At 35.5% G+C, this 72,089-nt stretch overlaps 1 protein-coding gene across 1 annotated transcript; it reads left to right on the top strand.

The window, feature by feature from the left end:
* The first annotated feature begins 23,142 nt into the window (after positions 1 to 23,142).
* Positions 23,143 to 71,587, top strand: LOC143074161 (uncharacterized). Its single transcript, XM_076249711.1, has 6 exons — positions 23,143 to 23,219; positions 59,143 to 61,250; positions 62,515 to 62,642; positions 67,961 to 68,057; positions 70,327 to 70,491; positions 71,373 to 71,587. The coding sequence occupies exons 2-6, from the start codon at positions 59,147 to 59,149 to the stop codon at positions 71,585 to 71,587; spliced, it is 2,709 nt and encodes a 902-aa protein (XP_076105826.1). The 5' UTR covers positions 23,143 to 23,219; positions 59,143 to 59,146.
* Positions 71,588 to 72,089: the final 502 nt, after the last annotated feature.

Genomic DNA, 72,089 nt, shown 5'->3' with positions numbered 1-72,089 from the left:
ATAAATATTATAATGTACCTAACGGTCTGCTTTAATTATAAGAACGGGCATAATGTTATGCTATAAAATAAACTTAGTGTGAGTTTTATGAGGTGCCTAGAAGTCTGTTATTAAGGATGAACCTAATGTTATGCTGGAAGAATGGAACAAGTGTATTACTATAATGATATTCCTAGTGTTCTGCTATAAGAATGAGCCTAATGATATACAATTATAATGATATTCCTAGTGTTCTGCTATAAGAATTAGCCTAATGATATACAATTATAATGAACCTGATGTATTGCTATAATAAGGTACCTAGTTATCTGTTTTAAGGAATTGACATGATGATATGCTATAAGAATAAACCTAGTGTATTGCTATAATAATGAATCTAGTTTAGTTTCTGCTATTCGGACTTGAGTGAAAATACACTTTCTCATACATATGATTGAGAATGGATACATCATATGTGTCTGTATGGCTTAGGGTGAAGCTTTCTCATACATCTGCATGAGATCCCAATTTTGTCTCATTTGCATCTGTTTGAGTAAGGGCACAGCTTTGCACATATATCAGGATATGGTTCCAATCTAATCAACAGTTTATTGAGAAATGCACAGCTACTCATTTAGTCCTATTTTAGCAATAGGCCTACTGCATTGCTATCATAATGTACTTAGCGTTCTGCTTTTAAAATGGGCATAATGTTATGCTATAAGAATGAACTTAGTGTATTTCTATAATGAGGTACTTAGTAATCTGTCATTAAGGATGAACCTAATGTTATGCTATAAGAATCAATATTAATACATATAAAAGTAATATTTGAAGATCTAATTACAGTGTCAAATTTGTAAACTTTTATTAAACGTTTATAAAATTTGATAAATTTACCAGGATTGCTTCTGAATTTCTGGTCATCGTAAACAACATCTCAGTAAAAATAAGGATGTGTTATCTCGTTTGAAATAAGTACCAAGTGTATTGCTATAATATTGTATCTACTGTTCTGCTATTAGGATTTGAAAAAGAATATAATTTCTTATATATGTGATTAAGAATGGATATGTTTCTGTATGGCTTAGGGTGAAGCTTTCTCATACATCTGCCTTAAATCCTAAATTTGTCTCATTTGCATCTGTTTGAATAAGGACGCAGTTTGTATATCGAAATATGGTTCCAGTCTAATCAACAGTTTATTGAAGAAATGAACAGCTTCTCATTAAATCCTGTTTTTAGAATTGGACTAGTGTATAACTGTTATAATGTACCTAGCGGTCTGCTTTAAGAATAGCATGATGCTATGTTATAAGAATGAGCCTCATGATATACCATCAGAATAAACATAGTGTATTGCTATAATAATGTTCTTAGTGATCTGTTTTACGGAATTGATCTTATGATATGCTATAAGAATAAACCTAGTGTATTGCAATTATAATGAATCTAGTTTTTCTGCTTTTACAACTTGCGTAAGAATACACTTTCTCATACATAAATGATGATTAAGAATGTATACATCATATGTGTCTGTATGGCTTAGGGTGAAGCTTTCTCCTACATCTACCGGAGATCCCAAGCTTGTTCCATTTGCATCTGTTTGAGTATGGGCACAGCTTTGCATATCACGATATAGTTCCAGTCTAATCAACAGTTACAATTTATTGAGAAATCCACAGCTTCCCATTTAGTCTTAAATTTAGGATTAGGCCTAGTGTATAACTATCACAATGTACCTAGTGGTCTGCTTTAAGAATGGGCATAATGCTATGCTATAAAAATAAACTTAGTGTTTTTTTTCTATCATGATGAGGTGCCTAGTAGTCTGCTATTAAGGAATTGACATGATGATATGCTATAAGAATAAACCTAGTGTATTGCTATAATAATGAATAGTTTTCTGCTATTAGGAGTTGAGTAAGATTACACTTTATCATACATATGATTGAGAATGGATACATCATGTGTGTCTGTATGGCTTAGGTTGAAGCTTTCTCATACATCTGCCTGAGATCCAAGCTTGTCTCATCTGGATCTGTTTCAGTAAGGGCACAGCTTTGCATATCAGATTATGGTTCCAATATAATCAACAGTTTATTGAGGAAATGCACAGCTTCACATTTAGTCCTATTTTAGCAAAGGGCCTAATGTATTGCTATCATATTGTATCTAGATTTTTTCTTTAACAATGGGTATAATGCCATGTTATAATAGTGAACCTAGTGTATTTCTATAATAAAATACCTAGTATTCTGCCATTAAGGATGAATCTAATGTTATGCTATAAGAATGGAACAACTGTATAACTATACAGATATTCCTAGCGGTCTGCTAAAAGAATGAGCTTAATGATATACCATAAGAATGAACCTAGAGTATTGCTATAATAATGAACCTAGTTCTCTGTTTTAAGGAATTGACCTCATGATATGCTAGAAGAATAAACCTAGTGTATAATTAGGTAACCAGTAGTCTGCCATAAAGAATAATCCTAGTGCTATGCTATAAGAATGGAACAAGTGTATTAATATGATAATAGTCCTAGTGTTCTGCTTTAAGAATGAGCATAATGATATCCAATAAGAATTAACCTAGTGTATTGCTATAATAATGTACCTAGTGATCTGGTATAAAGATTTGCTTTATGTCACTGATGAGTCTTATGTAGACGAAACGCGCGTCTGGCGTACTAAATTATAATTCTGGTACCTTTGATAACTATTTATTATTTCCTATAAGAATAAAACTAGTGAATTGCTATAATAATGAATCTAGTTTTCTGCTATTAGGACTTGAGTAAGAATACATGTTCTCATACATATGATTCAGAATAAATACATCATATGTGTCTGTATGGCTTAGGGTGAAGCTTTCTCATACATCTGCCTGACATCCCAAGCTTGTCTCTTTTGCATTTGTTTGAGTAAGGGCACAGTATTGCATATCAGAATATGGCTCAGGTATAATCAACAGTTTATTGAGGAAATGTACAGCTTTTTATTTAGTCCTATTTTAGGAATAGGCCTAGTATATAACTATCATTATGTATTTAGCGTTCTGCTTTAAGAATGGGTATACTGCTTTGCTATAAAAATGAATGAGTGTATTTCTATTAAAAGGTACCTAGTAATTTTTCATAGAGAATGTACCTAATAATATGCTATAAGAATGGAACAAGTGTATTACTATGATAATGTTCCTAGTGTTATGCTATAAGAATGAGCCTAATGATATGTCATGAGTGACCCTAGTGTATTGCTATAATAATGTACTTTCTGATCTTTTTTAAGGAATTGACCTTATGATATGCTATAAAAATAAACTAAGTGTTATGCTATAATAATGAATCTTGTTTTCTGCTATTAGGACTAGAGTAAAATACACTTTCTCATACATATGATTGAGAATGGATACATCATATGTGTCTGTATGGCTTAGGGTGAAGCTTTCTCGTACATCTGCGTGAGATCCCAAGCTTGTGATTTACATTTGTTTGAGTAAGGGCACAGCTTTGCAAACATATCAGATTATGGTTCCAATCTAATCAACAGTTTATTGGGGAAATGCACAGCTACTCATTTAGTCCTATTTTAGCAATAGGCTTAGTGTATAGCTATCATAATGTACCTATCGTTCTGCTTAAATGGGCATAGTGTTATGCTATAATGAATTGAATGTTTATCTATAATGAGGTACTTAGTAGTCTGTCATAAAGGATGAACCTAATGTTATGCCAGAAGAATAGAACAAGTGTAGTGCTAATACTTCTAGTGTTCTGCTATAAGAATGAGTCTAATGATTTACCATAAGAATGAACCTAGTGTATTGCTATAACAATGTACCTAGCTATCTGCTTAAAAGAAATGACCTTATGATATGCTATGAGAATAAACCTAGTGTATTGCTATAATAATGTGTTTTAGGAGTGGAATAAGAATACACATTCTCATACATATGATTGGGAATGGATACATCATATGTGTCTCTATGGCTTAGGGTGAAGCATTCTCATACATCTGTCTGAGATCCCAAGCTTGTCTCATTTACATTTGTTTGAGTAAGGGCATAGTTTTGCATATCAGAATATGGTTCCAGTCTAATCAGCAGTTTATTGAGGAAATGCACAGCTTCTCATATAGTCCTATTTTGCAAAAGTGCCTAGTGTTTAACTATCATAATGTACATAGCGTTCTTCTTTAAGAAAGGGCACAATGATTTGCTATAAGAATGAACTTAGTGTATTTCTATAATAAGGAGTCTGCAATAAAGAATGAACCGAATGCTATGCTATAAGAATAGAACAACTGTATTACTATACTACTATTTCTAGTGTGAATTAGAATGAGCTTATGATATACCATAAGAATGAACCTAGTGTATTGTTATAATAATGTTCCTAATGATCTGGTATAGAGATTGACCTTATTATATGCTATAAGAGGAAACCTAGTGAATTGCTACAATAATGAATATAGTTTTCTGCTATTATGAGTTGAGCAAGAATACACTTTCTCATACATATCATTGAGAATGGATATATCATATGTGTCTGTATGGCTTAGGGTGAAGCTTTCTTATACATATGCTTGAGCTCCCAAGCTTGTCTCATTTGCATTTGATTGAGTAAGGGCACAGCTTTCAATATCAGAATATGGCTCCAGTATAATCAACAGTTTATTGAGGAAATGCACAGCTTCTCATTTAATCCTAATTTAGGAATAGGCCTAGTGTACAACTATCATAATGTATTAAGCGTTCTGCTTTAAGAATAGGTATACTGCTTTGCTAGAGGAATGAACTGACAGTATTTCTAAAATAATGTACCTAGTGATCTGGTATAAAGGATGACCCTATTATATGCTATAAACCTAGTGTGTTGCTGTAATAATGAATCTAGTTTTCTGCTATTAGGAATTGAAAACTAAAAGACTTTCTCATACATATGATTGAGAATGGATACATCATCTGTGTCTGTATGGCTTAGGGTGTATATTTCTCATACATCTGCCTGAGATCCCAAGCTTGTCTTATTTGCGTTTGTTTGAGTAGGGGCACAGCTTTGGATATCAAATTATGGTTCCAGTCTAATCAAGTGTTTATTAAGGAAATGCACAGCTTCCCATCTAGTCCTATTATTGCAATAGGCCTAGTCAGTGTATAACGATCATAATGTACCTAGCGTTTTTCTTATAATGCTATGCCAATGAACATAGTGTATTGCTTTAATAATGTACCTAGTTATCTGTTTTAAGGAATTGACTTGATGATATGCTATCAGAATAAACCTAGTGTATTACTATAATAATGAATCTGGTTTTCTGCTATTAGGAGTTGAACAAATATACACTTTCTCATACATATGGTTGAGAATGGATACATCATATGTGTCTGTATGGCTTAGGGTGAAGCTTTCTAATACATCTGCTTGAGATCCCAAGCTTATCTCATTTGCATCTGTTTGAGTAAGGGCACATCTTTGCATATCAGAATATGGTTCCAGTCTAATCAACAGATTAGTGAGGATAAGGAAAGCTTCTCATGTAGTCCGATTTTAGCAATTGTCCTAGTATATAACTATCATAATGTACCTAGCGTTCTGCTTTAAGAATGGGCGTAATGCTATGCTATTAGAATGAACTAAGTGTATTTCTATAATGGGTTACTTAGAAGTATGCCTTAAAGAATGTACCTAATGCTATGCTATAAGAATGGAACAAGTGTATTACAATAATGATATCCCTAGTGTTCTGCTATAAGAATGAGCCTAATGATATACCATAAGAATGAACCTAGTGTATTGCTATAATAATGTATTTAGTTATCTGTTTTAAGGAATTGACCTTATGATATGCTATTAGAATAAACCTAGTGTATTGCTATAATAATGAATCTTGTTTTTTTCTCCTATTAGGGCTTGAGTAAAAATACACTTTCTCATACATATGATTGAGAACTGATACATCATATGTGTCTGTATGGCTTAGGGTGAAGCTTTCTCATACATCTGCGTGATATCCCAAGCTTGTCTCATTTGCATCTGTTTGAGAGAGGGCACAGCTTTGCAAACATATCAGAATATGGTTCCAATCTAATCAACAGTTTATTGAGAAATGCACAGTTACTCATTTAGTCCTATTTTAGCACAAGGCCTAGTGTATAGCTATCATAATATACCTAGCGTTCTGCTTTTAAAATGGGCATAATGTTATGCTATAAGAATGAATTGAGTGTTTTTTCTATAATGAGGTACTTAGTAGTCTGTCATAGAGGATGAACCTAATGTTATGCTATAAGAATAGCACAAGTGTATTACTATGCTAATATTCCTAGTGTTCTGCTATAAGAATAAGCCTAATTATATACCATAAGAAGTAACCTAGTATATTGCTATACTAATGTACCTAGATATCTGCTTAAAAGAAATGACCTTATGATATGATATGAGAATAAACCTAGTGTATTGCTATAAAAATTAAACTAGTTTTCTGTTTTAGGAGTGGAGTAAGAATACACATTCTCATACATATGATTAAGAATGAATACATCATATGTGTCTGTATGGCTTAGGGTGAAGCTTTCTCATACATCTGCGTGAGATCCCAAGCTTGTCTCATTTGCATCTGTTTGAGTAAGGGCACAGCTTTGCATATCAGAATATGGTTCCAGTCTAATTAACAGTTTATTGAGGAAAGGCAAAGCTTCTCATTTAGTCCTATTTTGGAAAAGGGCCTAGTGTATAAATATCATAATGTACATAGCGTTCTTTTTTAAGAATGGGCATAATGCTAGGCTATACGAAAGAAACTTAGCGTATTTCTATAATAAGTTAAGCAGTAGTCTGCCATAAAGAACAATCCTAGTGCTATGCTATAAGAATGGAACAAGTGTATTACTATGATAATAGTCCTTGTGTTCTGCTTTAAGAATGAGCATAATGATATCCAATAAGAATGAACCTAGTGAATTGCTATAATAATGTACCTAGTGATCTGGTATAAAGATTGGCTGTATTATTTCCTATAAGAATAAACCTAGTGTATTGCTATAATAATGAATCTTGTTTTCTGCTATTAGGACTTGAGTAAAAATACACTTTCTCATACATATGATTGAGAATGGATACATCATATGTGTCTGTATGGCTTAGGGTGAAGCTTTCTCATACATCTGCGTGAGATCCCAAGCTTGTCTCATTTGCATCTGTTTGAGAGAGGGCACAGCTTTGCAAACATATCAGAATATGGTTCCAATCTAATCAACAGTTTATTGAGAAATGCACAGTTACTCATTTAGTCCTATTTTAGCACAAGGCCTAGTGTATAGCTATCATAATATACCTAGCGTTCTGATTTTAAAATGGGCATAATGTTATGCTATAAGAATGAATTGAGTGTTTTTTCTATAATGAGGTACTTAGTAGTCTGTCATAGAGGATGAACCTAATGTTATGCTATAAGAATAGCACAAGTGTATTACTATGCTAATATTCCTAGTGTTCTGCTATAAGAATAAGCCTAATTATATACCATAAGAAGTAACCTAGTGTATTGCTATACTAATGTACCTAGATATCTGCTTAAAAGAAATGACCTTATGATATGATATGAGAATAAACCTAGTGTATTGCTATAAAAATGAAACTAGTTTTCTGTTTTAGGAGTGGAGTAAGAATACACATTCTCATACATATGATTAAGAATGAATACATCATATGTGTCTGTTTGGCTTAGGGTGAAGCTTTCTCATACATCTGCGTGAGATCCCAAGCTTGTCTCATTTGCATCTGTTTGAGTAAGGGCACAGCTTTGCATATCAGAATATGGTTCCAGTCTAATTAACAGTTTATTGAGGAAAGGCAAAGCTTCTCATTTAGTCCTATTTTGGAAAAGGGCCTAGTGTATAACTATCATAATGTACATAGCGTTCTTTTTTAAGAATGGGCATAATGCTAGGCTATACGAAAGAAACTTAGCGTATTTCTATAATAAGTTAACCAGTAGTCTGCCATAAAGAATAATCCTAGTGCTATGCTATAAGAATGGAACAAGTGTATTACTATGACAACAGTCCTTGTGTTCTGCTTTAAGAATGAGCATAATGATATCCAATAAGAATGAACCTAGTGTATTGCTATAATAATGTACCTAGTGATCTGGTATAAAGATTGGCTGTATTATTTCCTATAAGAATAAACCTAGTGTATTGCTATAATAATGAATCTTGTTTTCTGCTATTAGGACTTGAGTAAAAAATACACTTTCTCATACATATGATTGAGAATGGATACATCATATGTGTCTGTATGGCTTAGGGTGAAGCTTTCTTAAACATCTGCGTGAGATCCCAAACTTGTCTCATTTGCATCTGTTTGGGAGAGGGCACAGCTTTGCAAACATATCAGAATATGGTTCCAATCTTATCAACAGTTTATTGAGAAATGTACAGTTACTCATTTAGTCCTATTTTAGCACAAGGCCTAGTGTATAGCTATCAAAATGTACTTAGCGTTCTGCTTTTAAAATGGGCATAAGGTTATGCTTTAAGAATGAATTGAGTGTTTTTTCTATAATGAGGTACTTAGTAGTCTGTCATAGAGGATGAACCTAATGTTATGCTATAAGAATAGAACAAGTGTATTACTATGCTAATATTCCTAGTGTTCTTCTATAAGAATAAGCCTTTTTTTTTATAACATAAGAAGTAACCTAGTGTATTGCTATACTAATGTACCTAGATATCTGCTTAACAGAAATGACCTTATGATATGATATGAGAATAAACGTAGTGTATTGCTATAACAATGAAACTAGTTTTCTGTTTTAGGAGTGGAGTAAGAATACACATTCTCATACATAAAAAAATTATGATTAAGAATGAATATATCAGATGTGTCTGTATGGCTTAGGGTGAAGCTTTCTCATACATCTGCGTGAGATCCCAAGCTTGTCTCATTAGCATCTGTTTGAGTAAGGGCACAGCTTTGCATATCAGAATATGGTTCCAGTCTAATTAACAGTTTATTGAAGAAAGACACAGCTTCTCATTTAGTCCTATTTTGGAAAAGGGTCTAGTGTTTAACTAACATAATGTACATAGCGTTCTTTTTTAAGAATGGGCATATTGCTAGGCTATACGAAAGAAACTTAGCGTATTTCTATAATAAGTTAACCAGTTGTCTGCCATAAAGAATAATCCTAGTGCTTTACTATAAGAATGGAACAAGTGTATTACTATGATAATAGTCCTAGTGTTCTGCTTTAAGAATGAGCATAATGATATCCAATAAGAATGAACCTAGTGTATTGCTATAATAATGTACCTAGTGATCTGGTATAAAGATGGCTGTATTATTACCTATAAGAATAAACCTAGTGTATTGCTATAATAATGAATCTAAATTTCTGCTATTAGGATTTGAGTAAGAATACATCTTCTCATACATATGATTGAAAATGGATACATCAAATGTGTCTGTACGGCTTAGGGTGAAGCTTTCTCATAAATCTGCGTGAGATCCCAAGCTTGTCTCATCTCCATTTGTTTGAGTAAAGGCACAGTTTTGCAAATCAGAATATGGTTCCAGTCTACTCAACAGATTATTGAGGAAAGGAACAGCTTCTCATTTAGTCATATTTTAGCAATAGTCCTACTGTATAACTATCATAATGTACATAGCCTTCTGATTAAGAATGGACATAATGCTATGCTATAAGAATGAACTGAGTGTATTTCTTTAATGGATTACCTAGTAGTCTGCCATAAAGAGTGTACCTAATGCTATGCTATAAGAATAGAACAAGTGTATTACTATGATAATGTTCCTAGTGTTATGCTATAAGAATGAGCCTAATTATATGTCATAAGAATGAACCTACTGTATTACTATAATAATGTTCTTTGTTATCTTTTTTAATGAATTGACCTTATGATATGCAATAAGAATAAACTAAGTGTATTGCTATAATAATGAATCTTGTTGTCTGCTATTAGGACTTGAGTAAAAATACACTTTCTCATACATATGATTGAGAATGGATACATCATAAGTGTCTGTATGGCTTAGGGTGAAGCTTTCTCATACATCTGCGTGAGATCCCAAGCTTGTCTCATTTGCATCTGTTTGAGTAAGAGCACAGCTTTGCAAACATATCATAATATGGTTCCAATCTAATCAACAGTTCATTGAGAAATGCACAGTTACTCATTTAGTCCAATGTTAGCACAAGGCCTAGTGTATAGCTATCATAATGTACCTATCGTTCTGCTTTTAAAATGGGCATAATGTTATGCTATAAGAATGAATTGGGTGTTTTTCTATAATGAGGTGCTAAGTAGTCTGTCATAAAGGATGAACCTAATGTTATGCTATAAGAATAGAACAAGTGTATTACTATGCTTATATTCCTAGTGTTCTGCTATAAGAACAAGCCTAATTGTATACCATAACAATGAACCTAGTGTATTGCTATAATAATGTACCTAGTTATCTGCTTAAGGTAGCACAATACAAAGATTTTATAACTCCAAGTTTTAAAATGCTGTAACTTTCTTAATAATGTTTGAAAATTGATAAAAATGGTAGTTCTGGATAGCTAACAGATTACTCTTTCAAATTAATGCAATGTTAGTATCATGCAACAATTATGTAATCAATTATATGTTAACTGTGTCTAAAATATTTTTCACCAACTTTACACTTTCAAATGAAATTAGCTTCTGCATAGGTATCCCTAGAGGGTTGATTTTATTATATGTTGTTCCTATGGCCATTATCTACAAAAGGGTGTCTCAGATTTCAGATAGAATGTATAGAACAAATTTTACACCTATTCAAACATTATCTTCTTTTATGTGGTTAGGATGTTTACACTAATTAGGGATTTATGAGAGAATGGAATACCATAGAGACAATCAGAGACACCCTTTTGAAGCCCATGATAGGTTGATTAAGATTTCGTTAAAATTTTCTGTATAGTTAAAGAGATGATAGAGCTAAATTCATTCAAATGAACTTACCCAGATTTTGCCACTAATTACATAATAATTGATTACATAATGATTGCATAATAAAGATATTGAATTCATTTTAAAGGTTAATCTTTCATCTATCTATGTATACCTCTTTTATTATTTTCTATGCATTCATAAGAAAGTTACAGCATTTCAAAGGTTAGTGATTGGAAGTAAAAAAATCTCTGTATTGTGCTACCTTAAAAGAAATGACCTTATGATATGTTATGAGAATAAACTTAGTGTATTGCTATAATAATGAAAATAGTTTTCTGCTTTTATGAGTTGAGTAAGAATACTTTCTCATACATATGATTGAGAATTGATACATCATATGTGTCTGTATGGTTTTGGGTGAAGCTTTCTCATACATCTGCTGCCTGAGATCCCAAGCTTGTCTCATTTACATTTGTTTGAGTAGGTCACTGCTTTGCATATACAGCTTCTAATTTATTCCTATTTCAGGAATAGGCCTAGTGTATAACTATGATAATGTGACTAATGCTCTGCTTTAAGAATGGGCATACTTCTATGCTATACAAATGAACCTAGTGTATTGCTATATTGATATACCTTATAGTCTGCCAAACAGAATGAACCTAATGCTATGCTATAAGCATGCTTAGAATGGAACAAGTGTATTACTATAATAATTATAGTCCTAGTGTTCTGATATAAGAAAGAACCTTATGATTTACAATATGAATGGACATAGTGCATTGCTATAATGATGAATCAAGTGTACGGTTATAAAGAATGGACCTAATGCTAAGATATCAAAATAGAACTTATGCCATGCTATTAGAATGAGCATAATGTTTTGATATAATAATGTAACTATTGTTCTGCTATTAAGAATACAGCTTCACATATAAGTGATTGAGAAAGGATACATCATATATGTCGGTGTGGTTTAGGATAGAGCTTCTCATTCAATATTGCCAATGAGATTAATATCCACTAGAAACCAAATGACAATAAGCAAAACCTAAACCTTAAAGGTCCTGAAATACTAGTTCATGACTTCGGATAGGGACTTACACAATGTGGAGGGTTTAACATGGTTTTTTTAGGATAACCCTCTCTTAACCTGGGACAGTGGTGTAACAGACATAAGACGAAAGTATAAAAACCATTTGGAAAGTGGTGTTTGTTGCTCTTAGGTTGGGTTATTGTCTCATCGATAAACTCCCCGTTTCAATTCTCAATTTTTTTTAACACATTAGAACGTTGCAAAGCAGAAAAACGGCTGACACAAACACGCACAGGATGTGGCTGTGTTTTTTTCCCTCCATTTATCATTTTTTTCTGTATTTATAGATCAAACATGTTGGTTCTATAATCACCGACAGGTCAATACTGAAGAGGAAACTTAAAGTTGATATTTTCTACACTTTGTGTGTGTTTTTTTTACTAATGAGAAATGTAATTTGTTTTTTTTAAATAAGAAATTTTAACATAATAGCTATAAACAAACAAGGAGTACTATCATTGATGCACAAGAACATAATTGTGTAAATGCAACAACATACATATTAAAAAAGGGGCAAATAAAGTAAATAAATAGTATTTGATGTTGAAATAAACAATTGCTTTGTCCACTCATTTACATGGCTCCATCTAATAAACATGTACAGAGGAAAATCTTCAAAGAACAAATTGCATCAAATGTTTGTCTCTAAGACTTGTTAGAAAATGTCTAGTTAATGGACTGTTATGTAGAAGATTGAAAATGTTACACTGCAAGCTGTAATAGAAGAAAACTTTAATTTTACATAAAGAATTTTTTTTCTATTATTAAATTTGTAAATATGAACATGATATAATAAACACCACACATGGTATAAAATTCAAATCGGCTTCTTATTAATGTGTCACAATGAAAACATACCATAGGAAACAATACCTCTTGATAATTAGACAAAACTATAAACTGTGCTTTGTCAATTTATTCATTCGTTATATGATTATTTTTTTTCTAGTTTTTATATTGAATGAAGTAAACAAGACAAAGATTTCAAAACAGTACTTATTTCATTTTTTGTTGTAAAAAGTATATAACACATGCATACGACATGTCATCATTTTAGTTAAATCAAATGATTACATTTCATTCACTTCAAACCTTTTTATAATAGTTTAGTGGCTTGAATTTCTTATACTGCATTAACTTCCTTGTAAACTTATAACAGTTTACTACCAATCAGAATTCATTCTTACATACACATTACTGTATATTTATCAATTGAATTCCATGTAAATTCATTTTGTGGCATGAGATTCTATTTAACCAATACGATTGTTTGTCCCTGCGATTTTTGTCTGTCACTTGGGATACATTAAATCCCACGGGACTACAAATATCCTATGGGATAATGAAAATTCTATATGATTATGCAAAATACTATATAACCTTTACTACACCAAATATGTTTGACTTATTGCTTATAGTATCTGCGATATATAACACATGCATGTCATTATTTTAGTTCAATTAAAGGAATTTAAATAAAATCCTTCATTTTTTTTTTACTATAGTCTAGTGACTTACATTTCTTATACTACATACTAGTATACTATTTTATAAACTTATACTTCGCTTTTAACATGCACATTACTGTATATTTATAATTTGAATGCCATGGGATTTTTGTTTTTTCCCATGGGATTTATTTGTCCAAAGTGATATTTGTATGTCCCTAGGGATAAACTAAAGCCCATGGGAATACAAAACCTGAGGTTTTTTTTAAATCAATTGGATACTGTAAAATCCCATGGAACTATACAAAATCCTATGTTCTTTAAATTCAAATGCCATATCAACTTTTTGCTTGAGAGCTTTATAAATCAGTATTTAATCAAATGGGATAAATAAAATCCCATAGGACCACAGATATCACATGGACATATGATCCCATGGGGTAATGCAAAATCTCATGAATTTTTAAATCCATTGGATAATGTAAAAGCCCATATTATTCTGCATATTTTGGTTATTTTTATGACCCTGTATCTTTATGAAAAGGCGGCGGCGGATTTGCAAATGAGTGTTTTGCAATATAAAGTGTCCAGTACTAAACAACAAAAATCCTTCATTTTTTTTTTTACTATAGTCTAGTGACTTACATTACTTATATTACATACTAGTATACTTTTTTATAAACTGATACTTCGCTTTTAACATGCACATTACTGTATATTTATAATTTGAATGCCATGGGATTTTTGTTTTTTCCCATGGGATTTATTTGTCCAAAGTGATATTTGTATGTCCCTAGGGATAAACTAAAGCCCATGGGAATACAAAGCCTGAGGTTTATTTAAATCAATTGGATACTGTAAAATCCCATGGAACTACATGTATACAAAATCCCATGTTCTTTAAATTCAAATGCCATATCAACTTTTTGCTTGAGAGCTTTATAAATCAGTATTTAATCAAATGGGATAAATAAAATCCCATAGAACCACAGATATCATATGGACATATGATCCCATGGGGTAATGCAAAATCTCATGAATTTTTAAATCCATTGGATAATGTGAAAGCCCATATTATTCTGCATATTTTGGTTATTTTTATAACCCTGTATCTTTATGAAAAGGCGGCGGCGGATTTGCAAATGAGTGTTTTGCAATATAAAGTGTCCAGTACTAAACAACAAAAACAAAAGACTGCCCAATGAAACATGAAACAGGGGTCAAGATCAAAGAAACCGGTCAGAGAGACATGTATACCTTACGATACAATCTTTCCATACACCAAACATATAGTTGACTTATTGGTGATAGTACCTGAGATATATATCACATGTTTATGACATGTCATCATTTTAGTTCAATTAAAATATTTTTATTTCATTAACTTCAAATAGAATATTTCAATCCGTTATGCAATTATTATTTTAGTCACTTACATTTTTAATACTACATTAACTATTTTATAACATTATAAGAATTTACTTACATAAATTACTGTAGACTAATAATTTGAATGCCATGGAATTTATTGTCTCAAATTATTTTTGTATGTCCCATGGGATAAACTTAATCCCATGGGAATACAAAATCTGAGGTTTTTTTAAACCCATGGGATACTGTAAAATCCCATGGAATTATACAAAATCCCATATTTTTTTTTGATTCAATGTAATTTTAACTTTTTAGTTTAGACCTTTAAAATTAGTATATTATCACATGGGATAAATTAAATCCCATTGGACCACAAGAATCCTATAATAATGGGATCCAATGGGATATTGCCAAGTCCCACGTGTTTTAAATGCATTTGTTAATGAAAAATCTAAATGCAAATGCAAATTCCCAGATTTTTCAAAAAAATCAAATTCCATAACAACTTTCTAGTCTAGAGCTTTAAAGGTTGCAATTTAATGAATCCCATTTTATTCTGCATATTTTGATTATTTCTATGACCCAGTATCTTTTAGAACGGTCAGAGGCGGATTTGCAAATGAGTGTTTTGCAAATTGGAGTGTCTGGTGTTAAACCACAAAAACAAAATATTGTCTAATGAAACATGGAATAATGACCAATGTCAAATGAAACCGGATAATTTAATGTACACCTTATGATGCAATCTGTCCATACATCCAATATGGTTGACTTATTGCTGATAGTCTCTGAGATATATAACACATGCATTTGACATATCATCATTTTACTCCAAATAAAATCCTTCAAATGCTTTTTATTATAGTTTAGTGACTTGCATTTCTTATACTACATATACTTTATTATAAACTTATAAGTTTACTATCATACAGAATTCTTTATAACATACACATTACTGTATATTTATAATTTGAATTCCATTGGATTTTTTTTTTTGTTCCATTGGATTTTATTTGTCCCATGTGAATTATTTGTCCCCAGTGATTTTCGTCTGTCCCATGGGATAACTAAATCCCATGTGACTACAAAATCTGAATTCTTTTTTTAAATCCATGGGATACTGTCAAATCCCATGGAACTATGCAAAACCCAAAGTTTATTAATTCATATTTATACTTTAAACAAAGAATTGTTTTTCAACGAGTTCAAATAAAATCCTTCAAACCTTTCTATTATAGTCTAGTGACTTACAATTCTAAAACTACATATACTATTTTATAAACACATACTTTGTTTTTAACATACGCATACCTGTATATCTATTATTTAAAAATGCCATTGGTTTTATATGTGTCCCATGGGATTTTTATGTCCCAAGGTAATTTTGTCTGTCCCATGGGATAAATTAAATCCCATTGGAATACAAAATTATGAATTCTTTTTCAAATCCATGGGATATTGTAAAATCCCATGGAATTATACAAAATCCCATATTGTTGTTTTTTTAATTCAATGCCATATCATTTTTTTTTTAGTTTAGAGCTTTGAAATTAGTATTTAATCACACGTGATAAATTAAATCCCATAGGACCTCAAATAGATATTGCAAAATTCCATGTTTTTTTTTAGATCCATTGGATAATGCAAAGTCCCGATGCATGGTATTTTTTAAATTCAAATGCCACATTATCTTTTAAGTCTAGCGCTTTAAATCTTGGTATTTAATGAATCCCATGTTATTCTGCACATTTTGGTTATTTATATGAACCCGTATCTTTAAGAAACTGCGGCGAAGAATTTGCAAATGAGTGTTTTGCAAATAAAGCGTCGAGTGCTATACCTCAAAAACAAAACGTTGTCCAATAAAACATGAAATATGGGTCAAATGAAAGCGGCAGACAGATAATGTTCGTCTTAGGATAAAATATTTCCATGCACCAAATATGGTTGTCTTAATATTGCTGTTGACATACACATAACTCTATGTTTATAATATGAATCCCATGGGATTATTTAGTGCCATAGGATTCTATGTCCCAAAATGATTTTATTTGTCCCATGGGATGAATTAAATCCCATGGGCTAAAAATATTCTTTGGCCATGGGATGCCATGGGACAATATAAAATCCTATGGCATTATGCAAAATCTCATGTTTTTTTTTTTTAAATCAATGGGATAATGTTAAATCCATGAAATAGGGGTCAAGGTCAAATCTAGAACCTCATATAAAGGGAAGTGTTTGTGATTAAATATTCTTTTTTTTTATTTCAATGTTGAATTGAAAATATGGTCTTCCCGGGGTAAGGGACTAAAACATGGGGGTATATTGGATAAGAAAAGCCAAAACGGACGCCCCCTCCCCCTATTGCAAAGGTGGCTATATTTCTCTTCCCTAATTACCCTTGTGAGTTCGCCTATCTATAAAACTTTAAAATTTTATTTATTTTAAAAAAAAAATAATGAAAACATTTCCTTACCTTTTCTTTTAACCGAAAAAATTACCACTCTCAATTACCAACAAAATATGAACAAAGCGTCTAAATTGGAGTTTTGAAATGATCATTGGTTTTTTTCTCCTATCAAAACATGGCATGTAAACTGGAGCATTGAATCCATACAAAATGTGATCATCAGTATGTGTAATTAAATATGTATTATACAATAAAGCATAAATAAAGCTTAGATAGGTAAAAATACTGTCGAATCAATACAACAGCATTTTTGTGCCTGTCCTTAGTCTGGCCTTTGTAAGTCTTGTATGTTTTATTCTAATTTAGACCATTTATATGTTTTAAAGTTTAGTGTGACGTCCATTTGCACTGAACAAGTTTTTTATTTAGGGGCCAGCTGAAGCCCGCTTCTGGTTGTGGGATTTTCTTGCTGTGTTGAAGACCAACTGATGGCTATGGGTTGTTTTCTTTTCCTTGGTCGTGTTGTCTCTTTGAGACATTCCCAATTTCCATTCTCAATTCTACCGTAAATTTCTGTTTATAACAAATAATAACTGGATTGTTTTAGTTGTAGAAAATTAGAATTTAACTTTTTTTTTATTGCCTCTCTATAATGGATACTTTTTACTGTGAAAAAGTGTACTGATATTGAAAGTCAATATGTACAGAACATAATTTAATAGTATTCATCCCGAAATTATGTTCGATTGAATGGACACTTTTTCGCAGCATCGGACACATTTAAATATTCGTGTTCTGGGGAGGAAAAGTGTCCGGATAGACACGATCTCGGACGAAAGAACACTCGATTTGAATTTTTATTAATATTTATTAATATATCTATTAATTTATTTTTTGGCCTGACTTTCGGTCACGGCAAATACTTCCTGTATGTTCAGGATGCAAATAAATAAAAACAACTGTTCTAAAAACAAGAAACTTGACTATTTGTATAATAAAAGACATTATAGGTGTTAAAAAGGCAGGGGCATCTAGTATGAAACACTGTAAGAGATTATTTTTATAAAAGCCTAAGTTGGTGATCATTAGCTAATACAGGATTTTAAAAGATGACTTAATAAACTTAAAAAATAAAAATGTAATAAAATTAAAAGTAATCTCTGGCAATTAAAGGGACCTTTGCTCTTCGCCACCTTTCCTGCCTGGTTGGGGAGAATTGTGCTATAAGTATTAATGAATACATGGTGTTCAGTTGGTGCTGGGACTATTACAGCTTATTTTCTAATGCTTGTAGAGTAAAACTTTGGTTGGCTTGCTTGCTTTGTATGCATAAATGTTTGTTCAAGCTTTGTAATTAAGGGTGACATCTCCAAACCATTTTATATAGGCATAGTTAAACATGTATATATTATATTTGAATTTAATTGGACGTTAATCTAATATAGTTAAACAATATATAAACAAAGCAAGCAAGCTAACCAAAGTCTTGCTATACATGCATTAGGAAATTAGCTGTAAACTAATATTTGTTTGTACCTATTTGATGCCACCTTACAAATACAATGTATTAATAAACATAAACTTGTTATTAAAACTCTAATTTGACTGCATTGACTCATAATAATAAAAGAATAAAAGTGTTTCCTCTATAACAATCCTTGGAAATTCTTCCGTTTATAAATTTATCTATTCAAGGTGCATCAAGCATTTTTATAGAAGGGGTTAAACCCATAACTAGTTCACAATTGTATACGTGAGGTGATACTGATATAATTGGAAATATTGTAAAATTCGTACAATTCTAGAAATGCTTCATTAAGTAATAAAAAAGTATCTAGTATTAACTTTTCAGCAGGGATTCGATGCATATATCATTGAAACAATATTGTCTTTTAAGTAAAACCAATGTTTATTGTCTTGGTAACAATCCGATCATTTTGAATTTTAAACCAATAAACTATCTTATCTTGTATTTTCTTATCACAATTGAAGAAGACAAAATGTCACAAAAAATCGAGGAAAAAAGGGGGTCCAACACGGTCCTGTACGACCTCCTTTCACAAATTCCATCTTTCACAAATTCCATAAGTCGCTACTTTTGATGTTTTAAAAATGAAAAGATAAGTAAAACAAAAATTATTTTAGTTTTATATAAATTAGTTTATTTATTGCTCGTCTGGCCTATTAATAAGAATAACATGGGATACTTTTTATTCAGTATCATTTTCTTTTCTGAAAGTATTTGGATCTAAAATTTCTTTCAGACATTTGAAATCGCATGGAACGAATGCCTACCCATCATTTTATTCATAACTTCATCCAAAATTCAACGTCAGATACTGTGGATTTATTTATTTTTGTGAGTATCAATTTTCGGGTAATGAGAAACAAACTTGCATATTCGTGGATATCTAATTTCGTGGTTTCGTCTATATAAAAAAGAAGATGTGGTATGATTGCCAATGAGACAACTGTCCACAAGAGACCAAAATGACACAGACATTAACAAACTAGAGGTCACCATACAGCCTTCAACAATGAGCAAAGCCCATACCGCATAGTCAGCTATTAAAGGCCCCGATATGACAATGTAAAACAATTCAAACGAGAAAACTAACGGCCTTATCTATATAAAAAAAAAAATGAACGAAAAACAAATATGTAACACATCAACAAACGCCAACCACTGAATTACAGGCTCCTGACTTGGGATAATAACATACATAAATAATGTGGCGGGGTTAAACATGTTAGCGGAATCCCAACCCTTAGTGATATAACAGTACAACATAAGAACGAACTATAAAAATCAGTTGAAAAAGGCTTAACTCCTCAGTAGGACAAAAATACAAGTGGCCGTGACCGGGTACTTATACATCCCGACAACAAAAAGACACTAGGAACAGATCTGAGAGTACTCGCAGTTATCTCACAGCTAGGTCAAAGCCACTAACAACTAATGAAAAAAATCATGCATCTAAGACTAATGCATCTATGTCCGCATGCAAGCCCCCTGTACTCACGAAATCCACGAAAAATAATGAATACACAATAGTCTTTTCCATCATATCTAAAATTCATGAGAAAATGAGAAAAAATTTTAAAAGTCGCGTTTTGATCATCCACTAACACAAAACGATTATAAAAATATACATACCTTGTATATGTGTTTTTACGGACAGTTTCAAATGTAACATCAAATCTTTTGCTTCTTTGAAAAATGTCTGACGACAAATGGCTATTTTAAAACACTCCGGCTGAATGTTTTTTTCTTGACAATAATGGAGGGTAACAAAACATCAAACCAATGAAAATACAGGACACAGGACACACCCTTCCCACTAAAACTACTCACAACATTCATTTGACTTCAGCCTTGTTGATCAATTAACTTTTATTAATTCGATAGAGTAAAAAGATAGCCTACGGACAAATTAAAATATACAACGGACATTCATTTCTGTTTTTCAATGTACGAGATTTTTTTAAAGGTATTTCACAGCATAAATATACCAATCGAAATCTTAAATACTTACCGGCGTTTAAGGTGTATGACCCCTTCTGTAGCCATGTGAACTACGGAATTTTCAAACTGCAATAGTATCAAAACAGCAAAGATAATGAATAAAAGAGATGGGTCATTTTGTACATATACCAAGGTGAAACTTCGTGCAAAGCATTATTATTTATTGTCCAGTTACATTTGATAGAAAGGGGGGATTAGATACAAATGCATATCTATATGGAACTTATCATTTCAACTACTAGTATTTCCTGACGCAAGGGGATGGTTTTACCTTACTCCGGCAGCGGTAGATTGACATCCCCGCCTAGCATCAAATGACCTACATATCATTGTGTTCCAGTCTATAATGTGTGCATGAAATATTTGCAACTGAATGCCTACCAAATCCTATTGTAACTATTTAATAAATAATAGGTATGAAATGGGGAAGGGGAGGTATGGGCTTTGCTCATTGTTAAAGGCCGTACGGCGATCTAAAGTTGTCTCATTAGCAATAATATCATTTCTTCTTCTTTTTTTTCTTTTTTTATCTAAAATAAAATTATTTATATCAAAGCCAAATCCTTTGACAGTAAATTTAAAAATTTAACACTCATATATGGTTTGTAACAGATACACTTTGATGAGAGTATGGATGGAGGATCCCTTATTTCTTTATTCTTTAATTTTTCCACTCATTATTCTTAATCTTTAAAAAAAATAGTGCTTATTCTGTAATTACTTGATAACTGTATTTTGAACATTGTTCTTTTCTGTGATCAGTATATTTTATATTTATTAACCAATTCTTTTTTTTTGCAGTTATTCTTTATAATTAAGCACCCCATTATTCTCTTTTTTTCATGTTGGTCCATTTTTCGCTATTTTATAAACCTAATCCAAACCCTCATTAATCATATGGACATTTAAAAAAATCAATCAGCTTTCATACACTTTTATTTCAGGGTTATGGGAGCATGCAATCCAGTGGTTGTGGTTGGTTTTTGTATATATCATATTTGTTTCGTTCGTTGTTTTATCAATCAGTAAGTCCGTTAGTCTTGAATTGTTTTGCATAATGTAGGGTATGGGTTTTGCTCAGTGTTGGAGTCCGTTCGGTGTCCTATATTCGTAAAACTTCTATGTCATCTGGTCCTTTGGGGAAACTTGTCTAATTGCCAATCATACCACATTTTCTTATGTTAATGTTCAGAGACAGGCAGTAAAGCGAACGGTCCGTTTGAATGTTTTGGATGTATAAATAGATAGTCTGGTGCTCCATGTAGGGTGTATAACACTTCAACTATAAGATACGACAGTTACGAATTCCTAGTCGTTACTAACCATTTTTATTTTCTATATGTTGCTATGCAATTTTCTGCCCTGTTCTATTATAATTAAATTTCAAAGGTGTTGTCAAATTTAACAGTTCCAGCCTCCCACATATAATTTGTAGTAACTTTAAAACTATTCTTGTCATAAATATGCATGAAATATTTGTGACTGGACATCAGGTTGGTTTTTAATTACATCATGATTTATGTTCTCCCCTTAATAATGCATTTAATAGTTGCTACTGGACGTTAAACAACCAACTATTTAAATTTATCCATCTTATCCTCTTTATTAGCCGACTTGACGGTTCCCGTGTTTTTTGTGTTGATGGTCGTATGGTCATCTTAATATTAATGTAAATGTAACTACTCATACGTCCGCTTCATATGAACTTTCTTGAATAGTCTCTTTGACATTTATATCTAACTCCGTCAAAGACAACCTTAGTCAGAGGGAGCTGAAACTTTGATTTTTTTTATTTTATTTTTTTTGGGGGGGGGGGGGGGAATCTAAATTTATATATTCATTGTAACATTGTATTTTTTAGTATTTTATAAAATTAGTTTTGTAGTTCCATTTCTTTGTGCTATGAATGTCTTCAGTTTATCAAATGATTTATTGTATTACTAAAATCTACAATTCGTTGTTCTGTATACATGTGTTTTTTTTCCTTAAATTTATTTGTATATAATATTTTGCTGAGGAATCGGATTGGTGATATACTTTAGTAAGGTAAACTTGTCCTTTTAAGGTAGGCATTTGTTAGGGGAAACTGTTACAGCACATGTGACGTCGGTTTTCAAATAATCTGTTTTTTTAAATTATAACTTACAAGTTATAATTTCTTTAAATGCATATTTTGGACTTCAAATAAATATCGATGTTTACTTCATTTTTTTATTTAATTCTCGTCAGTATGTATCAATACTGACATAAAAAAAAAATATGATTCAAACATATGCTATTGTGATTGATTTTTCATCCTGAAACTTGATCTAACATGCGACAAATTCATAATTAAGAATAGTTTGTCACGAAAAAATCTTCTCTCAGAACGTGGCAACAATCGGATAACAACATTATAGATAAAAGAGAAAAGATAATTGAGGATCAACATTGGTAAGTAATTTATCCTATTCGGACACTAAACCAAAAAATTAATAAAATAATATGTATATCATTATAGGATAAATGTCATATCAGTTAAAAAAGGGCTAAATAAAAACACACAGAAATTAACCCGGACAAAACAAAGAAACAATAAAATAAAAATTTATTTCAGTTATGCATGTTACATTTTGATAACCTAAGTTCTATGCATCCTTTAACAAACCTTGAAATGCTTTCTACTATAGATATGTACAAGTGACAAAACTGCATGAGTATTGCCGATATATAGATTAAGGAAGATGTTGTAAGAGTGCCAATGAGACAAATTTCCATCCAAGTAACAATTTATAAAAGTAAACCATTACAGGTCAATGTACTACCTCTAACACGGAGCATCTCACACCAAACAGCAAGCCCCAAAAATTACTAGTATAAAACCATTCAAACGGGAAAATCAACGGTCATATCTATAAAAAAAAAAACAAAAAAAAAACAACGAAAAACGAGAAACACTTATGAACCCCATACATAGACGACAACTAGTGAACATCAGATTCCTGACTTCGGACAGTCTGTATTCCACAACAAATGTGTGTTCTTATGTAGGATGTCTATTAATATAAAAATTAGAAGATGCGATATGATTGCCAATGAGGCCACTCTCAACAAGAGACCAAATACATGTAACACAGACATTAACATCTATAAGTCACCGTATTAAGCATAATTTAGCTTCCAGCATAAGAGGCGACATATATGTAAGCAAACAAATTATAAAGCCAAATAACACATTTTTGAAAAGCTTTTGCATATGTTTTTTGATCAATATGCTTTTTTTTTTAAATTAAATATCAACAAAATACGTCATGTACTTCAGATTATTTGATTGTCTGTACCCTTAAATGAAAATACGTCATGCCATTTGTTTTATTTCCATTGTTAAACCAATAAAAATATTTTAGTATATAAGTTTTTTTGAAAATATTACACAATGCAGTACGTTCCTAAACATCAAATTATGAATGAGTCAGTCCATACGAAAAGGTACAAGAAGTCTTGTTGGTAAACTTTACAGAACAGGTTATCAAAATTGGTTAAAATAATTTTGAAAAAATTGTAGAAAACTCATAAAATGATGTCCCATTTGTCAGGTAAAACGACAAAAACGTAAAAATAACAGAATTTTCGTACACGGGCATGTGTAAAAATCAATTGTTAACCGGAATTGATGAAACCAATTCGCAAAACTTATAGAGAGAGAAAAGGTCAAGTTAAGTTAAGTTATTTAATATTATATAAATCATCCGACCTTAGAAAAATAAGATTTTAATTTATATCAAAGTTATTTTATATGATATAAATCAGCTATCCTCAAACTGGATTCTTAATGTTGATACTATTACAATGAAGTGATTTTTGCTTCGTAAGCGAGAGCCTTATCACCATCCGGCAAGTTAAGACATATATATGAACAATAATGCATAAAAAGAAAATGAATGAACAAAATCATTAAAAAACAAGGGAGTTGTATTAAAGCACTGAAATGTGAATAACTTACAGAGGAAAAAGTAACAGTCTTATATAAATCATAAAGCTGCTAGCAATACTCATGGACACATTTTTGGATTTCGTAATTTTTCATTTTGGTACCTTTTTACACGGACAGACTCAGATTTAATAACAACATTTTATTTATATACCTCCCCCCCCAAAAAAAAACCAACAAAAAAAAACCAGACAAACAACTGTAAATGGCAAATTACCAGTATTATGAAGTTTTTTTCAGTTCTAATAATTGTTACTAATCTACTTTTCTTTAGTTGAATCATTTTCTAGAAATATATTAAAGATAAAAAAATAAAATCTGCAATATCTTTTTTAATTTTTCTATTCTAGGTTTTATTCTGCCTTAACAATATCCTGATTATAACCGAATTCAAATCAAACTGAAAAGGGGGGGGGGTTTGGAAGAGAAAAATTCCCAATTGAGGTTTTACATGACGTATACTATAAGTTATATGGTTCGCTACTGTTCCCCTACAGATCCATAGAGGGTAAGTAAAACCCATAGGGGGTGAGGCCGGATGCCGAATTCCCTATGGATTTTATTCACCCTCTATGGATTCGTAGGGGGCAGTAGTTAATCGTATAACGAATGTATCGCACGCTGGACTTATTCTGCTGTGTTTTGTTGAAAAAGAAACCGTGATACACAAAAACATTAGTAGATGAGGTCACCATAAACGCGTCATGAACCCCCTATGAAATTTACTAACCACCGGTCCCTCTATCAATTCTTTGTAACGTTTTGCATCATTAAAAAAATTGCACCATGTACTTTTGTCAAATTTGTTGTGTGTGTAATGTATAGTCCTAGTCCAAATATATATCCAAAATTCAGAAAGATTGATCCAATCACTTTTACAAATTTAGCCAATACACATCCATACCCCTATTAACAAGTCAAGAGATGTTCCGACGGGGTTATCGGGGGTCACTACGTGACGGCGTTAAACCAATTACAACGTGTTAATTTACCCGCGGTGCTATAATATAAGTTTTATGGTTTGCTACTGACCCCCTACGGATCCATAGAGGGTTAGTAAAATCCAAAGGGGATGAGGCCGCAGGCCTAGTCTCCTGTGGAATTTACTAACCCTTTATGGATTCGTAGGGGGTCAGTAGTGAACCGTATACGAATTTATCGCATGCAGGCCTTTTCCTGTTACGTTTTGTAGAAAAATAAACAATGAAATACAACAATATCAATAGTTGACGTCACCATTATAAGTTATATGGTTCGCTACTGATCCCCTACGGATCCATAGAGGGTTAGTAAAATCCATAGGGGGTGAGGCCGGAGGCCGAGTCCCCTATGGATTTTATTCACCCTCTATGGATCTGTAGGGGGTCAGTAGTTAACCGTATAACGAATTTATCACACGCTGGACTTTTTTTGCTGCGTATTGTTGAAAAATTTACAATGAAACACAACAACATTAATAGATGACGTCACCATTAACGCGCCATGAACCCCCTATGAAATTTACTAACTCCCTACGGTCTCATAGGGGGTCACCATGTGGCGGCGTTAAACCAATCACAACGTGATAATTTACCCGCGGTGCGATAATAACAGTAGATTTAACGTCACGAACCCCCTATGAAGTTTAATAACTCCCTTCAGATCCATATGGGGTCACCACGTGACGGTGTTTAACCAATCACAACATGATTATTTGTCTTCACAAAAACAAATAACAACAATAACAACATATTAGCTTCAAATTTGTTTTATGAATGTATTTCAATAATATATATTAGTTTCTTCGTCTGTTTAAACCTTTCAGATTTTTATTTTATTTTGAAAGGGAAGTAACTTCTTACTAACCCCATATGGTTTCTAACTCTGTATGGTAACTTACCATGTATGTGTTAGGGCACCCTATACCCTATACTATATATTTATAGATTATTACATGGCATTTTTCATATTGCCCTGGTATCAGCCCTAGACTCCCATATCAAGCCAGAGGGCTTTAGCCCGAGGGATTGATATGGGTCGAGGGCTGATACCAGGGACCATATGAAAAATGACATGTAATAATCTATTTATCACATATCAAATTATGTTTGATATTTCATCAAAAATCAAAAAGATATTTAACGAAAATAAAATAAAAAATGTATCACTGTGAGTTTAAAAAAGTTCGTATCACAGTAGGTAAACAACGTTTTGTGAAAAGTTTCAGAAATGATTAACAATAAATATATTAATTCTAAGAATTGCAAATATTAAACGACTTTAAAATGTTACATTACAAATGTTAAAAATGCTTAAGAAGAATCCTATATCGCTACTCATTCCAGTGTGGCGTCATATATTTTATAAATTCTTTATGACGTCAAAATTTTACGGGAACTTTTGTGATTTTCACTGTTGATTTCTACTTTTTTCTTCTACAGCAGATTCGTAACTTTCTAAATTTCTTTTCATTGTGTTCAACTTGTTTACAAATAGTCTTTGATTGACAGTTTACCGGAAGTTAAACTCGGGGGCTTGATATGGATTTCGAGGGCTGATATCGATATCGGCCCCGAGGGCTGATAACCAACCTTGACTTCCGGCTATTATTGGCCATGCAAAAACGTACATATCAGTACAAAATATGTGATAAATATATTTATCATATACTTAGCATTGATATGATAGTTTTTGCATATGAGTAATGACTGGAAGTACACAAGCCATAATTTCCCACCCGGGCTGATAACCCATATCAGGTGCATCTCGTGCACAAAACCCAGAATAGTGCCTCTCGTGCAAGTTACTTCCGGTACTTCCGGTATCGGTTGTTTACTTTTCAGATATATTTTATGACGACGTCAAAATTTACGGAACTTTTGTGGTGATAGTTTAGTATTTGCTAAAAAATGCCATTGACAATTATGAATCATTTTATAGTACAACAAACATGGAGTAATAATGATCATAAAACTCTTCCAAATTTTCAATGTTTCAATATGCCTACCAGACTCAAGCTGGCAGCCACTTTTATCGGCCAATCAAGATAGCAGCCACTTTTTTCCAGCAGCCAATTTTGACGATATGTCTAAAAACCAAAAAACTGCATGAGACTCAAACGTTCCAAAAATCGCTAAATCTTAGTTAAATGCAATCTAACAGCGGAAATCGACAATTTCACGGTTTCTGCTCATTTCTAAAGCATTTCATTCCGTTTTAAATATGTATGTTAGCGGTCTGTCCTTTATTTGACATTCGATAATTGATATTCAATATCCAACCGACTGCTAGCCGTCGGTTCAATATTTAAATTTAGTTGAAAATCACTATAAAGCCTAAGGGAAAAGATACCATTCTATGACCCCTTCAAGCTGTCATAAATTTTCGTTGTCCTCGAATATAAACCCTGATACAAGTTGTATATTTGTCTTTATGTTATATAGATTTTTATCAATAAAACATTACAGAGGATTCACCAAAGATGTAATTTAATATATAAAATATGAAACAAAATCCAATTACTCCAGAAACATATAGAAATAAACATAGAAATACTTATGGAAAGCCGAAAAAGAAAAGAAATTAATAGTGAACAGCTACCAGAGACTGCTTAAATGAAGGTGACCACCCTAAGACGACTTTGGACCTCTGTGGTGGCCAGACGGCTAGGTCCGGTTCGGAACTTTGCCGTTGGTATATGCCGAAAAGTACCGAATGTATGCACATGGTTAAAACGGAAAATTACGTTAAGGGGCACCTTTGAACTTCTGTGGTGGCCAGACGGGCCCGGATCCCAGAAAAATATTTAAGTGGGAAATAGCTTGGGTCAATACCTTTAAAATGAGCTAGGTCCGGTTCGGAACTTTGCCGTAGGGATATGTCGAGGAGTACCGAATGTGTGGTTGATATGGAAAATACGTAAATGGGCAACTTTGAACCTCTGTGGTGGCCAGACGGGCCCGGATCCCAGAAAAATATTTAAGTGGTGAATAGCTTGGGTCAATACCTTTAAAATGAGCTAGGTCCGGTTCGGAACTTTGCCGTTGGTATATGCCGAAAAGTACCGAATGTATGCATATGGTTAAAACGGAAAATTACGTTAAGGGGCACCTTTGAACCTCTGTGGTGGTCAGACGGGCCCGGATCCCAGAAAAATATTTAAGTGGGGAATAGCTTGGGTCAATACCTTCAAAATGAGCTAGGTCCGGTTCGGAACTTTGCCGTTGGTATATGCCGAGAAGTACCGAATGTATGCATATGGTTAAAACGGAAAATTACGTTAAGGGGCACCTTTGAACCTCTGTGGTGGCCAGACGGGCCCGGATCCCAGAAAAATATTTAAGTCGGGAATAGCTTGGGTCAATACCTTTAAAATGAGCTAGGTCCGGTTCGGAACTTTGCCGTAGGGATATGTCGAGGAGTACCGAATGTGTAGTTGATATGGAAAATACGTAGATGGGCAACTTTGAACCTCTGTGGTGGCCAGACGGGCCCGGATCCCAGAAAAATATTTAAGTGGTGAATAGCTTGGGTCAATACCTTGAAAATGAGCTAGGTCCGGTTCGGAACTTTGCCGTTGGTATATGCCGAAAAGTACCGAATGTATGCATATGGTTAAAACGGGAAATTACGTTAAGGGGCACCTTTGAACCTCTGTGGTGGTCAGACGGGCCCGGATCCCAGAAAAATATTTAAGTGGGGAATAGCTTGGGTCAATACCTTCAAAATGAGCTAGGTCCGGTTCGGAACTTTGCCGTTGGTATATGCCGAAAAGTACCGAATGTATGCATATGGTTAAAACGGAAAATTACGTTAAGGGGCACCTTTGAACCTCTGTGGTGGCCAGACGGGCCCGGATCCCAGAAAAATATTTAAGTGGGGAATAGCTTGGGTCAATACCTTTAAAATGAGCTAGGTCCTGTTCGGAACTTTGCCGTAGGGATATGTCGAGGAGTACCGAATTTGTGGTTGATATGGAAAATACGTAAATGGGCAACTTTGAACCTCTGTGGTGGCCAGACGGGCCCGGATCCCAGAAAAATATTTAAGTGTTGAATAGCTTGGGTCAATACCTTTAAAATGAGCTAGGTCCGGTTCGGAACTTTGCCGTTGGTATATGCCGAAAAGTACCGAATGTATGCATATGGTTAAAACGGAAAATTACGTTAAGGGGCACCTTTGAACCTCTGTCGTGGCCAGACGGGCCCGGATCCCAGAAAAATATTTAAGTGGGGAATAGCTTGGGTCAATACCTTTAATATGAGCTAGGTCCGGTTCGGAACTTTGCCGTAGGGATATGTCGAGGAGTACCGAATGTGTGGTTGATATGGAAAATACGTAAATGGGCAACTTTGAACCTCTGTGGTGGCCAGACGGGCCCGGATCCCAGAAAAATATTTAAGTGGTGAATAGCTTGGGTCAATACCTTTAAAATGAGCTAGGTCCGGTTCGGAACTTTGCCGTTGGTATATGCCGAAAAGTACCGAATGTATGCATATGGTTAAAACGGAAAATTACGTTAAGGGGCACCTTTGAACCTCTGTCGTGGCCAGACGGGCCCGGATCCCAGAAAAATATTTAAGTGGGGAATAGCTTGGGTCAATACCTTTAAAATGAGCTAGGTCCGGTTCGGAACTTTGCCGTAGGGATATGTCGAGGAGTACCGAATGTGTGGTTGATATGGAAAATACGTAAATGGGCAACTTTGAACCTCTGTGGTGGCCAGACGGGCCCGGATCCCAGAAAAATATTTAAGTGGTGCATAGCTTGGGTCAATACCTTAAAAATGAGCTAGGTCCGGTTCGGAACTTTGCCGTTGGTATATGCCGAAAAGTACCGAATGTATGCATATGGTTAAAACGGAAAATTACGTTAAGGGGCACCTTTGAACTTCTGTGGTGGCCAGACGGGCCCGGATCCCAGAAAAATATTTAAGTGGGGAATAGCTTGGGTCAATACCTTTAAAATGAGCTAGGTCCGGTTCGGAACTTTGCCGTAGGGATATGTCGAGGAGTACCGAATGTGTGGTTGATATGGAAAATACGTAAATGGGCAACTTTGAACCTCTGTGGTGGCCAGACGGGCCCGGATCCCAAAAAAATATTTAAGTGGTGAATAGCTTGGGTCAATACCTTTAAAATGAGCTAGGTCCGGTTCGGAACTTTGCCGTTGGTATATGCCGAAAAGTACCGAATGTATGCATATGGTTAAAACGGAAAATTACGTTAAGGGGCACCTTTGAACCTCTGTGGTGGTCAGACGGGCCCGGATCCCAGAAAAATATTTAAGTGGGGAATAGCTTGGGTCAATACCTTCAAAATGAGCTAGGTCCGGTTCGGAACTTTGCCGTTGGTATATGCCGAGAAGTACCGAATGTATGCATATGGTTAAAACGGAAAATTACGTTAAGGGGCACCTTTGAACCTCTGTGGTGGCCAGACGGGCCCGGATCCCAGAAAAATATTTAAGTGGGGAATAGCTTGGGTCAATACCTTCAAAATGAGTTAGGTCCGGTTCGGAACTTTGCCGTTGGTATATGCCGAAAAGTACCGAATGTATGCATATGGTTAAAACGGAAAATTACGTTAAGGGGCACCTTTGAACCTCTGTGGTGGCCAGACGGGCCCGGATCCCAGAAAAATATTTAAGTGGGGAATAGCTTGGGTCAATACCTTTAAAATGAGCTAGGTCCGGTTCGGAACTTTGTCGTAGGGATATGTCGAGGAGTACCGAATGTGTGGTTGATATGGAAAATACGTAAATGGGCAACTTTGAACCTCTGTGGTGGCCAGACGGGCCCGGATCCCAGAAAAATATTTAAGTGGTGAATAGCTTGGGTCAATACCTTTAAAATGAGCTAGGTCCGGTTCGGAACTTTGCCGTTGGTATATGCCGAAAAGTACCGAATGTATGCATATGGTTAAAACGGAAAATTACGTTAAGGGGCACCTTTGAACATCTGTGGTGGCCAGACGGGCCCGGATCCCAGAAAAATATTTAAGTGGGGAATAGCTTGGGTCAATACCTTTAAAATGAGCTAGGTCCGGTTCGGAACTTTGCCGTAGGGATATGTCGAGGAGTACCGAATGTGTGGTTGATATGGAAAATACGTAGATGGGCAACTTTGAACCTCTGTGGTGGCCAGACGGGCCCGGATCCCAGAAAAATATTTAAGTGGTGAATAGATTGGGTCAATACCTTGAAAATGAGCTAGGTCCGGTTCGGAACTTTGCCGTTGGTATATGCCGAAAAGTACCGAATGTATGCATATGGTTAAAACGGAAAATTACGTTAAGGGGCACCTTTGAACCTCTGTGGTGGCCAGACGGGCCCGGATCCCAGAAAAATATTTAAGTGGGGAATAGCTTGGGTCAATACCTTTAAAATGAGCTAGGTCCGGTTCGGAACTTTGCCGTAGGGATATGTCGAGGAGTACCGAATGTGTGGTTGATATGGAAAATACGTAGATGGGCAACTTTGAACCTCTGTGGTGGCCAGACGGGCCCGGATCCCAGAAAAATATTTAAGTGGTGAATAGCTTGGGTCAATACCTTTAAAATGAGCTAGGTCCGGTTCGGAACTTTGCCGTAGGTATATGCCGAAAAGTACCGAATGTATGCATATGGTTAAAACGGAAAATTACGTTAAGGGGCACCTTTGAACCTCTGTGGTGGCCAGACGGGCCCGGATCCCAGAAAAATATTTAAGTGGGGAATAGCTTGGGTCAATACCTTTAAAATGAGCTAGGTCCTGTTCGGAACTTTGCCGTAGGGATATGTCGAGGAGTACCGAATGTGTGGTTGATATGGAAAATACGTAAATGGGCAACTTTGAACCTCTGTGGTGGCCAGACGGGCCCGGATCCCAGAAAAATATTTAAGTGGTGAATAGCTTGGGTCAATACCTTTAAAATGAGCTAGGTCCGGTTCGGAACTTTGCCGTTGGTATATGCCGAAAAGTACCGAATGTATGCATATGGTTAAAACGGAAAATTACGTTAAGGGGCACCTTTGAACTTCTGTGGTGGCCAGACGGGCCCGGATCCCAGAAAAATATTTAAGTGGGGAATAGCTTGGGTCAATACCTTTAAAATGAGCTAGGTCCGGTTCGGAACTTTGCCGTAGGGATATGTCGAGGAGTACCGAATGTGTGGTTGATATGGAAAATACGTAAATGGGCAACTTTGAACCTCTGTGGTGGCCAGACGGGCCCGGATCCCAGAAAAATATTTAAGTGGTGAATAGCTTGGGTCAATACCTTTAAAATGAGCTAGGTCCGGTTCGGAACTTTGCCGTTGGTATATGCCGAGAAGTACCGAATGTATGCATATGGTTAAAACGGAAAATTACGTTAAGGGGCACCTTTGAACCTCTGTGGTGGCCAGACGGGCCCGGATCCCAGAAAAATATTTAAGTGGGGAATAGCTTGGGTCAATACCTTTAAAATGAGCTAGGTCCTGTTCGGAACTTTGCCGTAGGGATATGTCGAGGAGTACCGAATGTGTGGTTGATATGGAAAATACGTAAATGGGCAACTTTGAACCTCTGTGGTGGCCAGACGGGCCCGGATCCCAGAAAAATATTTAAGTGGTGAATAGCTTGGGTCAATACCTTTAAAATGAGCTAGGTCCGGTTCGGAACTTTGCCGTTGGTATATGCCGAAAAGTACCGAATGTATGCATATGGTTAAAACGGAAAATTACGTTAAGGGGCACCTTTGAACCTCTGTGGTGGCCAGACGGGCCCGGATCCCAGAAAAATATTTAAGTGGGGAATAGCTTGGGTCAATACCTTTAAAATGAGCTAGGTCCGGTTCGGAACTTTGCCGTAGGGATATGTCGAGGAGTACCGAATGTGTGGTTGATATGGAAAATACGTAGATGGGCAACTTTGAACCTCTGTGGTGGCCAGACGGGCCCGGATCCCAGAAAAATATTTAAGTGGTGAATAGCTTGGGTCAATACCTTGAAAATGAGCTAGGTCCGGTTCGGAACTTTGCCGTTGGTATATGCCGAAAAGTACCGAATGTATGCATATGGTTAAAACGGAAAATTACGTTAAGGGGCACCTTTGAACCTCTGTGGTGGCCAGACGGGCCCGGATCCCAGAAAAATATTTAAGTGGGGAATAGCTTGGGTCAATACCTTTAAAATGAGCTAGGTCCGGTTCGGAACTTTGCCGTAGGGATATGTCGAGGAGTACCGAATGTGTGGTTGATATGGAAAATACGTAGATGGGCAACTTTGAACCTCTGTGGTGGCCAGACGGGCCCGGATCCCAGAAAAATATTTAAGTGGTGAATAGCTTGGGTCAATACCTTGAAAATGAGCTAGGTCCGGTTCGGAACTTTGCCGTAGGTATATGCCGAAAAGTACCGAATGTATGCATATGGTTAAAACGGAAAATTACGTTAAGGGGCACCTTTGAACCTCTGTGGTGGCCAGACGGGCCCGGATCCCAGAAAAATATTTAAGTGGGGAATAGCTTGGGTCAATACCTTTAAAATGAGCTAGGTCCTGTTCGGAACTTTGCCGTAGGGATATGTCGAGGAGTACCGAATGTGTGGTTGATATGGAAAATACGTAAATGGGCAACTTTGAACCTCTGTGGTGGCCAGACGGGCCCGGATCCCAGAAAAATATTTAAGTGGTGAATAGCTTGGGTCAATACCTTTAAAATGAGCTAGGTCCGGTTCGGAACTTTGCCGTTGGTATATGCCGAAAAGTACCGAATGTATGCATATGGTTAAAACGGAAAATTACGTTAAGGGGCACCTTTGAACCTCTGTCGTGGCCAGACGGGCCCGGATCCCAGAAAAATATTTAAGTGGGGAATAGCTTGGGTCAATACCTTTAAAATGAGCTAGGTCCGGTTCGGAACTTTGCCGTAGGGATATGTCGAGGAGTACCGAATGTGTGGTTGATATGGAAAATACGTAAATGGGCAACTTTGAACCTCTGTGGTGGCCAGACGGGCCCGGATCCCAGAAAAATATTTAAGTGGTGAATAGCTTGGGTCAATACCTTTAAAATGAGCTAGGTCCGGTTCGGAACTTTGCCGTTGGTATATGCCGAAAAGTACCGAATGTATGCATATGGTTAAAACGGAAAATTACGTTAAGGGGCACCTTTGAACCTCTGTGGTGGTCAGACGGGCCCGGATCGCAGAAAAATATTTAAGTGGGGAATAGTTAGGGTCAATACCTTCAAAATGAGCTAGGTCCGGTTCGGAACTTTGCCGTTGGTATATGCCGAAAAGTACCGAATGTATGCATATGGTTAAAACGGAAAATTACGTTAAGGGGCACCTTTGAACCTCTGTGGTGGCCAGACGGGCCCGGATCCCAGGAAAATATTTAAGTGGTGAATAGCTTGAATCAATACCTTTAAAATAAGCTAGGTCCGGTTCGGAACTTTGACGTAGGGATATGTCGAGGAGTACCGAATGTGTGGTTGATATGGAAAATACGTAAATGGGCAACTCTGGACCTCTGTGGTGGCCAGACGGGCCCGGATCCCAGAAAAATATTTAAGTGGCAAATAGCTTGGATCAATACCTTTAAAATGAGCTAGGTTCGGTTCGGAACTTTGCCGTAGGGATATGTCGAGGAGTACCGAATGTGTGGTTGGTATGGAAAATACGTAAATTGGCAACTTTGAACCTCTGTGGTGTCCAGACGGGCCCGGATCCCAGAAAAATATTTAAGTGGCAAATAGCTTGGATCAATACCTTTAAAATGAGCTAGGTTCGGTTCGGAACTTTGCCGTAGGGATATGTCGAGGAGTACCGAATGTGTGGTTGGTATGGAAAATACGTAAATTGGCAACTTTGAACCTCTGTGGTGTCCAGACGGGCCCGGATCCCAGAAAAATATTTAAGTGGGGAATAGCTTGGGTCAATACCTGTAAAATGAGCTAGGTCCGGTTCCGAACCTTGCCGTTGGTATATGCCGAAAAGTACCGAATGTACGCATATGGTTAATACGGAAAATTACGTTAAGGGGCACCTTTGAACCTCTGTGGTGGCCAGACGGGCCCGGATCCCAGAAAAATATTTAAGTGGCAAATAGCTTGAATCAAAACCTTTGAAATGAGGTAGGTCTGGTTCGGAACTTTGCCGTAGGGATATGTCGAGGAGTACCGAATGTGTGGTTAATACGGAAATTGACGTTAAGGGGCACCCTTGAACCTCTTTAGTGGCCAGACGGGCCCGGATCCCAGAAAATATTTAAGTTGGTAATAGCTTTGGTCAGTACCTTTAAAATCAGCCAGGTCCGGTTCGGAACTTTGCCGTAGGGATATGTCGAGGAATACCGAATGTATTGTTGATATAGAAAATACATGTACGTAAATGGACAATTTTGAACCTCTTTTGTGGCCAGACAGTGCCGGTTCCCAGAAAAATTTTGAAGAGGCGAATAGCTCGGGTCAATACCTTTAAAATGAGATAGGTCTGGTTCGGAACTTTGCCGTAGAGATAAGCCTAGGATTTCCGAAAGCATGTGTGGTTAATATGAAAAGTACGTTAAGGCACACCTTTGAATCCCTATAATGGCCAATATCTTTCATTAGTACAACACCTCCAAATATAGATAAATTAAGATGGCTTCTTATAATGCTAGTAAAAAAGAACACGAATATAAAGTGTATGGAACTTGTTTGGTAACCTTCTTTCATTGAAACAGGTTAAATTTAAAGTAGGGGACGGACACCTTTTTAAACTTTAATGAAAAGAATGTTTAAAAAGGTGGACCGAGAAAAGTCTTAACTGGTGTCCCAAGTATTAAACACTTAAGCCCAAAGGTATCACATCAAGGATTTTACTAACGAAAAAGTACAAAGTTCTTTTTATGAACCTTAACTTAAAAGACGGTTCAGGATTTGAACCGCATCGGAAAGGTCTTGCGAAAACAAAACAGGTGTGGGTGAAAGAGGTCTTTGTTGCATGAAAAGGGTAACCTAAGTCCTTAAACTCTTGATTCAAACAATAAGATTTGCAGTACCAACCTTTTAGCAAGTATAGGCTTTGACAATTTGCCCAAGATTATAACGGATACTTTCGTTATGCGAGTATTAATGTGGTGAAGGATTAAACATCTGGACTACGTCTTTACCAAATGATAAACCACTAACGAATTTTAATCTCCCACCAGCATGTTTCGATAAAATACACATCCTCAGACTCTCTAGATTTTCCTTGTTTTGGTCTTAAGCTTCTATTGACAACTAAAGTTTCAAGAGTTCATCAATGTTTTATGTGTCGAGTTTTTAATCTGATTTACCTCGAGTTCTTGGTGCAGAGTGGTCTTTAACTCATCTACCTTTTTCTCGAGTTCTTTAATGACTGTATCATATTTTTTCTCTAGTCGTTTTATATCTCTCTTTATCTGGTTACACGCGGATTGTAATTTTAATTCTAACGGTTTCCGTATTATTATTATAAGATTTAATGTTAGTAATAGGATTGTTGTTCATGTTCAATTCTTCAAGCAATTGACTCCTATGTATTTCTCAATTTCCATAAAGTCCAATTTTATCTGTCTTGGAAACTTCATCAAGGTTTTCCTTCAGACAACAATTGTGACAATTACAAACAAAAGTGTCCACAGACCACTGGTGCTCTTATCTGAAGTTCATCGGTGATGTAGTAGATCTTAAGTTTCAAGTAATTTACCATTACGTAAGGGGGAATTAAAGTCCGTAAGAATGAAAAGACGCTTTGTTTGTTGTCGTCTTAAACTAACACGTCCAATGGGTTCCAGGTCTCATAATGGAAGGGTTAAAAGGTTATCAAACATGTCTTGCAATCGTTAAATGTAATGTTCTGTCAATTGACTTGTTTCTTCGTTCCTTTAGCTTTCCTGGTGTGTTGACCATCACCCATTCGATATTAACACATCTTGTAAACATCCATACAAAGTTAGCCATCATTTGACCACCACATGCATACCAATCATTTTTGTTGTTGTTGACGTTGGTCGGAATTCGAAAACGGGTTGTCCATACAATAGTTTGATGTGTCAATCTTGTTTTGAATGTGAGATGTGTCTTTGTAAAAGTCGTCGGTTTAAATTTAATAGGCTTAACTATCAGTGTCGGTAAACAATTGTCGAACTTTGTTCCCTTTGGTTTACGCAAGTCCAAATGAATGTCGTACATTTAAAATCTTTGAAATGTCGAAGATAATTGCGCCTTAGTACACAGGCTTGTTAAACTTTAGTTTGGTTTTCTTTATGTTTACTACTACCATGGACTCGTTATACACCACGAATTGATCACAGTTGGGTGTAGCTATTAGTTTCAACGGTTGCTTATTAGTAGTCATTAATATTATATTCACCCGTTAACGTGTGTTTTCCATGGTATTTTCAAACATTGAGTTGTTCATCAGTTTAAAGGAATACTTTTCAGATACGATGCTGGCTATGATTCTAAGGTTAGTGTTCAGGTCAATAAAAATTTTAAGCCAAATTGATTGTTAAAGTTTTGACACACGATGCACTTTGGTTAATACCAACCATTGGAAACAACACTGTTTCAAATTTCAAAAAAACAAAATTAACACATGTAGTACATGAACATAGTCAGCCACACTAATGTGTTTATTATTAAGTCGGTCAGCAGATAGTAGTTGTGTTTTCGTCATGTCGTAATGACCCTTCATGAAATCGTAAGATAAACATTTTATTTTTAATTATTTATCATAAATTCATTATTCTACCTAAATCACGACTTTCATACCTTAAATTTGTTCAACTTTAAATTCTAAGTTAAATATATAAGGTGTCGGACGAATTTAACATAAACTTACACGAATCAATGAAAAGCATTTCTTACCGGTAATTGACAGTCTAAGTTACATTTTTTTATGTGCTGCACCACGATACTTACCTGTCGAACGCTCGTGATCACGCACTTTGTCTTCACCTAATTCATCATCGCACATGTGACAATCTTAACTCGCTGTAAAACATTGGGATCTTCTTCAGTCATCACCAGGTCTTTTATCAATGTAGATGTCTGCAATCGCCTTCATTATCTCTTCCATACAATCCACAAATCTCTGAACAATGTCTTCCAGTGAGTACAGTTTTGTTTCTTTATATCCCCTATGCACAGTGTAGATACTATTCTGTACGCTATCCGGAAGTCGCGATTTTCGAAGCGATGATTTCTAACTGGCTAACAGGACGGTTTTGCCTACGGTAACTTTTCTCATCATTTGTTTACTCCTATATCTACAAAGTGCTTTGAACATCTTCGAGGTATATATAGCATCATAAATATGAGTAACTGTAACAAAAACATGCATTAGAATATAAAATATACGTGTGCATCACATCAACTTGGTAGAAAAAAATGAAATCGATGGACAATTTTGCTCTCGTAGTACAAAGCAAATAATATTTTAATGCAAATATGTGTATCAGTTTACAGTTAAATATATACTGTTTCAATATTCTTTTCGTATTTAAGTAGAATATTCGTATTTCCCATAAAAAATATGTTTTCCTTGAGGATCCTAAAATAAATTACTGTACGATCAGTCTAGAACTGACTGTATTCTAGAAGAGATTTCAGATTTTTTGACTGTATGACCAGTCGTGATTTTGAAGAAAAAACAACAGCAATTTGAAGGTATATATGTGTATATGTGATATTATGAACTATCCAGGGACGTGTAATTACTTTCATCAGACAATTCAAATATATGTCTGATGAATTTTTTAGACGGCAAAATAATTGCATTTTTGTGCCATCAGTCTTATTTAAAATCAAATGCCTAGAAAGTAATACATGATTCGCTTGTGGACTTTGTAATAGTGTATCGTTACAGTTATCTGTTTAGCTATTACATTTTTAAAGATTATTTATACCGTATGCCGTTGACCAATTGATGATAACATAAATCAAGCCTGTCTCTTTTAATATAACAAAAAATGGATAAAGACAGCTTTGCATAGGGGGATAATTCATGTGATATAATTTTGGTAAGTTTACAGAAATAGAAGGTCCATATATAATGCATTAATCGAGTAAAAATGGAACAATTTCAGAAAACTTTAATAATTGGTTTAGGAGGTGTTGGAAATACCTGATGGGTGCCCCCATATAATGCAATGTTCAAGTCCGTATCTTATATAAAGTAACCCCATAAAAGATTTTTACTAAAATTCGAAATGGACGGTGCACAATACAGTCGTTATCATTTATGATAAGGAAACCGAATAAGATTAATTATAGTTATATCAGTGACGGATTAAAAAAAGGGGATCCGGCAGTTTGAAACTATCAATGCATTTGTATGGGAACATATATTTGGAATCCCCTTTTCTCCTGGATTGGACCCCCTCTCCATTTAAAAATGTCCGGAACCCCCAATGTATATTAAGTGGTTAATGAGGAGATGCGCTTACAAAACCGGCGAAACATATTGTACCGGTCCAACGGACGAACGGAAAGACGGACTTCTTTATCACTATAACCCCCGCTTGACAAAGTGGTGTACAACTGAGTGTCAAAGAGACAGCTCTACATCTTAATCAAAGTGAAGGAACTGTGATCAATTATAGGCTACGGTACGGCCTCGAATGTGTGTAAATACATGCATTTTTATATAACTAAATCTGTGTGTTTGTACAATTTTAAGTATAACGGAGGACATTTCTGAAACTTATATACTAGTATACATCAAACCTCCCTCTTATTTTAGCAACATTTTAACATCCTTATACTTAATGTAGTAAGTCGAGTACACCCTATCAAGCTAAAACATGTTTCATAAGTTTTCAGGATGTGAATGTATTGAAATATATTTGTGTTATTTAGAAAAATGCCACCTTCTGATGTATCGTAAATAACTTTGAAATCACCACTAGAATACAGTGACATAAAGACTGATCATACAGTTTTAAAATATACAAGCGAGACTGATCGTACAGTGAAAAATTCAAACAAGTGTAATTTTCTTATTTCTGGCTTCAAAGATCTGGTTGAAACTTTTACCACCACTTGAAATATACATTTAGTTAATTAAGTCAAGTTTTTACTTTAATTTGTACACTAAGGGGGTAACAAGATTGTTTTTAGGTTCGCCGACTAATTATTCTTAGTGATGCACTTGAAAATCTCTTGATTAAGGCAAAGATACGAATAATGAATGTGCGGAATTTAATTCTAAACCATTTGAGAATATCGATGTCGGCTGAATTAATCATTAAGCAATGTACAGATGATCAACTTACCGTTTAATTCAGTATACCCATCAAATTTAAAATGTGATCCGAAAAGTTCTCGCTTCGAAAATCGCGACTTCCGGATAGCGTACAGAATAGTATCTACACTGTGCTATGAGCATACTGGACACGGTAGTCAAACCAGAAGGTGTATTTTGTTAGTTAACATCCGTGTAAGCTTTTAGTTTGTCAGGTTGGCAAGTGTCTATCTGTTCTTAGCTACATTGAATGTCAGCATAAATAACATAAGAAAATCGCATTTTACGTTGGTACTATGTTGTAACATATTGTAATGGTATCTTCTTCTGGAATTTCGATTTTCACTCCATTCATCATATCACAATACATTAAATGTTCGTCTAAAAAGTCTTACTTTAACAACGATTGAAACATCTTCGACAAAAACACTTTACCATTGTGGGATGACACTATGGGACTTAACAAATGTGATAATAGTTATCAAAGTACCAGGATTATAATTGTGTACGCCAAACGCGCGTTTCGTCTACATAAGACTCATCAGTGACGCTCATATCAAAATATTTATAAAGCCAAACAAGTAGAAAGTTGAAGAGCATTTAGGATCCAAAATTCCAAAAAGTTGTGCCAAATACGGCTTAGGTAATCTATTCCTGGGATAAGAAAATCCTTAGTTTTTCGAAAAATTCAGTTTTGTAAACGGGAAATTTATAAAAATGACGACAATATTGATATTCATGTCAACACCGAAGTGTTGACTACTGGGCTGGTAATACCCTCGGGGACGAAACGTCCACCAGCAGTGGCATCGACCCAGTGGTGTATATAGTTATCAAAGTTCCAGAATTATAATTATGTACGCCAGACGCGCGTTTCGTCTACTTAAGACTCATCAGTGACGCTCATGTCAAAATATTTATAAAGCCAAACAAGTACAAAGTTGAAGAGCATTTAGGATCCAAAATTCCAAAAAGTTGTGCCAAATACGGCTTAGGTATCTATTCCTGGGATAAGAAAATCCTTAGTTTTTCGAAAAATTCAGTTTTGTAAAACGGGAAATTTATAAAAATGACCACAATATTGATATTCATCTCAACACCGAAGTGTTGACTACTGGGCTGGTAATACCCTCGGGGACGAAACGTCCACCAGAAGTAGCATCGACCCAGTGGTGTAAATAGTTATCAAAGTACCAGGATTATAATTTTGTACGCCAGACGCGCGTTTCGTCTACATAAGACTCATCAGTGACGCTCATATCAAAATATTTATAAAGCCAAACAAGTACAATGTTGAAGAGCATTTAGGATCCAAAATTCCAAAAAGTTGTGCCAAATACGGCTAATGTAATCTATTCCTGGAATAAGAAAATCCTTAGTTTTTCGAAAAATTCAGTTTTGTAAACGGGAAATTTATAAAAATGACCGCAATATTGATATTCATGTAAACACCGAAGTGTTGACTACTGGGCTGGTAATACCCTCGGGGACGAAACGTCCACCAGCAGTGGCATCGACCCAGTGGTGTAAATAGTTATCAAAGTACCAGGATTATAATTTTGTACGCCAGACGCGCGTTTCGTCTACATAAGACTCATCAGTGACGCTCATATCAAAATATTTATAAAGCCAAACAAGTACAAACTTTTTATCCAACAGTAATGATGTTTAGTAGCATTGGTTAAATACAACGTGTTTGTGTGAGTTCTATTCTTTCTGATGTTTTTTGAATTTTTAACGGGTACTTTTTTGTATTTTTTGTATTGACTCACTCGTAAAATGTACTTTTCTGATCCACCTATTCATGATGTGATTGTGAGAATACAGCTCACGTTAATAATGGCCTTCGTCTGTACTAGTTTTACTGAAAGGCGTAGGTAAGACTCAAACTTCAGGGATACAATTTATTCATATGAAGGTGTACTTCTACAATATGACTAACGTTCACTCACTTCCATCACGCATGCAAGTTGCTATGCTTTCTTTTGCCTTTTCTATCGTTACTGTTAGTTCAGTGTCTTGGTGGTTGATTCAGTAATACTAACTTGCCATGCTTGAGTTCACCTTAAAAGTGGAATCACTGTCACCTGTTGCAAGGTTTTTTTACCAACTGTACTAGAAGCACCTTCGATGCCTACTTTAAGTTGTCTTCTGAAATTTTACGAATCAAATGTATGTAAAGCACTTCGACTTGCCTTAAAAATGAATTAACAAATGGTTCAATAAACACTGTAGTTCTTTTCTACCATCTTTCATCTTAATAACAGGTTTCTTAGCTTTGTCTTGTTGCAGTCCTTTTTCCTTTATCTTGATCTATATATAAGGTATACCACGTTTCTTTGCTTTTAGTATTAATTCATTTTTAGTGAACACTTCTGTATGGGGTAACACTTGATGCGTTTTGTCTTCAATAAGCTTTACCAACACGTCTTTTGGGTTTATACTATATCCTTTTAACCCCAAATCCTTTGTTTACCGTTATTTGTAAATGACCCTTTGGTATTGTCTTTATAAACCTAGCGCAACCTCTTTATTATGTAGAGCATGTATATTAACTGACAATATAGGCGTACCCGATATGTTTTTGTTTGTTAATGCCATTGTTTATTTAATACTTACACACATATGTCTTTTATGATTATTTTTTTTTCAATTTTACACCCCTAACCACCACTTGTAATTTTTTTAATCTAATGTTTACTAGATGTGAAAAGAAAAATCAGGACACGTACTACTACGCGGTTTTCTGTCTAATAAGGGTATAGGCAGTCGTACTTATGATGAACGGTCCTTCCAACGTTCTTGTTTCGTAATACAACCCACTACAAGCCCACACTTTAACTGTGACCCGTTTTATTGACTTCAAGATTAGTAGGTAAGTATCACAAATTATTTCATCCCCACTTGTAGTGTCAATAATTTGGTTCACCTCACTTGTTGGCAGGTCCTTCCATTTTTGTTTGTCTTTTGTGTCAAAGGTATTCAGATCAATTAAGAAATAATATTGATTATAAGATGCCTTCATAATCCTAAATATTCCTATATTCTGTTTTTTTTCAATTTAAAAAACACCACCCGTACTCCTATTCAAATTCTAACCCTAACACCCCTTACCCTAACACACCTTACTCTAAAACCTTAAACAGCTTAATGAGCAGTTTTAAATCAGACTTCTTTAACTTTTACACCATTATGCTTATTTACCTGTATAATGTTACGTCATAACTTTTACTTACTAATATGACGTCACTTTTTTCACTGTCACCTTCCTACTTTCACGTTCACTGTTAATTACTAAAATTGAAAGTGTTGCAGCATTCTCTATTCTACACCACTGGTATGAACCCAGGCTATTCACTACTTTTTTTTTATATAATCCAGAGCCATCTGCATTACAGTGGTTCCGAAATTCATATAACGTATCTAACTTACAAACCACATATTCGGAACATCTTAGCATATCCTTACGGCAAAGTTCCGACTTAATATTTTTCTGGGATCATGGCAATCCTGATCACAATTGGGGTTAAAAGTTGTGCCTTAACATATTTTCATAATAATCATGTCAGAAAATACACAAATACAAACATTATGCTATGGTAACGTTGTTACCATAACGCTATAGTGAGTGACGTTATTGTATTATTGATTAGCTATCATGACGATTAAACGTATATAGAACACACAACGCATTTATTGAGATTTTTAAACATTTATGGTGCCGTGACGGACGTTAAAGGCAATACGTGTCGGCAACAGAGCAGCATTGACGAAGCTATGGATCAAATTCGAGGAGCTGAAAGAGAATCATGAAAACGTCAAAATGGAGGAATTCAAAGCCATAGAGTATGCCGTAACCCAGAAAAAGAAGATTATTCATGATTTAAACGAGAAGATGAAAGAAATCCAACACGAGGATCACATTGAACAAGAAATTACAGACTCGGATGAGTATATGCTTGATTTAGACAGTAAACTAAAGCAAATACGAAAACTTAAGCAAACAATCAAATCCCCCAACAATAATTCTAAGTTAAAAGAAAGTAAACAATGAACGCTAACACTGAATGCTATATACCTACATCAAACGCTATTTATACAAACACATCAGCCGTTTACATGCTAAACACTAGAAAACGAATTCCATCGGAGGAAAATCCTACCGGAAATCAATCAAGCAACTTTATTGGTCCGATTTTACAATCATACAATACTCAGGAAGATTGTTCGTATATACAACCACCAGCCCAACTACCAAATGTATTTAGTAATGTAAATCATAGATTATTTTAATTAGATTAGCCACATTTTGACGGGTATGTTTGCAGTTGAGCACATTTTGGGACTTTTACGAATGTACCATACCCTAAAATAGTAGCCCTACACCATTACAGAAATTTAGTTATCTGAAAGCCCAGCTTATAAGAACCGCCGCCCAAACCATAGCAGGATTTGCGCTTATGCACACCAATTATGAGACAGCCGTTTGTTTGCTAAGGATATGTGCGAGGATTAGAGTCACTTTGTCAAACACCTGAGATGTATGGTTCGCTTTAGTTTTGGACAAGTTACCGATTGACATGAGAAAATATATTGCAAGAAAACGATGGAGATATAACTTGATATTGAAAAATCTACGAATAGCAATAACTAAAGAGATTGAAATACTTAAAGCTGGCGAAGGAGTCGTGAATTCAGACATATTGTACGCCACTGCACTTATTTATGGGTACGCAATCACATTCATACAAGAGCGAATTCAAAGACACACGTAAGATGGTAAATACACATACATGTATATTTTTTTTAGCTGAGCACTATCCGGCGGAGTGCCCTGAAGTAACAGAAGTAAACATAAGAAATCAAATTGTAAAACAGAAACAGTTATGCTTTAACTGTAAAGGTTCACACTAAATAGCCGCATGCCACTCTACTGAACGATGCAAAAAGTTTAACGGAATACATCATACTAGCATATGTAAAGGAAAAGAGGTAATTCCAGGTATGACACCGCAGCCTACAATACAATAGTCAGCAATCAACGTAGCTGAAACACCAAACGAGACTACAGTAATGTATCCATCACATCAGAGTCACGACATTCTTCCGAAAACAACAACTGCACCAGTTGTAAATAACGACCAAGAACTAGAAAGTAACATCTTATTTGACGAGGGAGCACAACCTTCTTCAATTTTATAACTCAGAAATTAACTGATAAATTAGAAATAAATCCTACAGAAAAAGTAAGCATTCATCCGTCTGTGATTTGAAATTTATCCCAGAAGGTTCACAACTTAGACACTGCAACAATACAGTTACAGACCGACACAGAAGAAAAAGTCCACATCGACACACTCATTGTTCCAGAGATTGCCGTTCCGATTGAAAACAAGATTTCACAGACTACAAGGAACTTTCCACTTTTAAACTTAAGTACAGAACGTTTCGAAATTGACTTACTCATAGGCACCGACTACTACTGGTAAATTATCGAGGACAGAGTTATAAGAGGAAAATGACCAATCGTTGTACAGTCAAAGTTCTGATGTGTGTTATCAGGACTAATCAATAGAAACATCCACCATCCGACAACATCTATAGCTCTGGTAAACGTCATTGAAGACAAGAACACAGCGAAAAAGGAAAGTCCACGGCAAAGTTGCTATGGAAACATGACCGTTCAGATGATATACCTTCAGGCACGACCGTTGCCAAAAGAAGACCAGAAGACACATCACAATGGCTCGTACAAAACAGATCGCACATGAACCCACTTAAGGAAAATTTCAAAGAAAGTAACTTGCTACCTAGACGAACGAACACACCCTGAACTGGTAGAGTCAAGAACCCAAATAGATACAAGAAAGGAACTTACAACGCATAAAGAAAATAACCGCTGAGTGATGCTACAGTAGGCGGCAGAAGAAAAATCCATGAATGGACTATGAGATAAACTTTAGTTGTGATCAGTTAAGGTTAAGGAACTAGATTATTTTATTTGAGATGGACATAAATTTCAATTTCTTTTATCTATATTGTGAACTTACATTTTCTTACAATTTTTCGTTACATACTTCTGAAAATACGCAAGGTACAAACATTATGCTATGGTAACGTTGTAACTATAACGCTATAGTAAGTGATGTTATTGTATTATTCATAACCTATCACTACATTTAAACGTATATAGAAAACACAACGCATTTATTGAGGTTCTTCAACAATCTTACATTCGGAATTCCTAAGAATATCTTTATTGAGGTTCTTCAACAATCTTACATTCGGAATTCCTAAGCCACCAGCCCAGTAGTCAGCACTTCGGTGTTGACATGAATATCAATTATATGGTCATTTCTATAAATTTTCTGTTTACAAAACTTTAAATTTTTCGAAAAACTAAGGATTTTCTTACGCCCAGGAGTAGATTACCTTAGCCGTATTTGGCACAACTTTTAGGAATTTTTGGGTCCTCAATGCTCTTCAACTTTGTATTTGTTTGGCATTTTAACTGTTTTGATCTGAGCGTCACTGATGAATATTATGTAGACGAAACGCGCGTCTGGCGTATTAAATTATAATCCTGGTACCTTTGATAACTATTTACGGTAATTTTCGAACCTTTCCAAGCTCATTTCAAAGGTATTGACCTAGGCTATTCCTTACTTAAATATTTTTCTGGGATCCGGGCCCGTCTGGCCACCACAGAGGTTCAAAGTTGCCCATTTACGTATTTTCCATATCAACCACACATTCGGTACTCCTCGACATATTCCTACGGCAAAGTTCCGAACCGGACCTAGTTCATTTTAAAGGTATTGACCATAGCTATTCCCCAATTAAATATTTTTCTGGGATCCGGGCCCGTCTGGCCACCACAGAGGTTCAAAGGTGCCCCTTAACGTAATTTTCCGTTTTAACCATATGCATACATTCGGTACTTTTCGGCATATACCAACGGCAAAGTTCCGAACCGGACCTAGCCCATTTTAAAGGTATTGACCCAAGCTATTCACCACTTAAATATTTTTCTAGGATCCGGGCTCGTCTGGCCAACAGAGGTTCAAAGAAGCTTATTTACGTATTTTCCATATCAACCACACATTCGGTACTCCTCGACATATCCCTACGGCAAAGTTCCAAACCGGACCTACCTCATTTCAAAGGTATTGATCCAAGCTATTTACCAGTTAAATATTTTTCTGGGATCCGGGCCCGTCTGGCCACCACAGAGGTTCAAAGTTGCCCATTTGCGTATTTTCCATATCAACCACACATTCGGTACTCCTTTAATAGTTATCCCATAAGGACGCGGTGTGTCAGTGTAAGATCACCCCGATGGCCGGAGGCCAGAGGGTGATCTAACACTGACACACCAAGTCCGACTGGGATAACTATTTTACATCCCAGCTGTTTTAGATTAGACGAAAAACCATTTACAATTCATAAAATCTAGTTTAGAACGCCACACAACCATAACAATATACTTTATATATTACTATATGATGTATACCCTTTTTGACCCCCAAACACGATGAGTAGATATCAAACAATGTCAACTCGCCCCACTTGCCAATCGGCCCACACTATATCGCCACTTTATAAAAATATCGTCCCAATTTTGTTTACCGACTTGCCCCACTTTGAAAAAGTGTAAAATCAAATTGAACAATCAGTCTGAAAACTCACAAATTACCGTAAAAGGTTAAAACCCCACTGAATAAAGGTTTGACAACTCGCCCCACTTATAAAAATATCTTGCTTCCTTTAAGTATGTCAAATTACTATTATTTCGTATCCAGTCGTCCTGGTGTAGTGGTATATGTCGTGGCTTGATATGCTAAAGGTCTTGAGTTCGAATCCCAGCATATCCACAGGATTTTTTCTACGTGAATTTTGATAGATAGTCTTTTCCGTAAAATTAATTATAAGTTTTATAGTGGATTTGACATTCCCGCCAAAATCTTACAGAACAAAGGAAAGCATGCATAACAAAGAAACTCAAACTAGGGTGATCTGGCAGGGGTGATCCGGCTCAGATCACCCCTGTTAGAACAAAGGAGCTGGGATGTAATTAATAGTTATCCCAGTCGGACTTGGTGTGTCAGTGTAAGATCACCCCGATGGCCGGAGGCCAGAGGGTGATCTAACACTGACACACCAAGTCCGACTGGGATAACTATTTTACATCCCAGCTGTTTTAGATTAGACGAAAAACCATTTACAATTCATAAAATCTAGTTTAGAACGCCACACAACCATAACAATATACTTTATATATTACTATATGATGTATACCCTTTTTGACCCCCAAACACGATGAGTAGATATCAAACAATGTCAACTCGCCCCACTTGCCAATCGGCCCACACTATATCGCCACTTTATAAAAATATCGTCCCAATTTTGTTTACCGACTTGCCCCACTTTGAAAAAGTGTAAAATCAAATTGAACAATCAGTCTGAAAACTCACAAATTACCGTAAAAGGTTAAAACCCCACTGATTAAAGGTTTGACAACTCGCCCCACTTATAAAAATATCTTGCTTCCTTTAAGTATGTCAAATTACTATTATTTCGTATCCAGTCGTCCTGGTGTAGTGGTATATGTCGTGGCTTGATATGCTAAAGGTCTTGAGTTCGAATCCCAGCATATCCACTGGATTTTTTCTACGTGAATTTTGATAGATAGTCTTTTCCGTAAAATTAATTATAAGTTTTATAGTGGATTTGACATTCCCGCCAAAATCTTACAGAACAAAGGAAAGCATGCATAACAAAGAAACTCAAACTAGGGTGATCTGGCAGGGGTGATCCGGCTCAGATCACCCCTGTTAGAACAAAGGAGCTGGGATGTAAGAACATATCCCTACGGCAAAGTTTCGAACCGAACCTAGCTCATTTTAAAGGTATTGACCCAAGCTATTCCCCACTTAAATATTTTTCTGGGATCCGGGCCCGTCTGGCCACCACAGAGGTTCAAAGGTGCCCCTTAACGTAATTTTCCGTTTTAACCATATGCATATATTCGGTACTTTTCGGCATATACCAACGGCAAAGTTCCGAACCGGACCTAGATCATTTTGAAGGTATTGACCCAAGCTATTCCCCACTTAAATATTTTTCTGGGATCCGGGCCCGTCTGACCACCACAGAGGTTCAAAGGTGCCCCTTAACGTAATTTTCCGTTTTAACCATATGCATACATTTGGTACTTTTCGGCATATACCAACGGCAAAGTTCCGAACCGGACCTAGCTCATTTTAAAGGTATTGACCCAAGCTATTCACCACTTAAATATTTTTCTGGGATTCGGCCCGTCTGGCCACCACAGAGGTTCAAAGTTGCCCATTTACGTATTTTCCATATCAACCACACATTCGGTACTCCTCGACATATCCCTACGGCAAAGTTCCGAACCGGACCTAGCTCATTTTAAAGGTATTGACCCAAGCTATTCCCCACTTAAATATTTTTGTGGGATCCGGGCCCGTCTGGCCACCACAGAGGTTCAAAGGTGCCCCTTAACGTAATTTTCCGTTTTAACCATATGCATACATTCGGTACTTTTCGGCATATACCAACGGCAAAGTTCGAACCGGACCTAGCTCATTTTAAAGGTATTGACCCAAGCTATTCACCACTTAAATATTTTTCTGGGATCCGGGCCCGTCTGGCCACCACAGAGGTTCAAAGTTGCCCATTTACGTATTTTCCATATCAACCACACATTCGGTACTCCTCGACATATCCCTACGGCAAAGTTCCGAACCGGGTCTAGCTCATTTTAAAGGTATTGACCCAAGCTATTCCCCACTTAAATATTTTTCTGGGATCCGGGCCCGTCTGGCCACCACAGAGGTTCAAAGGTGCCCCTTAACGTAATTTTCCGTTTTAACCATATGCATACATTCGGTACTTTTCGGCATATACCAACGGCAAAGTTCCGAACCGGACCTAGCTCATTTTTAAGGTATTGACCCAAGCTATTCCCCACTTAAATATTTTTCTGGGATCCGGGCCCGTCTGACCACCACAGAGGCTCAAAGGTGCCCCTTAACATAATTTTCCGTTTTGACCATATGCATACATTCGGTACTTTTCGGCATATACCAACGGCAAAGTTCCGAGCCGAACCTAGCTCATTTTAAAGGTATTGACCCAAGCTATTCACCACTTAAATATTTTTCTGGGATCCGGGCCCGTCTGGCCACCACAGAGGTTCAAAGTTGCCCATTTACGTATTTTCCATATCAACCACACATTCGGTACTCCTCGACATATCCCTACGGCAAAGTTCCGAACCGGACCTAGCTCATTTTAAAGGTATTGACCCAAGCTATTCACCACTTAAATATTTTTCTGGGATCCGGGCCCGTCTGGCCACCATAGAGGTTCAAAGGTGCCCCTTAACGTAATTTTCCGTTTTAACCATATGCATACATTCGGTACTTTTCGGCATATACCCACGGCAAAGTTCCGAACCGGACCTAGCTCATTTTAAAGGTATTGACCCAAGCTTTTCACCACTTAAATATTTTTCTGGGATCCGGGCCCGTCTGGCCACCACAGAGGTTCAAAGTTGCCCATCTACGTATTTTCCATATCAACCACACATTCGGTACTCCTCGACATATCCCTACGGCAAAGTTCCGAACCGGACCTAGCTCATTTTAAAGGTATTGACTCAAGCTATTCCCTACTTAAATATTTTTGTGGGATCCAGGCCCGTCTGGCCACCACAGAGGTTCAAAGGTGCCCCTTAACGTAATTTTCCGTTTTAACCATATGCATACATTCGGTACTTTTCGGCATATACCAACGGCAAAGTTCCGAACCGGACCTAGCTCATTTTGAAGGTATTGACCCAAGCTATTCCCCACTTAAATATTTTTCTGGGATCCGGGCCCGTCTGACTACTACAGAGGTTCAAAGGTGCCCCTTAACGTAATTTTCCGTTTTAACCATATGCATACATTCGGTACTTTTCGGCATATACCAACGGCAAAGTTCCGAACCGGACCTAGCTCATTTTAAAGGTATTGACCCAAGCTATTCCCCACTTAAATATTTTTCTGGAATCCGGGTTCGTCTGGCCACCACAGAGGTTCAAAGGTGCCCCTTAACGTAATTTTCCGTTTTAACCATATGCATACATTCGGTACTTTTCGGCATATACCAACGGCAAAGTTCCGAACCGGACCTAGCTCATTTTAAAGGTATTGACCCAAGCTATTCACCACTTAAATATTTTTCTGGGATCCGGGCCCGTCTGGCCACCACAGAGGTTCAAAGTTGCCCATTTACGTATTTTCCATATCAACCACACATTCGGTACTCCTCGACATATCCCTACGGCAAAGTTCCGAACCGGACCTAGCTCATTTTAAAGGTATTGACCCAAGCTATTCCCCACTTAAATATTTTTCTGGGATCCGGGCCCGTCTGGCCACCACAGAGGTTCAAAGGTGCCCCTTAACGTAATTTTCCGTTTTAACCATATGCATACATTCGGTACTTTTCGGCATATACCAACGGCAAAGTTCCGAACCGGACCTAGCTCATTTTAAAGGTATTGACCCAAGCTATTCACCACTTAAATATTTTTCTGGGATCCGGGCCCGTCTGGACACCACAGAGGTTCAAAGTTTCCAATTTACGTATTTTCCATACCAACCACACATTCGGTACTCCTCGACATATCCCTACGGCAAAGTTCCGAACCGGACCTAGCTCATTTTAAAGGTATTGATCCAAGCTATTTGCCACTGAAATATTTTTCTGGGATCCGGGCCCGTCTGGCCACCACAGAGGTTCAGAGTTGCCCATTTACGTATTTTCCATATCAACCACACATTCGGTACTCCTCGACATATCCCTACGTCAAAGTTCCGAACCAGACCTAGCTCATTTTAAAGGTATTGATTCAAGCTATTTGCCACTTAAATATTTTTCTGGGATCCGGGCTCATCTGGCCACCACAGAGGTTCAAAGGTGCCCCTTAACGTAATTTTCCGTATTAACCATATGCATACATTCGATACTTTTCGGCATATATCTACGGCAAAGTTCCGAACCGGACCTAGCTCATTTTAAAGGTATTGGCCCAAGCTATTCACCACTTAAATATTTTTCTGGGATCCGGGCCCGTCTGGCCACCACAGAGGTTCAAAGTTGCCCATTTACGTATTTTCCATATCAACCACACATTCGGAACTCCTCGACATATCCCTACGGCAAAGTTCCGAACCGGACCTAGCTCATTTTAAAGGTATTGACCCAAGCTATTCCCAACTTAAATATTTTTCTGGGATCCGGGCCCGTCTGGCCACCACAGAGGTTCAAAGGTGCCCTTTAATGTAATTTTCCGTTTTAACCATATGCATACATTCGGTACTTTTCGGCATATACCAACGGCAAAGTTCCGAACCGGACCTAGCTCATTTTAAAGGTATTGACCCAAGCTATTCCCCACTTAAATATTTTTCTGGGATCCGGGCCCGTCTGGACACCACAGAGGTTCAAAGTTGCCCATTTACGTATTTTCCATACCAACCACACATTCGGTACTCCTCGACATATCCCTACGGCAAAGTTCCGAACCGGACCTAGCTCATTTTAAAGGTATTGATCCAAGCTATTCCCAACTTAAATATTTTTCTTGGATCCGGGCCCGTCTGGCCACCACAGAGGTTCAAAGGTGCCCCTTAACGTAATTTTCCGTTTTAACCATATGCATACATTCGGTACTTTTCGGCATATACCAACGGCAAAGTTCCGAACCGGACCTAGCTCATTTTAAAGGTATTGGCCCAAGCTATTCCCCACTTAAATATTTTTCTGGGATCCGGGCCCGTCTGGACACCACAGAGGTTCAAAGTTGCCAATTTACGTATTTTCCATACCAACCACACATTCGGTACTCCTCGACATATCCCTACGGCAAAGTTCCGAACCGGACCTAGCTCATTTTAAAGGTATTGATCCAAGCTATTTGCCACTTAAATATTTTTCTGGGATCCGGGCCCGTCTGGCCACCACTGAGGTTCAGAGTTGCCCATTTACGTATTTTCAATATCAACCACACATTCGGTACTCCTCGACATATCCCTACGGCAAAGTTCCGAACCGGACCTAGCTCATTTCAAAGGTATTGATTCAAGCTATTTGCCACTTAAATATTTTTCTGGGATCCGGGCTCATCTGGCCACCACAGAGGTTCAAAGGTGCCCCTTAACGTAATTTTTCCGTTTTAACCATATGCATACATTCGGTACTTTTCGGCATATACCAACGGCAAAGTTCCGAACCGGACCTAGCTCATTTTAAAGGTATTGATCCAAGCTATTCCCCACTTAAATATTTTTCTGGGATCCGGGCCTGTCTGGACACCACAGAGGTTCAAAGTTGCCAATTTACGTATTTTCCATACCAACCACACATTCGGTACTCCTCGACATATCCCTACGGCAAAGTTCCGAACCGGACCTAGCTCATTTTAAAGGTATTGATCCAAGCTATTCCCAACTTAAATATTTTTCTGGGATCCGGGCCCGTCTGGCCACCACAGAGGTTCAAAGGTGCCCCTTAACGTAATTTTCCGTTTTAACCATATGCATACATTTGGTACTTTTCGGCTTATACCAACGGCAAAGTTCCGAACCGGACCTAGCTCATTTTAAAGGTATTGGCCCAAGCTATTCCCCACTTAAATATTTTTCTGGGATCCGGGCCCGTCTGGACACCACAGAGGTTCAAAGTTGCCCATTTACGTATTTTCCATACCAACCACACATTCGGTACTCCTCGACATATCCCTACGGCAAAGTTCCGAACCGGACCTAGCTCATTTTAAAGGTATTGACCCAAGCTATTTGCCACTTAAATATTTTTCTGGGATCCGGGCCCGTCTGGCCACCACAGAGGTTCAGAGTTGCCCATTTACGTATTTTCCATATCAACCACACATTCGGTACTCCTCGACATATCCCTACGTCAAAGTTCCGAACCGGATCTAGCTCATTTCAAAGGTATTGATTCAAGCTATTTGCCACTTAAATATTTTTCTGGGATCCGGGCTCATCTGGCCACCACCGAGGTTCAAAGGTGCCCCTTAACGTAATTTTCCGTATTAACCATATGCATACATTCGATACTTTTCGGCATATATCTACGGCAAAGTTCCGAACCGGACCTAGCTCATTTTAAAGGTATTGGCCCAAGCTATTCCCCACTTAAATATTTTTCTGGGATCCGGGCCCGTCTGGCCACCACAGAGGTTCAGGTTGCCCATTTACGTATTTTCCATATCAACCACACATTCGGAACTCCTCGACATATCCCTACGGCAAAGTTCCGAACCGGACCTAGCTCATTTTAAGGTAGCAATAAACAGTTAGGAAAAAATACTAAAATTTGCCCTTATGAATTTTACCATCCCCTTTTCATTGCTTTCTTGCAATACCAAGCTTACTGTTTGTGTCATATATGGGCATATGTATGTAATCAGAATCTTCCATAGATTTTATATCCAGTATATAAAATGGTAAAATATAATTTCTTTTTGGTGTATCCATGGCAACAATCTGCATTTATTTGTTATAAAATATCGCTTGAAGTAATACCTTTTCTGAAACTGTGTACATATATCATTCGGCAAATCCAATGAAAATCATATGTCTTTTGTCTCATTTTTTTGTAAAATTGCGTCAAAAACTTCGTGTAGAAAAAGAGTGTTTGTAAACAGTACATTAATTTCTGGACCGATGGCCGGTCTAGCTATGAAAATACGGATTGTCAAACAGAAAACAGCCCATAAAACATGTAAAAAATAATCTTGATGCACTTATAAACCATCTTTGGAGGCTGAATTATCACTCATCTGTCTAAAAATAAATTTTATTACACAATAACTTTCCTATTTGAAAAATCCACAGGGGCCAAAATGCGAAACTAAACTCCTAACTGTGTATTGCTACCTTAATAGTAAATATTTTTTTCAAATTCTCCCTTTTAACTTTTTTTCTGAGTTCTACTAGCTAATACGAGTAAAATGGTCTTTTATTTTTGAAAATTGGTTGAGTAATGAATATTTTATGAAGGTTAGCAGTTGACACTGAAACGCGACAAAAACTGATTTTAAAGAAAGGTGCCAAGTCAAAGTGTAAAATCTTGTCTCTACCTCAATTTTTAGCCAAATCTAAAAAAACTGTACCTCTTTTGTCAGTTTTTTAATGTTGAATATCTTAATAAGATCTCTGATGATGCAACATTGTATAAAATTTTGCAATTTCAAGCATAAAAATGTTAATCTTTATGCTTATTGCATACCAAAGACTTGATTAAAAAACTTGGTGATAGGGAATCAATTTCTTACATCTGATTTAACTATACATTTAATATATGCCAAAATGTAACATGAAATCTTGATAAAAATAATAATTTGATATATTCGCAAGAAAAAAACCAACACGTTCAATACTTAGGCTACTACATGCAGCCCAATCCACCAGAAGCAAGAGTTAAGCCGATAGAGTACAAATATAAGCCTTGTGTCAAAATGTCTAATTTTGGTTGCTAAGGACTGTAAACAATAAAATTGACATATATTGTCATTCTTAAACACTTAATTTACTCAGAAGTTGATTTAGAATCTAAATATCAATAGATTTGTGGCATGAAAAGTCTTAAATTATACAATTCTGAGCTTGGTAAGTATGCCATAAGGTAGCAATAAACAGTTAGGAAAAAATACTAAAATTTGCCCTTATGAATTTTACCATCCCCTTTTCATTGCTTTCTTGCAATACCAAGCTTACTGTTTGTGTCATATATGGGCATATGTATGTAATCAGAATCTTCCATAGATTTTATATCCAGTATATAAAATGGTAAAATATAATTTCTTTTTGGTGTATCCATGGCAACAATCTGCATTTATTTGTTATAAAATATTGCAAAAAGGGGGGGAAAGATGTCACATATTTCCCCAAAATTTGGCTAAAAGTAGAATTTCAATCGCTTGAAGTAATACCTTTTCTGAAACTGTGTACATATATCATTCGGCAAATCCAATGAAAATCATATGTCTTTCGTCTCATTTTTTTGTAAAATTGCGTCAAAACCTTCGTGTAGAAAAAGAGTGTTTGTAAACAGTACATTAATTTCTGGACCGATGGCCGGTCTAGCTATGCAAATACGGATTGTCAAACAGAAAACAGCCCATAAAACATGTAAAAAATAATCTTGATGCACTTATAAACCATCTTTGGAGGCTGAATTATCACTCATCTGTCTAAAAATGAATTTTATTACACAATAACTTTCCTATTTGAAAAATCCACAGGGGCCAAAATGCGAAACTAAACTCCTAACTGTGTATTGCTACCTAAAGGTATTGACCCAAGCTATTCCCAACTTAAATATTTTTCTGGGATCCGGGCCCGTCTGGCCACCACAGAGGTTCAAAGGTGCCCCTTAACGTAATTTTCCGTTTTAACCATATGCATACATTCGGTACTTTTCGGCATATACCAACGGCAAAGTTCCGAACCGGACCTAGCTCATTTTAAAGGTATTGACCCAAGCTATTCCCCACTTAAATATTTTTCTGGGATCCGGGCCCGTCTGGACACCACAGAGGTTCAAAGTTGCCAATTTACGTATTTTCCATACCAACCACACATTCGGTACTCCTCGACATATCCCTACGGCAAAGTTCCGAACCGGACCTAGCTCATTTTAAAGGTATTGATCCAAGCTATTCCCAACTTAAATATTTTTCTGGGATCCGGGCCCGTCTGGCCACCACAGAGGTTCAAAGGTGCCCTTAACGTAATTTTCCGTTTTAACCATATGCATACATTCGGTACTTTTCGGCATATACCAACGACAAAGTTCCGAACCGGACCTAGCTCATTTTAAAGGTATTGGCCCAAGCTATTCCCCACTTAAATATTTTTCTGGGATCCGGGCCCGTCTGGACACCACAGAGGTTCAAAGTTGCCAATTTACGTATTTTCCATACCAACCACACATTCGGTACTCCTCGACATATCCCTACGGCAAAGTTCCGAACCGGACCTAGCTCATTTTAAAGGTATTGATCCAAGCTATTTGCCACTTAAATATTTTTCTGGGATCCGGGCCCGTCTGGCCACCACAGAGGTCCAAAGTCGTCTTAGGGTGGTCACCGTCATTTAAGCAGTCTCTGGTAGGTGTTCACTATTAATTTCTTTTCTTTTTTGGCTGTCCATAAGTATTTCTATGTATATTTCTATATGTTTCTGGAGTAATTGGATTTTGTTTCATATTTTATATATTAAATTACATCTTTGGTGAATCCTCTGTAATGTTTTATTGATAAAAATCTATATAACATAAAGACAAATATACAACTTGTATCAGGGTTTATATTCGAGGACAACGAAAATTTATGACAGCTTGAAGGGGTCATAAAATAGTATATTTTCCCTCAGGCTTTATAGTGATTTTCAACTAAATTTAAATATTGAACCGACGGCTAGCAGTCGGTTGGATATTGAATATCAATTATCGAATGTCAAATAAAGGACAGACCGCTTACATACATATTTAAAACGGAATGAAATGCTTTAGAAATTAGCAGAAACCGTGAAATTGTCGATTTCCGCTGTTAGATTGCATTTAACTAAGATTTAGCGATTTTTGGAACGTTTGAGCCTCACGCAGTTTTTTGGTTTTTAGACATATCGTCAAAATTGGCTGCTGGAAAAAAGTGGCTGCTATCTTGATTGGCCGATGAAAGTGGCTGCCAGCTTGAGTCTGGTAATATGCCTCTTTAGGAAATAGTAACATAAATAAATTTGGAAGTAGTGATGTTATTGTTTGGCAATTATAGTGTATTTGTTGGATTCATAATTTAACTTTTATATAAAATTTTGACTGTTTTAGTTATTTTATTTGTTAATTTTCCATACATAAAACAATTATCGGAAATATATGATAAAGAGATTAATACATGGCCTTTTCCGTTCTTCGTCTCGGGCTGATATGGGGGTCTCGGGATGATACCCGGGCCGATATGGAAAAGGCCATTTATTAATCTCTATATATAGTCACCACCTGTAGTCCGTTAACCAATCTTATTCCCATAAATCTAAAGAAGGTAAGATAATGGTAATTATTATGTATGATTAATTTTCATATAACTTTTCAGCAAAATGCAACTATTTCTGATAACCATATTCGTACTGGTTATCCATCAATATCATTGTCACTCTACCACTGGAAGTGTGTCTCTGAGAGACAAATGGAAAAATCAAATAAAAATTGGTCTAAATGATGGCAAGCGTATTGTTGGTATCTTGAATTCAGAACGGAAGTCAGCCATGTTGAACCAAATTCATTTGCTGACTAACTTCATTGGAGCCGTAGATAGCCTTGCAGTCTTTATCATGGACTTTAATCCGAAAACAGAACAGAAATATTTTAAAGACATCAAATCGATTTTTACAGAAATCAATAGGAAACTTGAATTAACAACTGATGCTAAATTTGGCAAAGACTTTAGGGAGATTTACTTCGAACTAAGAAGTATGGACTTCAGCTTCTTACTGCTTAATAAATATCTAGAGAAAATGGACGCGTTGAAGTGTACCACTTCGTCAGAATGTAAAGAGAAGATACAATGGACAGCTGAAATCTTTAGGAATGATTTTGACATTACAGAGGACTATTCTCATATCCTGAGGGCAACATTGAACGGGACAAGGTTTTCGGATGTTTCCCTTGTCCGTCAAGTCAAGACTTCTTCTAGGTGTGATGAGCAGATTATGTTAAATTTTGGCGTGAATTTACTTTTAAAATTCTTCAAAGCTAAACAAGTTACAGTTGTCTACCAGAAACTGTCTAAACCAAACATAAGTTCGATAGCAAATATACAGGAATGGGCTAATGATATGTACGAGTTTAGGAAACATCTTTTCGAAGCAATGAATGAATGTTATTCTAAGAATGTTTGTAAAGCAGAATGCGGCAAAGGAAATTGCATCCTCCTTCCGAAGACAGCAAAACAAGATATTTGTATCTGTCCAGAGTATTATGATGGTCACCATTGCCAGATACACAATCAGGTAAATTCAGCAATAGATATAGTTTCAGTTATCTCCCTTTTGAAGCGGGTACCTAAACTAGACCCAATTATTGATCAAGAACTGATAATAAACTATTTATCAACATCATTAAAATGTGTTCCGGATGCATATGAAATTGTGCAAAACTTTAACATTCATAAAATTAAGGAAAATATTCTAAAAATAGCAGACCTTGGGCCCTTTTATAACACGTATCTAGCTATGAAGTTTTATATTAAACATGCCATGGATGCTCTAAAGCGTCAATCATTTAAGGGAGCCAATCATAAGAGGACTGTTTTATCAAGAGTTGCCGCCAACCTGAACAGGGTTCTTTATAAAATTGATGCATACTTTAACTATCGCCATATTGACGACACGTTTAAACCAGAATCCCTTCTAACTGCAGTCATCAATCGGAATCAAGCTGAAGCTTGTACAGATGATTACAAGACCAAAATCAACACCCTATGGCGAAAATTCCACATTGCTCAGTCACATGGTTTCTCGGTGTTGTTAATGGTTAATCACGTGTTAGGTAAATCTACAATTCCTGTTGTTAGACTTTATGAAGAACGACTGAAAGACCAAATACAATTTGTGAATGATTCTTCATGCGCTGCAATGATAGTACATTCTTCGAACGTCAAATGTGAACAGTTTCATTTAGGTAAATCGACGAGAATAGAAAACAAATGCATGCAAGGCTATAAACGTGAAGGTTCTCAGTTTTTTACTTGTGAACACGTAACATCATCATGCACAATTTGTGGGTGTAATGGTACCGGGTCGAAATCTAACACGTGTGATGGAGAATCTGGCCAATGCTCGTGTAAAGAAAATTTTACTGGACTCCATTGTGAAATAAAAGTACACCAAGATTGCAAATGGAGCGATTGGGCTGGATGGTCAACATGTTCAAGAGCTTGTGGAACTGGAGGGGAACATAAACGCATCAGACGTGTAGCTGTGAAACAACAAGGCAGTGGTAAACAATGTACCGGAAGTAGCGAGGAAACTAGGCAATGTTTCAAAAAATGTTGTGATGGTACTTATCATTGTAGAGATATTTCAAGATGTTCAACTAAGTGTCAGCCATGTAATTGTCATCCCAAAGGGGCAAAAACTGGTAAATGTTATAGTAATGGTGTATGTCCCTGCAGATCATATTACTACGGAAGGACATGTCAAGGTAACTTCTTGTCTCCTTTTAAATGTTTAAATATGCATGTATAAGTCATTTAATGTCAATTTCCACTGTTTAAATGATTAGCAGTAAGTACGTACGTTAAGAACTATCAATATAAAACAAAAATAATCAGCAAAATAAGTCTAACTAACCATTCAAGATGACAAAAAGGGTCAGTCAGACATTCGTATCATAAGAGTTATTGCTCTCAAATTACGACATAAACTCATGCTTTTTTTTTTTGGCATTTTCTGCTATTTTTCTAAAATCTGTTATTTATGAATGAAAATAGAAATGAAAAGAAAAAAGATCGACGAGAAGATTTTTCCCAAAAAATTGTAAGTAAACTCTTTTTTAGGAGACAAAGCCTTAGCAAGATGATATTGAACCGTTCTTACAATTTTTGGTTAAACACGTACGGTTGAAGATGAAGAGAAACTGATAACCGAAAAATTATCATCAAATTAAGACCTTGAAATAAGTTGATATACCCAATATCGACAGTCAACTCCTTGTAAAAGTTATTGCCGTAGTAGTAACACGCCGTTTTAAATCATTTTGGGGATTTAATGTATTATCTTAAAGTTGAGATTATATTGAGAGGAAATGTCAATTGAAAACAAAAACGTCCAACAAAACAAAAAGACGAAATGGAGAAACAAAACTATGTATAGGGGTTATTACTTTTAAATTGAGATTTTTTACCCTTTTGTGCATTTTTTTTTTATATATAATCGTTGAAAATATAAATATAAAACAAATCTCACTTGAAAATGGTCAGTGAGACAAGACCTGCCAAAATAAGTCAACCCTACTGAAATGATAATCTTATCTCATCACACAGGAGATAATGCCCTAAAGTTACAATTTTGTACTTACTATTTGGGGGCAAAAACTGTTTCTGTATATGATACAGTGAATTTTAAAACACCACAAATGATCTCGAAGATTAGATTGATAACGATGATGAATTCTTCGTTTGCTCATATGAATACTAACCCTAAAACGAGGATTTTTTTACCAAAAAATTGTCAACTTACAGGAGATGGTCTTTTTAAATCATATGATAACCCTGTTTCCCATTTAGAATTATCTTGATAAAATTATGCAAATTCAAAACATTTTTCCAGCAAAATATCTTTGCAAGACAAGATTTTAATCGACATAATTTCTTTTCAACACAAATATTCTTGTTTCATTGCCAATTTTATGCAAAAGATATGATGCTCAAAAAGTCTGTTTCGATTTTTTTTTAATTTATTGATAGATCATAAACCTATCGACTGTTCTGTGTTGGATAGATCTATACATGGAAATGGTGTCTACACAATCTACTCACATGGCTATATCTTCAAGGTTTACTGTGATATGAACACAGACGGAGGCGGTTGGACGGTACATACACTTACATGTTTATAAAATAGTATATATATACATATTAGTAACAATTTGTCAACTTGCTTCTCATATTTTATTAGGTCTTTTCACTTTTTCGTTGAGTCTCTTCTTCTGAATTTTTTTTTTTTTTTTTTATCTTCTTCCACAACTTTTATTTTTGCGTATGATTTTTGTTTCTAAAGATGTTACTTAGATGTTTTGTCCAATTATGACCGAAGCGAAACGAAAAATCCATGTGAGAGCAATTTCCCTTCTATATTTGAAATAAGGGTTATATAAATGTATACCATGAATTGTAGGTGATATAATAGAGACATAAGGTATATTTATTGATTTGAGGTCCTTATCTTCATTTAAATAAAATTGAGACAAAGGTCAAGGGTCAAGGTCATATTCTAAATTTTAACTTTTCCTTGTTTTATGATCTCCTCTGTCATTTTGAAAGATATATATATATATAAGAGAACTAGGGCATTTTTTTTTTTGGCCAAATTGTGATTAAGATATGATACACTTGGTCTGAAACAATCCAACTAAATTATCCGTGAATTGTGTGTTCTCTTATATTTCCTGGGATATATTAACATGATAATAAATGATCAAATGATACCCTGAGGTTTAAGTTCATAACATATTTTCTATACATAGAAAATGCATTTCTTCTTCACACTTCAATACCTTGCACTGAATATTAACGAGTAAGAACAATATTCATATTATATGATACTAAAGTTTCAAAAAATATGCATTGGTTTTTACTTACGAATGATTCAAATTTAGTCATATCGACTTTATATGCTACTTTGTATGGTATATTATGCACACAATAACCTGTTGTTCGTATATGCTGTCCACGAAAATTGTAGGTGATTACAAAAATAAAAGCCCCTTCACATATCTTCTTACGACATGGAAGAACAAAAATGCAGCGGCATTAATAAAAAATAACCATGAGCCTTCAAAAATATACACGAACGACAAAAACTAGATCTTGTGTATATCTTCCACGCAGCGTAAAATCAATATACATATTGTAGATTGAAATATACGTATCCCAATTCGAAGAACACAACAAACACGGATGTCATTCGGTTTAACGAGAGAATTGATCGTGAAAGAATATATAACGGTGGTCAAGTATTGCGAGACGATCGTGAAAGAATATATAACGGTGGTCAAGTATTGCGAGACGATCGTGAAAGCTCTGGTACCAGATCATGAAAGACATTTAATCGAGAAGACATATGAAAGGTCACTAAAAAAACTGATTTAATTAATTTCACAGACAAATACAACAAAATAGAACTGTCTGTCAAAATGATTCAACATTATGATCAGTATGTGAGAAAATTCAGTTTTAAAAGTACATAGTTTTTACAAAACAACAAAAGGCAAATTGCTTCTCGACATTTCAATGACATAAAAATTGACACAAACATGATTTTTCAAAAATTCGAATAAAATAAACTACTTTTCTCCGAATAAAGGCATTCTATTTGAATGAATCAAATGGTTCTCCTAGTTATTTTGTATAAACATAATCTGAAATTTGGTAGAAAAAGAAATATTTACATAAAATTGATTTTTCGGATCATGAAAGATCACGTACCGCTTTTTAAAGATCTTGGAAAGGATCGTGAAAGATCTGATGCGAGGAAGACGTTCAAATTATTCTTCAATTATATGATAATCAATATTTAATGGATGAAGTAAATATAGGAAGATGTGGTGTGAGTGCCAATGAGACAACTCTCCATCCAAATAACAATTTATAAAAGTAAACCATTATAGGTCAATGTATGGCATTCAACACCGAGCCTTGGCTCACACCGAACATAAAGCTATAAAGGACCCCAAAATTACTAGTGTAAAACCATTCAAACGGGAAAGCAACGGTATAATCTAACAGTGGCGTAGCTTGTATGTATGCTCAGATGCTCATGCAAGCATCCACATCATTTTGACAGCGGAAAAAATATAACTAAAGATATGTTCGCAGCAGTTAAACTCGGAGGTATCCTTATGTAACAAAGGTTAGGATTTACGAGTTGGTTAACCGTTATGGAATAACCGTGTCACAAATGATATCGGATATGTTCCTTACGTCGTAACTACAATCCCCTTCCCTTTCCTGAATGTGACCTACCGAATTAGACTATTTACCGGATTTGTTATCACATGAGCAACACGACGGGTGCCGCATGTGGAGCAGGATCTGCTTACCCTTCCGGAGCACCTGAGATCACCCCTAGTGTTTTGGTGGGGTTCGTGTTGTTTATTCTTTAGTTTTCTATGTTGTGTCGTGTGTGCTGTTGTTTGTTTGTCTTTTTCATTTTTAGCCATGGCGTTGTCAGTTTGTTTTAGATTTATGAGTTTGACTGTCCCTTTGGTATTTTTCGGCTTCTTTTAGGATATGAGGATATCATCCAGTTATTTCCGATGAAGTATGCGTGGTCTTTTATTAAGGATAATTTAGTTCATGTAATAAAACAAGATATCGCAGAAAAGTGTTCTCGATTTTTTTCATAAAAAGATTACGTCGTCGGCTACGGCAAGTGCAGAAAATGATGCACATATCCTCTGACATGTTTCATCTGAAATTGAGCCTACCGGAGCGATGGGTTCTACAACTGACTAACAACATAACTGACAACTAAACCACCATATCCTGATATCGTTTCCTGTGAAATGAACGACGACGTGAAAAAAACTAATCTGTAATAGAGTGTGATCATTCCTAGGCTAATCAGAAAATTCCAGTTCCTATCTAGGTCCACATGTTAATTTTATTTTCAATAAAAGAACAAAGTTCCTATGTCCCCTGCATTGCACATATTTTATGTAACCAATGAACAAGAGCAATAACTAATAAGAATTAATGTTTTTCCTTTTCCTTTTATTTTTAATGGAGAAATAAAAGCTTTAGAGAAAATGCAATGGGATTTCCATTTTAATTTTTATTTCAAAAGGTCAAATCTTATTTTTTCGAAATTGTCATTGCTGATGTTATAAAAATCTGGCAAGAACTGTACACATGAGAGTGCAAACAAGACCGGATGGACTGACACCAGGTATTTCGATGATGTCCCCTGCGACGCGTTAATGGGATCACTTCAGTTCCTATATTCCGAAGTGTGATAGGGCCATTTTTTGAGAAATGCTAGAAAAGGTGATCACTTCAGTTCCTTTATACAGAAGTGCCGCTGTGATAGGGCCATTTATGAGATGTCAAATATTAAGATTGGTGAGAAACTTTTTCATCAAATAAATAAATTATGTTTCGAGAATTTCGAGAAAACATTAGAATTATGTTTGAAATATAATTATATGAATTGGTGGGTATTTTGAAATTAAACAAAAATCTATATAACCAGTGTCGGATTCTATGGGAGCAAATGTGCCTACAGGAACAACGTCTGAAAAAATACAATTTTTTTCTGCATAAAATAGTCCAAAAAAAAATTCGCATCGCTCCGCTCGGCGAAGGCATCCACATCATTTCAACCCTGGCTACGCCACTGATCTATATAAAAAAAATGTTTAGTTTTGTGGTCAAGTCCGTATCGGAGGTTCGTTCAGCTATAGAATAACTGTCTGTTACATGTATGATTGTGAGGTGTACATTCTATACTTCTGCAAGGTTTCAAATAACATTGACTTCATTAGCATCATTTGACAATGTTCGTTTTATGTTGTTTCGCTTGTATACCTGTATGCTATAGCGCCACGGTATTTGGTGTATGGTGTACATGTCTGTCTGCATGTATGACGTCAATTGAATTTGATATATTCAATGATAGTAAGATGTCTATGTCTGGCTGTCGGTCAGGGTTCATATACTTTCGACCTCATGCTCCGAATTAATTGGACAAACATAACTTTTACATTTGTCAGTTTCTAAGGTACCATAATGATCGGAACACCTATATTTAGTTTACGGGATGTTTGTAGAGATCTGTATGGCATGGTTCATCTGACCGTGACCTTTTTTTATGAACCTTTGACAATCTTAAGCGTATTTGACACTTCTAGTAAAACCTTTAATATTACAGACGTTCAACAAATATACTATCATAAGTAAAGCAGACGAGATATTTCATCATTTGCGCTCTGGTATTCTTAAGTCTGTAGTATATAGTTACCTCATTGGAAATCAATCCACATCTGCTACGTTGTATATAAAGATACATAGAACTTAAGAAGGTACTTGTGAACAACATATTGGTTATTGTTCAATCACAAATAATTCATGAAAGATGCTGTTTTGCTGTAAGTTTTTGGTTGATATTTAACATTTTAGATTAAACGCTGCATACCCATATTATTGGCTAAATAGTGGCGGTCTGTTTATTGTACTAGACTGATTGTCAGAGCTGAATTTGTCACACTGACTCGTTCTTAGGTTGATTGTTTTTTAACCTTCGAGGTGAAGTGTTGAATTTGAAAAAAAAATGATAGCTTTAATGTTCATCCTTATACAAATAGTTACAGGCTTCAACCAGTTGAAGGTATATCAAGTGGTAAAATAAATGATGATTTCTGATTACTAGTGTTAAGTCTGGTCACGCATTATGTTTCACGATCAAAATAATGCGTTGCCTGATCTTTCACGATCAAGTTTGATGAAAATTCAACAAAATTCAAGGTTTTCATAAACAAATTAACAGTTCTTTTTTTTAATTAATTCCATAGACATGCATTGTGCCTTTTGTTTTTTTTCATAAAGTACTGCAATTTTTTTTTTTTATTTTATTGCACAGTAGTGTTAGGGAAGTTGAACCATTATGAGACATATGTTCTTGTTCGGATTTGTTCAGCGTTTTGAAAACTCAGCGATTTTTGCACAGATTTTGAACTAGAATTTACATTAATCTTCTTTCATGATCCGGTACCAGAGCTTTCACGATTGTCTCGCAATACTTCACCAACGATGGATATTCCTTCACGATCATTTCTCTCGTTAAACCGAATGACACCCGTGGCAAATAACTCATATACGCCCGAAAAAAAAGTTCTGTCCGTTTTACTAATAGCACACATACATTTGTATTGTTACTAAAACGAAAACTCCTAAAACATATAAATAATTACCGAAACTGTCCAGCTTATGCTGACATCTAGAACTGTAAACCTTTACAAAATTATCGCTAGTAATCTATTCAATTTTGTGCAGCTAAAATGTACGTTAACAGTAATTAAAAAAAACCAAATACCATATACTTCTCTCACTTTAAATTAAAAAAAAATCATAATATATCTCTTCAATATCTCTTCAATACATAGATAGGGTTATGTTTTTATACTTTACATTGTAGGTTTTCCAACGCAGAGTACATGGAGATATAGGATTTTACCGGGGATGGTCAGAATATGAGGATGGGTTTGGTGATGTATTACATGACTTTTGGCTAGGTATTTCTCATTTTGACTTAATTTTCATTGAAAAAATAATATGCTTACAATACAAATTCATCTATCCAAGGGATTTGACAACACTTCGATCTGTTTTTTTTTTTTTTTTTTTTTTTTTTTTGTTCAAGTTTTCATTATTGTTATTATTATTATTAGTAGTAGTAGTAGTAGTAGTAGTAGTAGTAGTAGTAAATAAGTTATGCATCTTTGAATCAATAACCAAAATATCTAGTATGTTTGATGTACACAATACAATGTGAACATGAACATGAATATAGAAATTCATTTAAAGTCATATGAAACTTCAAATTATTAAAGAACAATTATTCATATGATTTTTTAGTAAACAATTTGCCGAAATATATGTTTTCCGTATGCGATGACCTTTTCGTAAAAATCAGGTCATCGCAATACGCATGGATCAATCATTTAAAAATAAACTATTATCTTAATTATTGTACATGTTGCAAAATGTAAGTATACACGTGCTCAATATCCATGCTTCTTATTTTGATTGTTTACTAAGGTGATAATTGGTAAACTACGGCTTCAAAACACGACAATTGATTAGCCAGCATATTTTTAACATCATAACAGATCGAGAGAATTTAGTTTTGGCGATTATACGATATGGATGCGTAATAAATGTTGAATCGTGCGCAGAAGACTAAGTTTATGACATATACATGCATTGGTTCCAGAATTGGGTAAACATTATTTTTACCCAGTCACTCGTTTTATATGACTAACTTCAAAACTTTATTTAGTACATAGTTTGTTTTAAAATGTACTGTACTTGTCAGGAAAATGGCAGTTGTTATCTTATAGTTCGTTTCTGTGTGTGTTGCATTGTCTTTTTTTTTTTTGTTGCCTTTCAGTGTTTCTGCTACTTCGTTGTTTTCTCTTATAGTTGATGTGTTTCTCTCGGTTTTTGTTTGTATCCCGGATTTATTTTCTCTCAATCGATTTATGACTTATGAGCAGCGGTATACTACTGTTGCATTTAATATTCAAACAATAAATCATTTCCTTTGTTCATTTTTTTATTGGAATTTTAGAGGTGGTATATTAATAAATATAGTGTTTAAGGTTATATCATGAAATTATATAATTCTGAAATTATAGTTTCATTGCTGTGTTAATTTTTTTTTTAAATTGTTGTTCAAATTTAAAGCCAAGGGCAATGACTATTAAATAGATTATAAATTGATAAAATTCAATAGATAGATACGGCGTCTACATCGTCCACCAATCCTGTCTTTATCGTTGACATTGTCGATATCGTGATGTTTACAACATCGTGACGACATTGTCTTCGCCGGTTTTCTTGTCGTCTCCATCGTTGACATCGTCGATATTGTAATGTTAACAACATCGTGACGACATCGTCTACATCGTCTACATCGTCCCCTTCTTTGTCAACATCGTTGACATTGCAAAGATCGCGAAGTTGACAACATTGTTACAACATTGCTACATCGTCCTACTTGCTGTCTACATTGTTGACAACACCGATATTACTGTGCTAGCTATAGATACACTCAGTATTTGTTTCATAATGGGCATCGTGCGACTTTGTCAGAGACGGAATCACACATCATAGATTACGTTGTGTTTTTTTTTAAACAGTGTTTTACATTGTCATATCGGTGCCTTTTATAGCTGACTATGCGGTATGGGCTTTTCTCATTGTTGAAGGCCGTACGGTGACCTATAGTTAATGTCTGTGTAATTTTAACTCTTGTGGATAGTTGTCTCATTGGCAATCATACCACATCTTCTTTTTTATTTGTACAATATTGTGTCGACATAGTCTGCTTTAAGATGTGGACAATATCTGTACTACATTGTACACTGGACATGAATGGAGTTGGTCGAATATGGTTTAGAATAGGTCGAACATGGTTCAAACGTGTTCAAGAATGAAATTAAGTACTGGAAGACTTTAAGTAGAGAACAAGTTCAGACTGTTAAGTATGGTTGAGACTACAGTTGAGTAATATCAAGAAAATTTCAGACCAATTCCGACTGATCGAGTACAAATCAGTACATTTAAGTGTAGCTATAGGCAATTTCAGACTTTCATTGGTTTGTAGTGTAAATAAAGTATATGTATTTTTACTGTTGGATAATATTTTATGTCAAATATTAATATTATGTTTCGCGTAAATAATTCACATGATATATCATGTATATTTGTTTTATTATCATATTTATACCTTTAATTGTAATTTTTATTAAAATATCTACATATTTATTTATCTTTAAGGAAATTCAAAGATTCATACGCTGACTAAGTATGTAAAGACAGAATTAAGAATAGACATGACGAATAATAAATGGAATCGGGGATATGCTAAATATAGGGTCTTTTACTTAAAAAACGCATCGCATAAATACCAACTGAAAGTCAGTGGCTACAGTGGAAATGCTGGTAAGTTATATTGAAGGGATGCTATTTAGTTATTAATGGGACGTGTGTGTGTGTGCATTCGTGCAATTATACTCATTTTCGTATATGTCGTTTATCAGGATAGTTACAAACGGTTTTACCCGTAGGTTTTTGTTTTTTTATTTCTATGTGTGAATCACCGTGTTCACCTTGCAATTTTACTTGCTAGTTTTTTTCATCTGTTATTTAACTTTCTTTATATATATTATTCGCATCAAGAACGTGGCTAATATATTTTGTAAGATATTCGATCTTTCACGGAGCACTAGCTACGAGATATATAAAAAAAATAAAGTATGTTTGTTTATTTTTGTTGAATTACAAATGCATTAACATAGTAAAATCCTAATTCGCCTAAAGCAATCAATATGCGAAGAGTTATTGATGATGAATTATTCACAAATAATATTTCAAAGCACGGTTAAATATTTGAGCATCTAAAACCTACTACAGGTGGTGGTTATATTCCTCAGTCATGGTTGTCCTTGATGTATTTGAATATGTACCACTTTGGTAATAATACAGCTCCATGTGTATTGAAATACTAATATTTTCAGTGTTTTTTAATAATTTATTTTAGGAGCGATTAAGATGAAGGTAAATTCAGAAAGACTCCCTAGATGCACTAATATTTATTTCAAAAATTACTTGCACGCGAATGCTCGTATAGTTTGATATTCTACCATTGAGATATCGGAGCACATATATTATATATCCTATACAAATCTATATATTTACGTACATAAATGATGTTTTAAGGAGACAAATATTCTAGAATCAACACCAATCAATGAGTTTAACGCAAATGTGATAAGTTATTTTGAATGGACATTGTACTTGAAAGCATTTTATTTTAATTGTAGGTGATAGTTTAAATTATCATAATGGAGTGAAGTTCTCTACTAAAGACAGAGAACATGATGGAGGCACCTGTGCTCAAAGATTTCGAGGGGCATGGTGGTATAAGTCTTGTTTTGACTCCGACCTAAACGGTCGTTTCACTTTTATGACTTGGAAAAGTTGGACCTACCAGGTTTTCACGATTCGGAGGTCAACGATGATGCTTCGCAGATACTGATATATTTATATTAAAACAACAGCAACAATTATGATAGTTTCACTATTTTATTTTTAATAATCGGATTTCTCCGAAAGATTTTTAGCACATCTCAAAGTTTAATTCGCATAAGATTATTTCAAGTGTGTTATCCATAACGTCCAGTGGCTATATGTATATCCTGTAATAGAGGCCGTCCAGGATAAAGATAAAGAAAATCTTGACTGCCACTAGAAAATGGGAATAGTTTATCTTCCACATGTTCAAACAAGCCATCTACAGACCACTCGTCGAGTCATTGAAAGGGAAAATTAAGTAAAGTAAAAGAAAAAAGAAAATGAACTCCGTGAAAAATTCAATACGGAGGCCCTTATCAAATGGCAAAATCATAAGATCAAAAACGAATGAATAACAACTGCCATATTCCTGGCTTGGAATAATAGGTTTTTGGGGGTACTTTTTTTAAACAGCTAGTAAAACCAGTTACTATGCCATAAAATATTTAAATCACAAAATTACCTTT

The sequence above is a fragment of the Mytilus galloprovincialis genome, chromosome 5 (genome assembly GCF_965363235.1).
Source record: "Mytilus galloprovincialis chromosome 5, xbMytGall1.hap1.1, whole genome shotgun sequence".
NCBI lineage: Eukaryota > Metazoa > Mollusca > Bivalvia > Mytilida > Mytilidae > Mytilus > Mytilus galloprovincialis.
The sequence above is the reverse complement of the archived record's forward strand: the minus strand, read 5'-3'. Positions and strand labels throughout refer to the sequence as shown.

What these genes read in the sequence shown, in the direction of transcription:
- LOC143074161 (XM_076249711.1), top strand. Translation starts at nt 59,147, where the DNA reads ATGCAACTATTTCTGATAACCATATTCGTACTGGTTATCCATCAATAT. An exon ending in CAGACGGAGGCGGTTGGACG is followed by an intron (nt 62,643 to 67,960) that starts GTACATACACTT and finishes TTTACATTGTAG; the next exon opens with GTTTTCCAACGCAGAGTACA. An exon ending in ATTACATGACTTTTGGCTAG is followed by an intron (nt 68,058 to 70,326) that starts GTATTTCTCATT and finishes TTTATCTTTAAG; the next exon opens with GAAATTCAAAGATTCATACG.